The following is a 72,089-nucleotide window of genomic DNA, read 5'->3' as shown; positions in this document are numbered from 1 at the left end:
AACATTACCAAAAATAAAAAGAGTTATTTTTTTTATAATATAGTATAGATAAGGAACTTTGTAATGATTTAAGTTAATTGTATATGGGTATAATCATTTAAGTTACCATGTTTACATACAATTTCACACATCACTATATGACAAACATCGACTCATATTGGAATGTTTTGATAATCACTTTTGATAAATATAGAGCATAAATACTACTCTTAGCACATGAGAAAAGCCCTCATATGAACACCTTAACCAAGACAAAATAGTAGAAGTATACTGCGCGCAATTGTTAAATTTTATAGAATTTGGTGATTTTTCATATTAAATCATTAAAATACAGATTTATAATGTTTGTTCTTATATGAATCTTGGTCAGAATTTGGAGAATAAAACTGCTACATGGGAAGAACAACTGAAAATGTGCATTGATAATGCAAACAAACTTAATTGCCTTCGCAATGAGATGGAGATCCAAAAGACGTCAATACATGATACAAATAGTGAAAGTATTGTGTTGAATAATCATAACTTGGGAGAAAGGATCAATAGATACAAAGACTCGGTATCTCACAATGATATTCATTTGGATCCAGAATTCCTTAAGAGAGGTATGTTAGGTAAAGAACCAGATGTATTAGGTTTTGGGGTACTTTTGTTTGAAATGTTATTTGGGTATGAGGCGAGTGAGCTATTGAAATTGGTCGGTCATAAAACAAAAGGGGTGACTTCTATGATACGAACATGGTTTAATGAGGAAAAAATAAAGGGAAGTTTTGCTGGTGTATTATTGGGACGAAATGGTGATAGCAAGTTAATTCTAAATAAAGGACCCAATGAAGATTCTTTGAGCACATTCATAAATATTATGTCTCAGTGTTTGGAAATAAAACGCAAAAAGCGTCCAACCATCAATGTGATCGTCCAAGAACTTCAAAAAGCATTAACCTTTCAAGTAAGTGAAAATTTATAAATGATATCACATTTATCTTTATATCATTTACTAAGTTAATCACAGTTGCCTATAAGTAGATGTTAATCCCATAGTATATAACAGATTCAAACATTCACTTGCAATGGTAATTTAAAAAAATGCAAAAAGAAGATCGTGAAGAGTACAACAGAAAATAAAAAGTAGTAGTGTAAATATAAAAATTTCATTTATAAAATAAAAATAAAAAGTCATGTAAATAGAAACCAGCGAGAAAAATATCCCAAATGAACTGTACTAGTGTCAGATGTAGTTATTTACTTTTGTTTTAGTTATGTACTATATATATTAGATATTAGTATATTGACGGATTCATTTTATTCGACATTTTATGATTCACAGATGAATGACATGGATAACTTTAAAATGTCATTTGAAGATATTAAAGTGGCCACACAAAATTTCAGTCTTGTAAATGTGATTGGAGGAGGAGGTTTTGGGAGGGTATACAAAGGAAAACTTGCATATATAAATGGTAATGGATATTATCCTATTGTCGCAAAGAAGTTAGATAAAAGTCATGGCCAAGGGGATAAAGAATTTTACAATGAATTACAAATTCTTTGTGAGTATAAGCATAAGAATATCATCGGGCTTCTGGGATATAGCAACGAAACGAATGAGAAAATCATTGTTTATGAACATGCGTCTAAAGGAAGCCTTGATAAGTATTTGAACGATGTTAGTCTTACTTGGAGAAAAAGACTAATGATATGCATTGATTTTGCAACCGGGTTGGATTTCCTTCATGAAAGGGAACATGCGGTCATACACAGGGACATCAAATCTTCTAACGTTCTATTATTTAATGATTGGAAGGCAAAAATTGGTGATTTTGGGCTTTCAGTGATCAGTTCCATAAACTCCTATACCATTGATATTGTTTGGGGCACATCGGGCTATATGGACCCATTGTACTTAAAATCGAGCTTGCTAACCAAGAAATCTGATATTTATTCATTTGGTGTGGTTTTAATTGAAATCTTATGTGGGAAAGCAATTCATGAAATCCACAAATACAAGAGTGAGTCTTTACTAAGTTTCATTAAACATATTCTTGAAGAAGGAAAACAAAATGATTTAGTGTTCAAGGCTATAAATGAAGAAATTGTGCCAAATTCATTGGATACATTTCTTGACATTGTCTATCGATGCTTACATGATGATGGAGAAAGACGACCATCATCAAAGGAAGTTTTAGGACATCTTAAAAAGGCGTTGAATCTCCAAGTAAGTTATCATACTTTGACTAAAGTCGGTTGCCTTTGAGTGTTTCTTTTTTTGAAAAGTTAAATAAAGCAAGAACTATTGTGTCAAATCTTACTAAACATTTTAGCAAGTGTATTGAAAAATATATATTTATGTTAATAAAGATCTTCATAGAATTGGTTATGTTAGTATGTTCACTACTATTTATCCACTACTATTAAAGTACTTGCTATAACAAATATTATTTATCGATTAAAAGATTAGCATCCTTAATGTGGAATCAATTTGTATATAATGTTCCATGCCTCACAGGTGCACGGGGGCAATTTTACACTTGATGACATTAAATTCGCCACACAAAACTTTAGTCTTGCAAATGAGGTTGAAAGAGGAAATTTTTGGAGTGTATACACTGGAGAATTTTCAAATGAAGATATGTTCATCCTTAACATTGATGTTAAGGCCATTGTTGCAAAGAAGTTCGATATAAGTATGAGTCAAGGGAATAAACAATACTACAATGAATTTCAAATTGTTTACAAATATAAGCATGAGAATATCATCGGCCTTGTTACATACATTAATGAATTGGATGAAAAAATCTTAGTTTATGAACGCGCATGTAAGGGAAGCCTTGATAAGTATTTGAATGATGATGGTCTTATGTGGACAAACAGACTTAAGATATGCATTGATTTTGCAAGTGGATTGAACTTCCTTCATGAAGGTGTTGATGGAAAAGAGGCAGTGATACATAGGGGCATCAAATCTTCTAACATTCACTTATTTGATGATTGGAAGGCAAAAGTTGGTGGATTTGGTGTTTCAAGTAAAATAAGTAAAAATACAAACTATACCATCGATCTCGCTTCCATCACATTAGGATACGTAGACCCACTGTACTTAAAATCGGGCTTGCTAACCAAGGAATCTGATATTTATTCATTTGGTGTGGTTTTATTTGAAATCTTGTGTGGGAAAGTGGTGTATGAGATCCACAAACATGAGAATGAGTGTTTACTGAGTTTTATCATACGGAACTTTAAAAAGAGAAAGCTAGATGATGTTGTGTTCAAAGGTATAAAGAAAGAGATTGCGCCGAAATCATTGTCTAGATTTGTAAACATTATCTGCCAGTGCTTAAATGATGATCCGAAGAAACGACCAACATCAAAAGAAGTTTTACAACAACTCAGATATGCATTAGAGTTGCAAGTAAGTTTGTCTAAATTAATTTAAGGTGGTGCCTTCAAAAATATTCTTTAGTTTGATCCATCAAAAGCTAAAATTAGTAAACAGAAAAATATATTCTCATTCATGGAAAATACTTATGTTAATTATTGTCTTTATATAGCTAAAAGTATATAATATATGTAAAATGGTTAGAATCTCATTGATATGAATCATATGATAGCAAAGAGCATCACTATCATGCATTTTATTTAATGTGAATTAGTAGTTTTCAACTTAAAGAAAATACAGATATATACAAAACCATTTGTGAAATCTGTTATAGGTTTCTATTAATTATATTATTAAGTAGAACAATATTATATTCTTTGTATACTTTTTAACTATTATATTTGATTCTACACAGGAAGATTATGATCTTGGATGCGGTGTTGCTTTTGTGAGGTGGTTTATTAATTGCGACCTATGAAAACGCTTCAAAAAAAGAGAGGCACAATTTATATAATGGTAAAAAACCTGCCTGTCAAAGAATGGCTTATATAATGTTGTTGATTAAGATTTGATTTTGTTATAGTATATATTAATTCATTTTTAAATAGTATATAAACGCATATAAATTATTATGGTGGTTCTTTAAAAAGTTAATCACGTTTTATTCATTTTTTTTCCTATATATTTTATCTGCTTGAGTGTAATAATTGAAACTAATCTCTCTTTTTAATAAAGCAAGGTTCCTAAACTAATTATTTTTAAAAAATTGCCAAGTGGCAGCCTCCCCTTTCTTTCACTCAGCTTCAGTTAATTAAATTAAATTGAATATAAATTTAAAATTAAAAATAAGTATAAACAAGAGTTTTCTTATTTCCCCTCTTTCCCATGAACAAAATCCGATTGATTTCGTAAAAACCAACTTCGAGCCAATAACACCATCTTCATCAGAGAAGTTAAAGAAATTGATGTAATCTTCCCAAATTCAATTAAGGTTTTTTGGATATTTTGATTTTAGGGTTCTTATTTTTATTCTTAATTTGGTTGAGTTGTTAATTATAAAGGGTATCTACTAGGGACGTTTGTTGTATAGATATTTACACAATTGAATTCAGCAAGTATATGTGTTTATTCTCTAATTTTTATTATTGGTCTGTTATTGATACAAATTCTATGTATATGTGTTTTGATTCTGAAAAGGACTTTTGTATATTACAGTGTTGTAACTTTTGAATAAACTCATTTCATTTTAATTTCTCTAAATAATGTCATGATTATTGATCGCGATTAGGGATGTTCTTCATCTATTTATAGAGACATTGATATAATGCACATAAAGTGTTTGATGGAATGTCATGGAGGAATTCGCCTTCTTAGATTAGTGTATGTATTTCAATACTTTAATTGCAGATTATGTATGATTTCTAACCTGATTTTTGTGTTTTTTGGAGGGGTAATATATAATAGGGATTAGTTCCCTCGAATGTAAGAAACTTTGAACGAATGTCTATAGTTAGAAATAACTAAAGCTGTGTGTATTGTATGTAAACAACTTTGAAATAATGTTTATTGTATGTAAGAATTCCGTTTCAACCAATTACAATCTGACAAGTGGCACATGTATATGGTTGCCACGTATGTTTTCTTACATACAATAAACATTTTTTCAAGTTGCTTACATACAATACACATAACTTTAGTTTTTTCCTACTATAGACATTCGGTCAAAGATAGTTACATTCCAGGAAACTAATCCCTATATAATATGAGCTTCGTCAATAGGCATCTTTATTTCCCCTGTTCCGTTTCTAATGTACAATCTTACATGGGCAGTAACGCAATGTATTCACCTGAAGCATTTTGACTTGATTGCAGTTAACAGTTACTTTTCGGCTTTTCGCAACCCTGAATGTCTCATTGTTTAACGGTAAGTGCTGATACTTTTTTTTTTATTTGATTATAGACTTTCTTCTGAAGTTATTAAAGTTTCTACAAAGATGTTACAGTAATACTACTTTCACAAACTATCAAAGTTAACAAATAAGATGTACTATTTTGAGTCATTCATTCCTAAAGTTAACTATTTCGTTTATGCTTCCTTTGGAAAATATTTCTTTGATTCTTTTAAGTGAACTTTGGGTTATATTATATTTCATAATTGTGTGTGGAGTATGTTGAAACCTTTATTATAAAATGTCTAAAATCAGATTTCTCATGTTATTTTGCTCATTTGGATGGGGCAAACAGAATGCAAGTTTTATATTTATGTGTAAAGTAGTCCATTATTACCCGATGCTTTTGTAGATTAGACTTTATACATTTTTGCCTTCTCTATTCATGTTTTAGTTTGGTGATATCTAGAAGTTGTGTTTGAAGTCGTTATGCAGCTCTTTTTGCAGCTATTAATACTGATACTTGGCAAGAGATTTGTAACCTATTTGGAGTGTTGTATGGAACCTTCTTCATAGATCTTTTTGATGTTGTTTGTCACCCTTTCGGCAACTATTTTTGCTGCTTTTAAAACATATTTGTAGCTCCTTTGATTTTTAAGTAAGTTTTTCTTTTGTCCTCCTAACTCAAATTTCAAGATACCTATATGTACGAATAATAAAGCTTTTATGTTTAGTTTTCTTTAAGTCATTTTTAATTTTTTTATTGGACAGGTTTGGAAATTTGAAGCTCGATTGATGTTGGGGATTATATTGTTTTATATAATGATATAGATATAGAAATGTATGTCTGTGTAATATGTATTTATATTTTTTAGTATGTGTGTATTTAACCTTTTAACTTTTGTGCTTCGTGTTTGATCATGTATTTTTAATAAAGTAGGTTTGCAAAGTTAATATTGTAAAAAAAGTTGTTTATAATATGTTCTAAATTACCTTATATCGATAACAATGATATTCTGATACAATGTATTACGAATATAACGTTTGGCAATAGTAAAGATAATGTATCACAATAATAAAAATGAAAATGAAGTTAAACACAAATTACATTTTAGTTTTAAAATTTTGATTAAATAGCCCGGGTTGAATCCGGATTGATTAGCTAGTGTGACAATATATGCAAAATAATATGTTACTCGTATAACTGATACACGTGTAACTTTAGAAAAACAAGGGCTAAAGCGCATGAAGACAATCTTAAAGGATGAAAGTCATGAATCATGATATATACATGTTATGTTTTAAAATTTTAATAACACGCTAAACGTTCTTAATTTCTTCTCTTTTTTTTTTTTTACTGAGTTGTCTTTAAGTGTGTCCAACATATGTCTATAATGAGAGCATTACGGTTAAGCATTCGAGTTCATGCGTTCCCTGTGTATTTTCATAATTGTTTTCAATTCATTTCTTTAATCTCGCCATTGATCGTATCGATAGTAATTGGCGGTTTGACATTGAATTTAAAATCGGATATTGGATTATTGCATTTGAAATCGTGGTCAAAGGTAATGTTTTTTGTAACATCTAAAATATATGATATATTTTAATATGTATATAGTATAAATTTTGTGATGGGTTATCTCAAAAACTTTGGAAAAAAATTACGCGAAAACCATTATGAACCACAAATTCTTTTTTCCTTTTCTCTCCCTTAGTAAAATAATAGAAATTTATCCAAATAATTCAAAATGTTTTATCTCATCAAATGTAAATCGTTAAGTGGAAAAAAATGTAGGTACTTAAAAATGTGGGTGTCAGATATATTGATTTAATAAACATAGCATGTTAATGATATTGAAAATAGGAAAAAGGTAAAAAGGAAAGGACTGCAGCTGCAAATAGGTGTTAGTATATAGAAAATCATTAAAATGGGGGGGTTTATGAGGGTTAGCTAGGTTGGGTATCATATGATGGTATTGTATGTGAAAAGTGCGGGTTTTGCTATTTAAAGGTTGTGTGATTAAATTTGGACCGATGAGGTTATAGATAGAAATTTGACTATGATTGAAAATGAGGTAGCCAGTGAACTGGTAGATTATATGGGTTTACTCTTATGTTATGTTAATGATGATTAAACCTTTTTTACAGATTTTTTTGTTGGGATGAGTTAAAAGTTAGGCTATGCAAGTAAGTGTGATTAATCTGACACTGAAAAGTCAAACAGTTAAGGAGCTATCTTTGTTATTAAGAAAAGGATGAAAATGACTAATCTGGATTGTAACTCGTACGTAACAATATTTTTTTTTTTAACTGCTAAGGTGCTAAATGACCAATCTAGATCGCAACTTTTTTGATGATCATAGCGGCTAGTTATTGTTTTTCAAGAGCCAGTCTAAAAAACTCACTACCATAAGGCATGTAAGCAAACTAGACATTAAAAAACTTTTTTGATGATCATAGTGGCTTTTTTTGATGAAAATGACCAATTTAGATCGCAACTTTTTTGATGAAAATGACCAATTTAGATCGCAACTTTTTTGATGAAAATGACCAATCTAAATCCATCAAAAAAACTCAATACAATACAAAACGCTAAATTAGACTAAACGTTACAAGTCCTTCCCATGAAGGGGGTCTTTCGCTATATGGCGTCATGTAAGCAAGCTAGACATCTTGTAGAAATGAGGTGAATGAGGCAACACACTACCATAGGGCATCTTTCTCACACTTGGTTCATTTTCATTGCTTGGAAGTTTGGAAAAGTGAAAAACGGAAAAAAAAAAAAGATAAAGTTGACATGAAAAATTGAAAAAGTAGGTGTATAAGTCAAAGTTTTTGCACAGTCGTAAAGGAGGGGGGAAAATGCTTGAAACGCCTAATGGAAAGGGGCCATGTAGTGAGCTTTCCATACGCGTTCTAAGCCAAAACGCCATATTCCGCCTCATACCCTTTAGTGTTAGGGAGAGGAAATTTTAAAGCAAACAAGATTTATTAATACCACAAAGTTCATTTTTCAACATCAAATAAAAGTATTTCTGCATGATCTAAAGTTTGTCAAAAGACAAATCATCGAGACATTGATGCTAGTTCCAAGATAAACCAAACATTAAAATGCATTTTTTAAGTTTTGTTGTGTCAAAAAGTAATGTGGATAAAAGAAAAATATAAATACCGATTATAGACAATGACATCTACAAGCAAATATTGTAGAAGACGACAAAAATGCTAATGAACACTTCATGGCCTCAGATCGATTTTAATATTAATCTCCATCTTAAGACGTAATTCACATTTCACAATGTCTTGCCATTGTGAAACATTATAAGATATGTTTATCGAGTTTATCCAACCTATTAGACTAGTGTGTTCGCTACCATTTCAATTCACATAATGAGGCCTCTTTCAAAGTGCACAAGTGATCATGGCAATCTATTTAATTACGAGTATCACTAGCACAACTCACAAGAAGGGATATATTAATCATACAAACGTTCGATCACAATCAATACTGATTATTATATATAAGTTTAAAAAAAACAACCAAATCCCACTCCCACATAATAATCCGAGTAATTCCCCTCAATAAATAGTACCTACAATATCCTGTAAAATAGATCGTGGTCAACATATTGAACACAAAAGTTTATTTAAGTTTATTAACATTATTTGAAAAGAAAATGATCTTTTTAATGTATCCCACAAAGAAAATTTTGATTATTACCAGAATGATAGCTTACCATTGTTTGAATGCTTATTATCTATTGAGCTTGTAATATACATACAAGACCTAACTAGGCAAATAAAAAATTGTACAAGATCACCAACTAATGCGCATAATTGATGCACAATATTCCCCCATAAAATCTCATCCCGTCGTCAGCTTGCATCAAGGGAGGTGTGTCGCATCAAAAGTGATCCCAAAAATTGCAACACCCACAAGGACACGTCGGATTTTGTAATGTATTTGATAACTAGTTTTATAATCGGGTCCAGATACAAAATTACTTAAACTTGTCCCAAACCCAACCCCATTGTCATCCTTACCCAACAGGCCAACATATAGATAGTACTATAGTTGACCCAAAAAGAAGAATAACGTTCTAATTTTTAGAAGGCCGCTCCTTCGCATTTGTAAAAAAAATTCAAAAATATATTCCCACTCCTTTTCATTCCCCCCTCTCCCTTTCCCCCTCCACACACACACACACACACAATAGATTTTATTTTATTTTTTTGAATTTCTTGATATCAGATTCAGATTAAAAAAAAAATAGGGTTTTTTTTTTTTGTCATCATCAATCATTTAATCCTATGGAAGATAGTCCTGCTAGTAAAGATATTGAATTTAATAAATCCAGTGTCACTCCAAACGACGACGTTTTACCTCAAAACGATGACGTCATCATCTCCGGTCCGTCTACTTCCACACTATCTGTTGATCAATCTTCAGGTTATTTCTTTTCTTTTTTCCAAATATTATTTTTTTCATTTTTAGATCTAATAAATTATAATTACTGTAATATGATTTTATAGATTTTTTTAGTCAAGAATTAGATTGAATTTAATGGGGATTATTGTAAATCGAAAAAAAATCGGGTATTAGCTAAAAAGAATTCTTTTTATATCCAGGAACAGTTGAGATTGATCTTGATACATCGAAAAGCGGACATTTTTTCAACGAAGATAGTGACGTGAAAACGTCCGGTGCGGTAAAGGAAGACGTGGTATCGCAAATCGATGACCTAGTCATTGCTTTTTCGACTTCTTTTACACTTTCTGATGACCCGTGTTCAGGTTATTTCCTTGTATCTTTGGCATTGTTTCATTAGATTGAGTTATGTTTTATGTTTATGGAAAAAAGTTTTAAAATTATTTGATCAGGGATTAACCCGAGTTGAATGCAGGTTAAATTGACGAAGATGGGTTATACGTTATTGTTTAATTTTGTGTGATTTTATCAAATTCATGCCTATTTCGTGTCTTTTATGGACTTTTATAAGTGCTTTAGTACTACCAATAGAGTAGTTTTGGGTAGTATTTGAATCAAATTAGTTCTATTAGAAAAGTAATATCTGAAAGTTAAAGTTAAAATTAAAGATTGTAACTTGTAAAACAGCAACTTTTGAACTTCAAAACATCAAAAAGAAGACTTTCTAGTGTTAATACATATGTAACTCAACCTAAGCTTTGTGATATTGGTAGCTTAGTGAGGTTTTTGGTGAATGGCATGAGCATTATGACAATAGATAGGAGTCAAGTTGGTTTGGCATCTATGCCCCCTTCCCTCTAGAACGGGTTGGTGTCCAGTTAGTAAAGACATCGACTAAGCAGTAAGCACCTCGCCGTAGGGAGGGTATCTATTGCGTTAAGTCAGCTGTGACTGTGTTGCTACATAATAGTTCTAATAAGTTATACTTTGTATAGTTATGATAATGGACTTCTATCTTTATAATTTGCGGCCACACAATAGTGACTACTGAGCAGTGCTTGAATTCAACCATAATTTGTGTCTTGGTCCCTTTAAGCCATTTAAGTTTGCTTTAATGTTGCTCAATAGAGGATTTGTCTTCATATGCTAATATGCTATGATGATGATCAATCATAATTGTAGAACCTGATTGGTCCTGATTATGTTAGTAGCTAAATATAGTCTGTATCCTATCCAGGACATGGAAAGGAATCAAGTTTCGGGCAGTTAGGAACAGTTGAGGCTGGTGTTGACAAATTAACAAGTGGGCATGCAGAGAGTGATATGGAAGATGTTGGAGTAAAAAGTTCCAGTTCTTGTGATGACAGTGTTTTATCTCAAAGTGATGACACACAAGTTGTTACAAGCTTTGAGCAGTCAGAAACAGTTGAAACTAGCGTGGATAAATTAATAAGTGGACAGACGGAAGAGACTGCAGTGGAAGATATTAAAGTGAAAAGTTTCTGTGCTGCCAATGACGACATTTTATCTCAAAGTGATGACTTGAAAGTTGACAAAACTTTTGAGCAGTTAGGAACTACTGAGACTGGTGTTGATGAAACAACAAGTGGACAGATTGAAGAGACTGCTATGGAAGATATTGAAGCGAAAAGTTCCGGTTCTGCCAACGACAACATTTTATCTCAAAGTGATGAGCTGAGAGTTGATACAGAGCAGTTAGGAACTATTGAGACTGGTGTTGATAAATCAACAAGTGGACAGATTGAAGAAAGTGCTGTGGATACTGTAGTTAAAAGATTCGGTTCTGCCAATGACTGTGTATTATCTGAAAGGGATGATCTACAAGTTGGTACAAGTTTTGAGCTGCTAAGAATGGTTGCAATTGATCTTGATAAGTTAACAATTGGACAGATTGAAGAAAGTGCCGTAGAAGTTATTGACGCGAAAAGATCCCGTTCGGACACTGACAGTGATTTATGTCAAAGTGATGGCCTACAAATTGATTCAAGTTTTGAGCAGTCAGGACCAGCTGAGACTTATGCTGATAAATTAACAAGTGAACACAAGCAGAATACTCTGAAAGATATTGAAGGGAAAAGATCCGATACCACCAATGACTGTGTTTTAACGAAAAGTGATGACCTACAAATTGATGCAAGTCCTGAGCTGTCAGGAACAGTTGAAATTGATGTTGACAAATCAACAAGTGAACATATTAAAGAGAGTGCTGTGAAAAATATTGAAGTGAAAAGATCTGGTACTGTCAATGATGTTGTTTTATCTCAAAATGAGGAGCTACAAATTGATGCAAGTCTTGAACAGCTTGGTACAATTGAGATTGATGTTGATAAATCAACTAGTGGACAGATTGAAGAGAGCGTCGTGAAAGATATTGGAGTAAAAATATCCGGTGCCTCCATCCACGGTTTATATCAAAGTAATGACCTACTGATTGATCCAAGTCTTGAGCAATTAGGAACAGTTGAGGTTGATGTTAATAACTCAACAAGTGCACAGGCTGATGAGGATGATGTGAACGATGCTGAAGTGAAAAGATCAAGTGCCACAGATGCTGTTATGTTACCTCAGAGTGATGACCTACTAATTGCAGTTTCAACTTCTTCCGTACTTGCTAATGTCCACTATTCAGGTTATATCTTGTATTTCATTCGCTATTACATAAGATCAGCGTGGACTTTATAAGTACTTTTAGTGAGAAAAAACTAGTACTCTGTACACTACACCTTATACAGTTACTAATAGGCTAATACTATGAGTAGAGTTTGTTTGGTTAAAATTTGCAACAAATTATTTTATCTGATGTCTGAACTCTAAAGTCTAAATGCTGATGTAATCGGGATAACCATTTAAAGGAATCGGTTGGTTTGTGGCAATGTAAATCTATCCTTGACATTATTAAGTTGTAAGGATTCGATGAATGACTTGAACCTTTGGTAATGATTAATTGAACAGAATATTTAGTGCCCTGTTGTTATTTGCTACGTAACAACTGTAGTGATCAATTTGATTTGTTAGGTTTAATGCTTTTCTTTCCCTATTTTAATTATTTTCTTTCCCTATTTAAAAGGTTATGTGATTATTTATTTATTTATAAGGTTTTAGTCAGAGATCACGTTTACCTATATACTGACCTGATAATGTGCAAAAATTATAATGCATTTCTAATTTTTTTGGATGTTGGTAGACATGATTATTAATGCTGGTTTGAATCTGAGTAGTTTGTAGACATACCTTTAACGTGTGGAATTTCTTCTCTCACATCTCTGTTACTTTTTATTACTGGGATTGTTATTGGTTGTTTTTGGTGCATGTAACCTAGTTAAATTTGATTTTGAATGCATAAGGTAGGAATGTAGGATGGCTTTGATATCATTTAATGATAGTCAACGATTTGTGTAGTCTGACCACGGGTTGATCTAGATTATGTTAATGGCTAATAAATCTGGGTTGTATTCAGGACCTGGGAACGGCACATGCTTTGAGTATTTAGGAACAGTTAATACTGATGCTGATAAATCAATAAATGATCAGCTTGAGGAGAGTGACATGAAAGATATTGAAGTGACCAGACCTGGTGCCGTCAACGACAGCGTTTTATCTCCAAACGATGACCTGATTACTGTTTCATCTGCTTTCATACTAACCGGCGACTGTTCTTCAGGTTAGTTTCCATCATTTTTCATTGTTTCATAAGATTTAGCTCTGACTTTTTTTGTCGTTATTTTGTTTCATAAGGAGATGGATGATATGTTTATTGTTTAAATTTACAACTTCCTACCAATTCAAGATTAGCATGGAGTTCACAAGTGTTTTTATCTAAGAAAAACTGGTACCCTATATCATTAGTTTAACTTCAGACAATGTTTGTAACATGTATCAATCAGAATAGTAAGATGTGAAAGCTAAAGTGAAGTATCTAGCCTTTTTTTATGGAACAGGGGATGCATAGTTATGTCAGCAGCTATCCTTTTCTGATTCGTAAAGTGTGAAACTTCCAAGCTTTAAATTATTACAAAAGCCTGATCAGAGTATAGGGGCATGGGACTATTTTACTACATAAAATTGTACACTATCCTGGTGCTCATTCAAGTAAATTACTTGTGCAAGAATTCTTGTTAAGAGTCATGGAGGAATTGAACAGATCATGTAGTTTAAGTTATGATCAATGAAACTCTATTATTTTTATCGTGGGGTCATAGTAAGTGGCACCGAAATCCAAGTTTTCTTGAGGTCTAATTTCCGTCGATCTATATTTCATATGTTAAAGCTCTTCGCATTTTAGATCTTTGAAGTGCTCTGACCATTGATGAGTACAAGTCTTTGTCATATTGTAGCTACACTCTATCATTATGCTTCAGTCACTGAACATATTATCAATTGTGGATGCATTCCTGTTAATCAGCAAAGAGTAATAATGTATCCTAAAAATGAATCTTACGATTGTCACATGGGTGATTGGCAATGCTATTTTTTTTTTAAAGATTTCGCATATTTAGTACCTTTTATCACTAAGATCAGGATTGGTTGTGTCTTTGTTATTTTAAAGCTATTAAGGGTTGATAGAGTTATTACTCACTAGGTTCAGGTTGGTTGGCTGTAATGTGATTTAAGGATTGATATAGTTATTACTCAATACTCACTAGGTTGATTGGCTATTATGTGATTTGATGATGATCAATGGTATTTGACTATTTGTAGAACCTTTAATTGTATCAGATTTTATGTTAATCTCTAATTTTAGCTGGTGTCACATCCAGGACTTGGGAATGGGACGATTCATGAGCAATCAGGAACAGTTGAGATTGATGTTAATAAATCAACAACTGAACAGATTGAAAAGTGTGCTCCCAATGACGACCTTTTATCTCAAAGTGATGATATACTGGTTGCTGCTTCGTTCTCCACGCTTGCCGATGACAGATCTTCAGGTTGTTATTGTTACTTCTTCTTTCCCCCATTGTTATATATAGCTTTGCTCAGTTCCTTTGTTTTCCTTGTGAAATAGAACAATTACTTGGTGGTTAACTTGAGGTAACATGAAAGCAATGGACGATTATTGTGCTAGATTGGATTCTACTCTTAGGATGATTATCGAGATTGTGAATAACAATTACTTTAAGATTAGTTATGCTGTTTGATCTTGAATAGTTGTGGACATTTGTTAAATGCGTGTAGTTTCTTCTTTCGGATATCATTTGAATTTGTGATTGGCCTGTCTTCTAAGAAACATAAGTGGGCATAATCATTTACGATATCTGTATCACTATTTGGTTGTAATTTATAAAATGTGAATTTTTAAACAATCTTAAAGAAAGATAGCTTCGTAGTATCAATTTATCTGCTTAAATTAGCTTAAGCTTGTTTTTGTATGGGATTTCATGAATGTTTTACGTTTATGGTATTTACTAGTTGAGCAAAGACGCTTTTAGTTGCCAACGGCAATTTTGCTACATAATATTTGTAATTGATTTGGTGCTCATGCTAACCTACCGCTAGTGTAAACGTATCCGACTTGTTTAACGTGGGATCTTGGCGAGTGGTGCTAGAATCCAAGTTTTCATGGCAGTTTTTACATCTTGGAACAATCTCCGACATTAAATTAGTATTAACTCTTTGTAAGTTGTAGTTACAACTCTAAGATGATGGTAGGTGTGAATGTGTGGATTAGTAATGCTGTTCAATTCTAAGCAATTCTATTATTTGCTGCATGTACCTTCTATCACATGCTTGTTTTGTATTACTGAGATTGTGATTGGTTGTGTCTTTGGTCTTTATTCATTCTTTTTTCTTTCTTTCTTTTTTATCATTTTTACTGAGTTGGTGGGTCGCCTTTGATATAATGGTGATGAAGAATATCTGTAAAAATTCACTGATCCAGATTTATGTTTTTAGCTAATTTTATATGTGTTACATCCAGGACTTGGCAGTGATGCATGTTTCGAGCAAGTAGGAACAGTAGAGGCTCATGTTAGTAATACAACAAGTGATTGTGTTGAAGAAATGGCTGAAATGGTTAAAACATCTGAACCTGTCAAGTCAGGAAAGAATGCAAAGTTCAACTTACGAAAAAGTTTAGCTTGGGACAGTGCCTTTTTCACTAGTGATGGTATGTAATATTTGTAACTTAATGCGTATTGCATTTTTTTATGGTTTCATTTTTAAAATTTTTTAGTTGTAATTTTACTCCCCTTTCTCAAAGTTTCTCTTCATTTGCCATAAAAATGTTAGTATGGTCATTTTACCTATTAAATTCTTAATTGATCAGATTTCCTTAAGCACTCAGAACAACTGATTTTTTTTTGAATGGCACAGCCAAACACTCCCTTTGTCTTGCAATTTCAAGCTCATTCTTAAAATCGCTTATTTTTTTTACATAGGTGTTCTTGATGCGGATGAGTTGTCGACCATGATTGATAGAGGTGAGAAGGGTGTAAAATATCAGTTACCAGGAATCGAAGAGGAGGTTTACAGATCCATGGATTCAATCTCAACTTTAGAAAGTGACAATTTGTCACTTGAGTGTCTTGAGGCTGAGCTTTTCGAAGACATTAGAGCTTCAATCCAGAAATCTACTAGAGCATCTAACCCAATTAATTCGAGTATCAAGGTATCACCCGGAAACGGAGATACACATCCAAATGTTGGCAGCTGTGAGTAACCGAGTTTTTTTGTATTTTATTTCATATTAATTAGTGTGTCCTCATCTTGTGGACTATAAACTTTGTACTTACAGCCTTGCAACTAATAATCAATGTTTAGCCAAATTCCCTTTAGATAGAGCAATTGGTTAATCCAGCTTCTCTTTTTTTTTCTTCCTGTCTCTACAGCATCAAAGGTTGATCATGAATCTGGAAAACGGGTATGCTGTTATGCTCTATTGCTTTTATAGTTGAACACTATTGTCATGGTTTTATTTTATGTTTATAATGGATGATTTCACATTTACAACTTTCGATATGTTTTGTATTTGAATGTTCAGTTGAAGCCTGTTGCAAGATTTAAAGACAATGGTTCAAAAGTTCCGCAACCCAAGATAACAAGAGTAAACTCCACATCAACATTAACAAAAAGAGCTTTGAGTACCAATGTTGCAAAGAAGGATCATGATATTTTAAAACAAGCCCATGGTAATCACAAGATTCATGTCTATCTATAATATTACTCTTCCATTTGACAGTACAAAGACCATTTCAAATCATGTAAAGGTGGCCAGTTGGTGGTTTGAATAATCCAAAATGGGGCAGGCGGCTTGGTAGACCCAAAAAGGTTTTCTTTTACATTAGAGAGAAATTACCACAGTCGGCACAATGCCACCTCCAATCTCTACATCAAAATTTCTCCTTGCAATCAATAAAATCTGGCTTTAATTTATTTTCATATTCATGCAACAGTTACTCAGAAAGGGACTAAAGCAGCAAAAACAACACAAGGACCAAAGGTAACTGAAGTGATTGGTCCTCGAAGGGGTGTTCCGAAGCCTTTGCCTAGTTCCAAGCCATCTTCATTGGGATCCAAGACAGAGCCCACACGACCTTCTTCATCATGTAGCAATTCTAGTAGTTGCTCTTCAGGAGCTGATGTAAAAACCTCAGTCGACCTTTCAAGAAAAAAAGTTGAACCCAAAACCGGTAAACTTACAGCCAGATCAGTTCCCCAAACATCTTCAAGGATTATCACGAAAACCAAAGCGCCAGCACCTGCTAATTCTCGTCTTCCATCCCGCTTTGTCTCATCTAAACTTTCTTCACGCATACCTTCTGCTAGTTCTGCAAGTGAATGTTCTTCAAAATCATCATCATCAACCTCTACTATCAATAGAAAGTCTACGCCCAGGGACAGTACAGATACTCTTGTTTCTTACAGATCTTCTGTTGAATCAGCGTCAAGTATTCATTCTACTGATCAAAATTCAAATCAGAATGGAAACCAGGCGGTAGTTGTCCCTCCCTCGCAAAGTGGTGCTCTTTCTCGACCTCCATCTGTTCAACCAACAGGACTTAGAATGCCTTCACCCAAGATCGGTTTCTTTGATGGGGTTAGTTCATATCATCTTTTACTTATTATCTCCTATGAAATTTTTAATAATACATCATAAGTTACATATCTTCCAGAGTCAAGTAGGCCTTTTGAAATTCTTTGATGGGGTTAGCTCATATCATCTTTTATTTATTATCTTCTATGAAATTTTTAATATGATGCATCATAACTTACACATCTTCCATTTGGCTTTTTGAACATGGAAATGAATATGAGAAATATAGTGCATGTTTGTTTGATGTCAATGACTTTTACAAAATCCACAACACATGGGTTTGTAAAAACCCACCCCTGCCATGGGGAGTTTATAACACTTTTCTCATACACACACTAAATCTCATTAGTTTCTTTTTATTTTTCACTTTCTCTTCTTACATACATCCTTATTATTCTTTCTCGTTTTTATTAATATTTAATAATATAGATTGTTTATTTATTTTGTTTCAAACCTATATCTATACCCATTACAAATCCCATTTAAAAACAAACACCACCTTATACTTTCTTTTAGCATCATGTGCACGGAATGTTCGTGAAAAATCACGCTTACAATGTTTGTGAAATCGTCATTGTCATGCAGGGAAAATTAGGTGTTCGAACCCCAACTGGAGCTATACAATCTCAATCTGGGTTGCCAACTGGTCCAACCAATTCAAATGGTGTTAAGGATGTAAACCTTCCCCAATCTAAAACAGCATCAGCTCATACAACCATGAAACAAAATAAACAATCCAATTTTGGGAACAAATTATCCTGCAAAACCAACACGCTGGGAAATGATCAGCTGACGATTTCTAACAGCAGTTCGGAGGTGCGTTCTCTTGTTGCTGGGAAGGTTAATAAAGTGGATAAATCTGTAACAGAAAGCTCAAGGGCTCCATTTGCAGTCAAGAACTCTATCTATGATAAATAGCCAACTGATTTACTGCGTTACTTTTGTGTTACCTTAAAGTCTGAGATGCAACATTTGTTAATGTGTTTTGAAAACAAGAGTTTTATTTGCATTGTAAAGGGTTTGAGTTTATTCTGTTCAATTGATCACTTATGATGTTTTGTGATTTGGTTTATTATTCTATCCAGTTTTTCCCTCATTAACTTAATTTTGTTTCAACGCTTTTTGTTTTTTCAAGTTACAGTGTGTCATGCAGTTAAGTTAAACTAGATTTTAAACTTCGGTTTCAGGCTAATTTTTCTGTTAAAATCAAGTATATAACATTCTACACACATTATATACATGTTATTTGATTGATGTTTTGAACCACAAACAAGGTGTGTCTATTTATTTTGTTTTTCTAAGGCAAGTTAAAAGTATATTCAGAAATAGTTCATACAATATATATAAATTGTCCACTATAAAAATTGATCTCGTAAGTATATAGATAATAACATAACACATGCAAAAGAAATCCTGTGATTTGACAAAAAAAAGATCTAATGAATTTTTTTTAATAAAACCTTTTATGTAAAAAAACCCTACAAACCTCCCATATATAACAAACTAAAAAAAGAGATCGCGCTCCGCTACGATTGAAAAAAACGATTAACCATTTAAAATTCGAAATTGATAATTCAAAAATAAGAAAACTATGAAATACATAATTAAAAAATGTTAGTAAAAATTGGAAAACTAAAAAGAAAACTTTCTTTTGTGTTTGGTAGACACGAAAAGGGTAAGGATTCTTTAAATTGAGTGCTTAACTTGAGTCAAGTTGAGAAGAACTCAGCCTTTGAATAAAAATCAATGGTCAATATTCAAAAATGATCATTGAATCTTAGCTTTTGATTTCCATCCAAGGCCAAGATCATCCTAACATGAGGGAATCCCCTCCCGCACGAAAAAGGCATGGAAAGGGAAACGTGATATAGTTACATATATAGTAGACATATAGTCACCGAACCCCAATTTATCCATATGTGTTCTCCATTTCCCCATTCCCTTCTGGATGGCTTTTTCTCAAATAATAATACCACTTTCTTTCCAAATAATCATCACAAGACATATCCAAGACTTCTTCCAGTTTTTCGGATTTTAGTTACACAATTTAGACGATGTTATAATCTTGCGAATGTGGTGATGATAGTAGTAACTAGTAAGTATAGACCTTTATAAATTAATAATTTATCCTGAATAGAAATAATAAGATAACACGAGTAATTTTTTTATTAATCACAATGTATATATATTGATTCCACGTAATTATAAATTAATAGTTATTAAAAATTTTCAACTTTTAAGATTTTTTAGTAAAAAATAATCGATTATAACTTCTTCTTTTTTAACTTAAATTTATAGTGAGATTGTCTTTAAATATCCTCGTTGAACCTTGGGGTTGAGACTTTGTTTTTTCATATTTCTAACTATTTTTAATGCACACGAAGAAGGAATGTTTCTCGAAACTTTTTTTGTTATATATTTTTTTGGAAACATAAAGGTCATAGGTAAAAGCCATTTACATCAATAAATTATCAATTTTTCGATATAATATTATCTCATTAGATTAAAATATTTCGGTCTCAACATTATTAATCTATAGAGGTTTAATCCAAGAATTTCACCTATGACTATGAAATACGAATGCCCCCGACTGTCTTTGTTAATCATTACTCGGATCCCGAAGGCCAACGTCATAGGACTAAAATCCTATGAGATTCAGTCCTGCGTCGCTCAGATTCATCCCTCCTTCCCAAATACACATCCTAAATTGTTTTCTTTCTTTCTAAGGGCATCACAGACCTGTAACTGCCTAAAACTTCTGTGGCCTAAAAGGCCATAGTCCCTTTAAGAAGTTGGTCGTGGAGGGATACCTCCACATAGCTAGTTAGCAGGTAGAATGGTACCCTCGCAATACGACCGCGGTGGCATAGGGTGGTGGAGGCGATTCGCAATGCAACCGTGGTGGCACAGGGTGGTCACGACGACTGGTGGTGATAGTAGCGACCGGTAGTGGTGATGGAGGCGTCGAGCGGTGTAGGTAATTAATGTAAAAATAATTGATGTAAAATAGGTTAGTAAAGCTTTTTAAGAAAAATAAGGGACAAATGGTTTAACTAATTAGTTCATTATGAGGAGAAAAGTAATATTGCATATCCAAAAAGTTTAAGAGGCGGTTAGTATTTATATTTATATACTAAACATAGAGTTATTGTTTAAACATAAAATTGATATTTTTCTTTATTTTTCCAGATGTTGACCACATCAAAACGTATCATCAATTTCTTAATCCTGCTAGCCTAAAAATGTGACCAACTTTTTCTGTTAGTAATGTCTCTTCTTCTTCCTGTGTTTCCCAATCTCAAACAAAGCGCAATTTCTCTTCTGCTTTTTCTTCTTTTAATTCTTCCCATTCTCCTTATTTTCAGCATTGCCGGTAGAGGATGATAGAATTGGAATAGCCTCCCACTTTTGTTTTAATTTCCTTACAAAAATTCACGTTTCTTTTTAACTTGATAATAGTTTAATTTGCTTATAAATATAGAAAGGCAGATTCAACTACGTACTTATAAATACATAACTAGTAGTATATTAAATTCGAGTTTATATTAATAGTTATGTCTCTTTAATTAGTTGGATTCAATATCATTGTAATATTTATGTCTTTGTAATCAATTGAATTCGCCGTTCAATCGGTAATTACATATTATGCTAACTACGATTGAAAATTCATGTTTATGATAATAGTAATGTCGATGTGATTAGTTGAAATCGCCATTTTGATCATAAATTATATATTATGCTAATAAATGAAATTCACTAATAATTTGATGATTTTTGTAGATGAAAACCACTGTTAACAACAGTGGAAAAGCATGCACTTAAGTTAGCCACTCTCAAGGGAAAAAGAGATCAAAAGTTTAGAAATTAAAGGGATGCAGAAGTTGGAGACTATTGAAGCTTCCTCCGGAAAATTTTGTACGGATAAGGAAATTGAATTTATAGATGAACTTGATTCTTGAATAATGGTTTGGTTCCTTCTCTCTTCCTAGATCCGATAAATAGAGAGAAAAGGAGATTGAAGAAATTACTGGAGAGATTGTGATGGGATAAGTTAGTGGGAAATGAGTGTGAAGTTGGTAAAACTCAAAATATATATATATTTTTTAATGCACTTGGACCGTTGATGCATAGAGAAGCAAAAAATATTGTTTTTAGTTTGTTTAAAATGTTGTATGTACATATATTTAAATGATCGAGGAATAATTATGTTATATGTCAGTAATCTAAAGTTCTAAAACAAGAATCTTGACTCAAATTTTTTTTTTTTTTATACTCTGTATAAGGTTGTATTAATTTATTACAAATTTTAATAAATAGGAAAAAATTTGATTAATTTTTAATGTGTTTTAAAAGTTTTGAGCACATTTGGTAGATTTTATTTTTCTTTTTATTGGACAATGACATCTTTACAGATTTTATTGAAAAGAAATATTTTCAAAGTACAAAGTTCATTACATTAACTGACATCTTATATTTATTTGACTCGTTAGATAAATAAAAAATTGGATATCTTATATTTATTTAACTCGTTAGATGAATAAAAAATTGATTTCTGTTGATGAAGCTTTAAAGACTTTATTTAACATTTTTTGTAAAGAATACTAATAACTAGTTTGTTAAAAAAATATATTATATAGATTTAATGTACATATGGCCCCACCTGTGAGACAAGTTTTTGACATATTTTTACTAACTTTAAATTATTGATATAAAACATCATATATACATATTCCTACTGATGAATTGAATATTTGAATATAGATATGTTACTCTAAACTAACAAAACAATAAGTAATATTTTTTGTTACTCTAAACTAACAAAACAATATGTATACATATTCCTACTGATGAATTGAGTATTTGAATATAGATATGTTACCCAAACATAATTTGAATATTTTTTGAATATAGTTGTTTCCCTATATACATAAAATTCCAATTCCGCGGTAGGAAAAGAGAGAAATTGTTGATATGTTTGGGTCTAGGCAACAGCGGGAAGGAGAAAAGCCATTACCAATAGAAGAAGTTAGTAATGTTTTTGGGCTAACGGGGGAAAAGAAAAAAATTGTTGGTATGTTTGAGTCTAGGCAATATCGGGAAGAAGAATAAACATTACCAATAGAAGAAGTTGGTGATGTTTTTGGGCTAGCAGGGGAGAAGAAATTCTTTATTATATGTTAGGCTAGGAGGAAGAGAAGCAACTAGAAATTGCTCATTTGTTTGGGTCTGGGTAAATTTTGGAAAAAGAAACTTTTGGATGTTGCTAATGTGAAATAATGTGATTTTACCGTTTCCATGATGAAGCTTTTGGATGTTGCTTACTTGCCTTTTTTTTTTTTTTTTTTTTTTTTTTTTTTTTTATACTACTATATAAAAATTATACCCCTATATAAAAATTATACCCCTAGGTTGAAAAGTTTACATTTTTTAGACATGCAAAATTACCATTTTACCCTTAATTAGTTATATACATCATCATTTCATTATTATCTTTTAAAAGATATTTACTAATCACTATTCCTTAAAAATAAATGTTTGTATCAGTTACATATTACACTTGACGCCACCGCCAATAATAGTCACCCGCCATCACCATCTGTCAACGCCATAACATTGAGACCACTGTCATCGCCGCCGCATTGCGCGGATACGATGCTCGTATCAGTTAGTAGTAACTACCAATTAGTCTTTATACCTCACTATTTGCTTCGCTTGGCTTATTTTGTACTTTTTGTTTAAATTCCACCATTTGTTTTAACGAAGAGATAATATTTGTACTTTTCGTTTAAAACCAACTGGGTTGGATCAGTGGTTGGAGCTCATGCTTCTGGAAACAGAGGTCATGGGTTCGATCCTTATGCCCAGCAAGGCTGGAGGTCCTTTTCTACCTATGGTAGAACCTGGAAGCAGCCTCTCTACCTTTGGTAAGGGTAAGGCTGTCTACATATCAACCTCCCCCATACACTGTCGAAGACGGTATTGAGACCCAACCCCGTGGAAGACGGCATTGGGAGTTACTTACTTACTATAATATTTGGATCTTTTTATCATTTTCGAATCCTATTTTTATATCATATATAAATATAAATGTTGGCATACCTCGAAGTTTAGCTTGCTTGGATTTCTTATGCTCCCTTTTCTTACTTTTGGGCTTTGTCTGGAAAGAAGGGAAAGTAATTGAAGAATCTTCAAATCTTTGAAAAAAGTCACAAGCGTTTTTCGGTGACCTACTCACAACTATAATATATACACGAGTCAAGATATTGATTTTTCTTTGGTATTACTACTGGTAGTAAAGATTTATGCTGATTCTTGTGGAGTTTTCATATGGCAATTGTCACCGAACATCGTGTCTTCGAATGTGATATCGGGTCTTTGAATGTGATAATACCTTGATATATGCCTGTCAAACACCATCAACCAAGGTGAAACTAATGAATAATTCTGAAATCTCTCTGATACTTTTTTGCTGCTCCATTGTATCATGGTAAGTGACAATGTTTGCTTGTAGCACGAAAATAGAGGAATTCGACACTAACACAAAACATGAAGCCCTTAAACACACCTGGATTCGTATCCAAAACATGAAACAACCAAAGAGTAGAGGAGTAATGTAGCCCTTAAACACACTCACACCGAATTTTTCTTACTTATGCTGGCTTTTGATTAAAACGACCCGTTTAAAAGGAAACATGGAAGCATTCATTGGTGGGAAGATGGACATTTTGATTAAACTTTCCAGTTTCTACTGCAATATGCCTGAAGATCTGGAATATTGTTATATATACATCTTTTTAGTGAATCATCAGTTTCTCGGTTCAATGGTTTGATGTATACGATTGCCTTTTGACACAATAGTCGTTATTAAAGAACTCCGTCTATGATAGCGAGGCCACTATGTTAGACCAATTTTGGAATAAAGGTCGACTCATGATTTTACCCTTGAGAATAATAGAAATCGGAACGATGAAAACTTGCAACACACATAGATATACAGAAAACCATCAACCAAGCAAATCAACAAACACAAGAGAAAGGCAATCATCCAAAAAAGTATAAATAAGACTAGAAACCAACCACATCGTTATGTTAAACGTGACCTGTACAAAGCTTCAAATACGTCATTCTGAAGGGGGCGATGATGCTTGTCAAACTAGAAACCATGCATCTTTTTCTATACGGTTTCTCCTCCAAAACCTAGACCATCTACCTATGTCTGTCTTAACAGGTATCCAACACATTCAACCTCCATCGCCATCGCCACCACGACTACCAAAATCACCAGTTACCATCCACGACCACCTGTGTCACGACCTCTGTACATCCACCGCCTAGCCTGATAATTACATATTCACAAGCTTATATACCTGTTCTGGGCAAGATCCTTTAACTTAGGAAAGATGAAACGACCCCTGGCCTTCTGTTATTGCATATAAGAGCTTTTCCTTCATTGTTTCCTGCAAAAAAAAAAGCAGTAGTTTAAACTTGTATACATTATATCAAAGTTGCTCTTTTAAACACGCCCATAATCTACTACCCAATGATTCATTTCAATTGAATATATCTGAGTACCTTATCTATGGCGATCATAAGCTTCTTATAATCATTTCTTTATGATTTTGTACACAGAACATCTTTTTTTTATTGTTGATTTGGTTATGTTATATATTTTTTTTAAAAACAGGACAACTGTCATTTATTTAATGCTAACCTCAAAATTGTTTTTTCACATTTTATATGATATCGTAATAATACAGAATGACAATCATATTTAACACGTTAATTATTAATAAAACATCCTACTGACTTATTACCCAACCCGCCCATTATCACCTATATGAATATGCACCAGCAAGAGGCTCATTTCCCATATAGTACTTGAATTCTCTACAAAATCAGCTCTTCAAACACAAAATCTCTCATGATTTGCTACCCAAATATTCATTTTTATCCATCAAAATATATAATTTTCACCAATAATGTATATAAATACCCTCAAGAAAAAGATGTTAATATTATACTAAGCTAGCGAAGAAGATATATTTTTAACCTTTGAAGAGTATGGAGGCAATTTGAGATAATTAGCACATGTCATCACGCTGGGGAGGTCAGCATCCGCCACTTTATCACAATGCTGTCAAGAAACAGAAACACAAAAACCCCTTTGAGAATGACGACATTTCCTGTACCTCTTAAAAAATTCACTGCGAAAAGAAAGAAAATTACAATACAAACCTTGCGCACGATAGTGAGTTTTGGGTTAAGCGATGCCAAACCACCAAGAGGAAGCCGTGCGGCACCAGTCACAAACTTCACAAAAGCTTTTTGTTGCTCCTGGTCAAATTCTTGCATGATGTCTAGAAACTGCATTTTTGTTAAAAAAGGTATTCGGTTTAAATTGGACTAAACCTAGAAATAATAACCAGTAGACGTTCTATATGTTCAGTTGTTCATGAGCAGAGAGACACTAACATGTATAATAGGAGGACTGCTGGCAGTATATCCATGATCAAACTTAATGAGATCTGAAAGCTGGTTCGCCTGTCGAAAGAAGTGATGATTAGCATCTCAGACTATAATTTCAATCTTGCTAACAAAGTTGACTAACACATACATTCCAAGTTTCACTTTCTCCACATAGAAGACGTTCAAGTTCCTCGTCAGTGAATATCTGAAGATGGTTTATTGGAAAAACCTGAACAATAAAAATATAAAATGGTTCAGCAATTTTTTTACAATTAAAGAAGCCGGATGTAACAGCTTATAAAACTGTTAAAAAATATCTATAACTATAAAAAGATCCCTTCTGATAATGACCAACTAAAACTGCAACCCTGTTTCAGAAATAAACAATACATAAGCATTTAAAACCAAAAAAAAAGGACCTGATTAAATCCTGATTTAAAAGCATCCATTTGTTTAGAGATTCCAGAATTTATTGTGGCATCGACCACAAGTTCAATGTATTCCTCCAAATTTGTTGTATTCACCTGGCAAATTAAACAAAAACTTGATTATTTTCGACATAACAGATGATGAGTGAAAAGATGGTGATAACAATAAATCCCTAACCATTTCTTTATCAGGCCCAGATACAAGCATGAAATCTGGATAACCAGGAAGAGTAAAATCCAGGTGCAAATCCTCGATTTTTGTATCTCGGAAGCATGGATCATGATTAACAGCTGAACTCTGTCCAATTAATTCTAAATACTTTCTCCTCTCAACAAGAGCCCGAAACTCGATAAGGGTCTTACCCAAAACAGGGTCAAATGACTGGATGTCATACATAGTGAGTTCCTGCAAAGTAATATTATATACAGTTTATTATAACCAGCATTATATTATAATCTGATTGAGGGATGTTTATCAGGATGAAACTTGAAGGACCACACTGAACCAGGACTACAGTGGAAAGTTGGGGTATACGGAAACCGTAAACCATCCCATTGAACCAAATTAAAAACGTAAATTTAAAAAATACCAAACCAAAAAACATTTTCTGAAAACCTCCAAATCTGATAACCAGACAATATAAAGTTAGCCACTCATGACTCAACCCAGTCCTGGTTAGATTCTTCTATTATGCCAGCTGACCAGAGCTAAAATGAACCGTGAACAGGTTCTTTAAAGGTATCATAAAACAAGAACTAGCCGAACATAGTCAGCTAACCCAAGTTGAGTTCTTTGGTTTTGTCAACCCAGCCCATTTTTGCCAATGCCTATCAGCTAGAAACCATACCTGTCCAAGGATTAGTCTATAGAAAGCTTTGGAGAAGGGGAGATCCAAAATCCGTCCATCATGAATAGCCTTTGCCACAATCTGGCCCAGAAGAACAAATTTTCTTTTCACCTCTGAGAAATCCATACCACTTGAGACACTAATGGATTGACACCATGGGCACGGAAAGAGCCCAAATGGAGATGCAACAAGCACAGAATCAGGGTTTCCTAAGCATTCAAATAAAGCCCCCGAGACATTGTCTCCCCGCCACATCCTGAGGCCTGGCTTTTGAAACTCATTACTTACCAGAGTAAAGAACTCCATTGTCGGGCCAAGTCCTGTACCAACTTCTTCATCATATTTCACCTCAAGAACGACTTTCTGATTGGCATTTAGATCCATCATTTTGGCAGCTGACTCGAGAATCTTATGTCTATAAACCAAAAACTTTTTCCGAGCCATAGAAGCATCACTTTGGATACGTGAGGATGAGCCTGATGATACCAGGGGTTGACCCTGATGCTTACCTAGTGCCACCAACCGGAAGTACTTGCATCTAGCCTCAAAACTAAATAAGAAAGGGCATGATGTCATTAATTGTTTACACCATGATGGCATTCCACCAGTAGAGATGGCTAATGGGTCCCGCATCTGCTGCTCTAGCTTTTCTGTTAACCTACTATTTACAAACTCATTCTTCAGAACGCCCAGAATACCCACACCTGTCGCTTTTACACCATCTAAGTCACTAATTCTGCCTTCAGCAAAAGCTGATATATTTTCGTTAGACATGATATGGAACCTAAACCTGTTCACAGCTTCCAAAGTTCTCAGCAAAAACAACAAATCATGACAGGGAGTTGACTTTACCACTGCTGAACCAATTTCAGAAAAAAGCATGTGTGAATAAAACGGGGCACATAATGTAGGCTTTTCCAAGGAAGCTGACAAACATGCATGACAGCCAAGAAGCAAGGAGCTACTTTTTTCTAAATTTGATGCTTTTTTGTATGCTACTTTATGTATTTGATTCCATAAGGTTGCATGACTGATAGTGTCATATTCTGCTTTGTGATGTCGAAGTATGGCTTGATATATGGTCAACTCCCGATCCATCAGCTTTCCTTCGAGATAAAACAATAGTTGACCGTCATTTATACTGGCTTCAGGGTGCTCACTGCTGATGCTGCTATCTTTTTGTGAAGCTTGTTGGTCAATCTCCATGCTACTATCTTTTTGTGAAGCATGTTGGTCAATCTCCATGGAGTCCTAAAATAAGAACACCAACTTTATAAACAAACACCTAATTAATGCTGAAAGAAGTATTATAGGGTGTTTGGATGTGTATTTTGAAACTGATAATGTAATATCAGATTAATCAGTTGTAATATATAGCTATGTCAGTGCATTGTTTCGATGTGCTTATGCGGTATGATATTGTGAAGCAAAATTCTAACTTTTTGATTAATTCAGGATAAAATAACCAAAAAAATATGGATAGCTTAATGTACACCATTAAAATATCCAAACTTAAAATATATCAGTTCGCTTTAATCAATTTACTAAATTTTATGTTCTTTTAGATCAAATATTTTAATATTAACAATAAATTAGTTCAAAGTGAATAAACAAGGGAGAGTAAAGAAGCATATCTAGTTTCACATCAGGTATCACACTGAGTATATGACCATTTAAATAATTAGGTGATTAAAATCATTTTATCCAAGAACAGAAAACAGACTATTGTGACTTCAAGTCACAGATCATATGACCATTTTCATATTGCACATCCGAATACATCCTTCCTATTATGCTATTGATGCAGAGACGTAGAAAACATAACTAATTTGGTAAAGTTAGTAAATCAAACATGAAAGAATGCACTTACAGTTCGAACTTCATTCCCACTTGATGATTCAGAACTAGTCTGTCCGACATTGTGGCGACTTGTATCCGACGGTGATTGAGCACTGGAGCCATCTTCATCTGCCACCTTCATGGGTGGACTTGTATCTTTGTTATTGTTTGAACAAACCTTAGGCCATAAGAACTTTTCAATTGCATCAAAATGTGAAAACGGGTCAACGTTTTGAACATCTCCCGAGTAGTCACTTAATGTCAACTCTCCCTCTTCCTTCTCAAACAAAACTTTCAGACAAGGATAAGTGGTACCACGCTTATACGGAACAGTAGCATACGAATTTCTCTGTTTGGATACACTATTCAATACTACGGGAAAATCTTCGACAGAAGATAACGCACTTTGTAATTTTAAAATAAATTCAGATAATGAAAAGTTTGACCAAAAAAGTCTCCCAAAAGTCTCCAGTCTTCTTTCTGCAATGCAGGGTTGAATTTTTGACCCACTATTGACGGCATTTCTTCCAGAACATTCACCGCTAGATAAATAACTAAACAACGACCCGGTAATTCCGCTTTCAACAAATTCAAAAGTAGAAATCACATCTCCCCCATTTAGATGTGACATAATTTGATGCAAGACACGTTCATACTCTTCTTCAACCATCCCATCAGTCATCATTGAAGCTAATTCAGCAGATAAAGATTTAAGCTTTTCCAGGATAGCAGTTGTTGCATTCGCAGAGGTGGTCGAGTTTGTCTCGAAGTAATTAGTTCTTATGTGTTTTGCAAGAGTTTGAACACAATCCTTTTCCAACTTACAAGCACGTGATTCTGAAGTTGATGCTAACGAGCAAATGTCAAAAGAAGAGCATAAGCATGTTCTTATAGTTGAATTATTCGATAGATGAATGTCGTTGAACATTGTAAACATAAACTGTGAACCCTTCTCTGGAGATATAAGTGCATCAATGGCAAAAAGAACTCCTTCCTTTACAAAGGGTCCCACGAATACATCAGAAGTTTTTTTAAGGATGGTCTCAGAAATACTAAGGGCAAGCAGAAGAATATGTTGATCCTTACGAGTGAACACACCAGCCAAAAACCTGCACGATAAAAATTATCAACTTACATTCTCAACCTAAACCTCCCAGATGGCCATATAGACGGGTCAGACAATATGGGTGACGGGTCAAAAATGGTAGTTCGTAGTGTGTTTCGAAACAGGTTGTCCCGACCCACTAACATATTTCTTATCCTATTTTGTTCTTTAAGTTATTAGATAACTAATATGCTAAATAGCCCATCAAAAAAAGGTTAAATACAATTAAAGAAACTGTTAATATAAGGGAATAGTGAATATAAAGTTGTCCCACACCTAAGCTGCTTAGGTGTGGAACCCCTCACATACTTGTATAATGAATATATGATTGGTCCCCCATATTTTTGATGAATTAAATATTAGTATGTGAGGTTCCACACCTAGGCTTAGGTGTGGGAACACTGGAACAGCCTTATATTCCCATCCTATATATATATAGAAAGTTATAAAAATGATCTAAAAATGATTAAGAACGCAATTTCGGAGTCTTTGCGCATTAAAATACGCTTAAATTGACTTTTGTTCTGTCTGGTGCCTATTTGACCCGTTAATCATCTGACCCATCATTAAAAACATAAAGCAAAATAAGCCCATTGATAGATAGATTGGTTGAATTTACTGTCTCTACTAAAAAGTAATATAGAGAAGTTGAGAATTTAAGATTAGTTAACCTTGAAATGTTGTTTTGCTTTAGCAAATCAAGAAGCGTATCAGGGTTGCTGTAATAAACTAACTTGTCGATAACAGATAGGCATCCATAACATACATGTAAATCTACACCTGAATCAACAACCTGTTTGGGGATGAGAAAAGGAGAAGGATTAAGAAAAGTGCATCTTCGTAGGGGCGTTCATAACGTCGAACTGAACCAAGACAAGACCGGATCAGATTAGTATGCTCTTGTTGTAGAGTTTTGAAAATTAGGTTCTTGGTTCAGGATATTTTAAAAAGTAAGTTCTCGGTCCGGATCAAAACTTGAACCAAACCGGACTTTTAGACCAGTCCGGTTCACTATTCGATTATTTTATTACAGTTCAGTCGCAACTAGGTCCATTCCGATTTTTCACCCCTACATAACAGCAATTCTCATAGTTAACATGGAAGCACTAGAACATGATTGATAACCAACCTGGATTAAAACATGTAATAAATCATTCCCAAACTTCTGCAGAAGATCAGGATGATTCATCAAGAAAGCTGCCTTTTCTTCTGCCAATTGAACTCCGTCGTTTCTAGCTACAACAGGCAGAAGCTGAATCAACAACTTCAAGACTTCATGCACCTGAGGAAAAACACACATATGTCATTTACAAGCATGAATAACTAGATACAAATTTTTTTTTGAATATATTTTTTTTCCATTTGACCTGATTACTATGACCATCAACTGCCCGAGGGGAAGGCATTCCATGTGAAAGATCATATGTTGACAATATATCCTTCAAAATGTTGCTTATATTAAGATCAAAAAGCGTGCTCACAGCTATCATTGAACCAGAAGCAAGTTTAACAAGTAGCCCAATCAGACCCTGCATACAAGTTCAAAAGATCTGGTTAAAAATATATGATACCCAAGAAAGAAAACTTAAAAAGAACAAAATAAACATACAGTATGAACAGAATAAGATAGAGTGGTCCGGCTGTTCAAGTCTACAAGATGTGCGATCTGGTGGATCAGCCCGTGTTTACAAAGTTCATCCAACATCTCAGGGGATTGATGTACTCGTTCCACTATTTTAATTAGGCAAGTACCAACATGTTCAACAAGCTGGAAGCAAAACATTTGTCAAAGAAGTCATTAACATAATAACATGTGTGATAGAAGTCATTGAACACATTAAATTTATAATAAAATATAAAAACAGCAAACTAAGTGACAAACATCTCAACTATACCTGATTGTCTTCGTATTCCAGAAGTCTGCACAATATTGGAACTGCATCCATAAACTGCGAAAAACCTTCAGATGGAAGCTTCTTGCATATGTTCACCACCGTGGAAAGAGCAACCCTCTTTTAATTCCAAGAAAGAAACAAGATACATCATGGATGAATACAATGTATCAAAGTAAACAGCCATTCCAACAAACATGTCTCCAGGATAATAAATATGATATTCATATAATATCTTTTGTAATGTAAACCTACAGCCTTACCTGTGTACTGGTCGAAAAGAAATCGATAAAGGTAAGAACGGCCATTATTGCACCAGACTGTAAGCACGCAAGTGGCTGCTCACGTGATATTTTCTCTAATGCTTGCAAACACTGTATTAAAAAAAGAAAAGGGTTGCCTATCAGAACTCATTGTGATTAGTTTGCAGTAAGGGAGCAATATTGGTATGGGTTTTTAGCAGGACAGAATGGGAATGAGAATTATTTTTCTAAAACCAACTCTTGAATATATGCTTCCCTATTTTATAAAAACCACAGCCTCAAATTACACACTTTCTTATATCATTTCTATTCCCATTCCCTCGTTCCCTAACCCTCAATCCAAAAATATTATAATTGCCTTGCCTGTTCAGCTACATCCTCGTACTCAAAGGCCAGCAATCTCTTACATAGTACCAAAATTCCATCATGTCTAATGATAAAACTAGAGGATCGAGGATGACTGTCACATAGATAAGTTAAAGCCCTAATAGATAAAAGCATAATCTCGGGGTTACTTTCATGGCCAGCCAACTTTATAAGTATAGGGGATAACGAGTCCGCCATCAAACTCGATAAAGAACTATCTGTGCAAAAAGATAATATTTCACAGAGTTCTCTAAGGGCATCCTGTTGTTCAGACTCCTCAGTTTGTTCATTCAAATTTGATAATACCCTCTTGAATTTCACTTGATCCCCCGATAACCTCTGCCTTTGGTAATCAGCCATCTCTCGTCTATTCCTTCTTTGTTCTACATCACCCATTTCATCAGAATCACATGACCCATATGCAGAATTATTATCTTCATGTGTATCAGAAGCAGACGACGATTCTTCCATTTCTTGATCAGGGGTTTGATTTGCAGTGGACGTACTTGTGGTTTCTACTGGTGACGTCGATGAACTTGGCCTGAACTCCAACGAACTACATGCCCTCTTATCTGCAGGCAACTCCTCAGGAGAGTCTGCTCGTTTTTGCCCCCGGTTTCCCATCTAGATTCCACTACAAAATTCAACACAACTATACATCAGCTCTCAAATCAAACATCATAACAACACAACCATTTACCCATTTACCAACACACACACACACACATATATCCTTATCATTATCATTAAGATAAATAAAAAAATCCTTTACATATTACATGAGCATTAATCATACACACACTAGAAATCACCAAAATTATAACAAAAATACACTTTAATACTTACACAAACATATTTTTTGCCTGCGCGATTGACGTGTGTACATATATGATTATTAAAAAAAAGTAAAAAAATTTATTTACAAATTTCTTGATCATTAGTCATAAACATAACAAAAAACACAAAAACAATAACAGAACACACTATAAAAAAAACATATATATATATATATTCCTTAATCATCAGTCACAGGAAAAAAAACCACAATAATTACACCAGAAAACACTTCAATAATTAAACACATATATACATCTATATAAATTTCATGATCATCATTCATACACACACAATTCAACTATATCAAAAAGAGAACACTTAAACAATACTTACACAAGAAGATATAGATACAATATATCAAAATCAGATGATCGATAAGCAAAATACCAACATAAAATTATCAAAAAATAAATACGTGGGTCAATTGTATTAAGCTTAAAAAATGCGTAAACTTGAAGAAAGATTAGTTTTTTAATGATTATTAAACACAAAGAATAAAGGGTGTGAAAAATAAATTACCTTTATTATTATGGTGCGAGATGGAGATATGCAGATTAATTATTAATTAATAATAATAATAAAGTTAAAGTTGAAATTTAAGGAGGGTTTTACCCTAAAATTTTACAGTTCGAAAAAAGAGGAACAGATGATGATTATGATTGTTGAAAAACAGAGATATATATGCGAGAGCCCACAGTGTTTAATGTTTATGGATTCTATTTCCATATACCAATTCTAATTCTCATTCTATTTTTATGTACAATTTAATTTTTTGTATATGTATGGTATATATCTCATGATGTCATGACAAATATAATATAATAATAATTATTTATATTATAACAAAAATTATAAATTATTAAAAAGATATCCACGTTTTGCAACAGTAACAACGAATGGATGTGATAACAACAGCAACTATTGGTGGTAGTGATAGCGTTGAGTGGTGTAAGTTGATGTGCGTGTCATCATTGACGTAAAGGAGGTGAGAGATATATTTTATAAATAAAGGTTTAGGTGTAAATTAGTTCATTATTAGCAATTAGGTAGTTTTTTATAAATTTTTTTCCAAAAATTTGTTTCATGGTTGAATTGTTATTTCATATGTTTAATCTTCTTCCGACTATTTTTAAAATTGAGAGACTTAGAATTTTATATAGTGATGTAGATGTAGATATAAACAAATATAAATTATAAAATGTAAATATTAGATTTTGATATTAGATTTTGTAAATATTATAAATTATATAGTGATGTAGATGTAGATATAAACAAATATAATTTTATATAGTGATGAAATGTTTTAGGCATTTCAACAAATCGTTGTCAAATGTTAATAAGCAATAAAGCCCAAACCAGTTAAATCTCATTTTCGATAATGTTAGGTTTATTTTGACTCGTTAACGATTTGTGATTATAGGGGTGGATTCGATTAAAACCTAAACCTTGATTATTTGTGACAAAAAAAATTCTACTAATGTACTAATCTTTTTAGAACAGCACTCATGTACTAATTGAAGTTTAATTTTGCATTTTAACCAGTCATTAAGTTACGTAAATCATCAAAACCATTTTTTACTAAAATAAAATACTACCTGTATAGAGTTTCATAAATTACCACAACTTTTAAGTTTAAGTATAAATCAACCTTAAAAATAAAATTCATAAAACTTGTTTAGTACATGCAAATGCAATTATGCATAATAGGGGTGAGTACGGTTCGGTTCGGTTTTTGAAAATTAAAACCATTGGGTTTCGGTTTTTTCGGTTTTGGTCTATTTCGGTTCGGTTTTTCGGTTTTTAACCACTTGTGGTTTGGATCAAATTGAGCTTCAAAAGTTTATAAGTTTATACCATAAAATTACACCTTAATTAATTTCAACAAGTTTTCAAAACAATATTAGTAACAATAACACAACAATAATGACAACAAATCCATAAAAGTGAGTTGTACAAACTTCAAACAAATTTTATATATAATTATTTATATTTTTTACGCGTTGTTTAATTATACAATTATTAAAACAAATTAATTTTGTTGTGTATTTTCACTTAAAACATATAAATGATATTATTATATACACCTAAAAATGCAAATATAATAACATATTATCAAAAATTAATAATAAAATGATATAGATATAAAATAAAGTAAAAATATATATTTTTGGTTCGGTTCGGTTTTTATGGTTCGGTTTTTCATTAGAAACCAAAACTGAACCACAACTTTCGGTTTTTAAAAAACCAAAACCAATGGTTTTTGGTTTTATCGGTTTTTTGGGTTTTCGGTTCGATTTTTACTCACCCCTAATGGATAGCAATCACGTTCACCGACTGTCGGCTCTGAGTAAAATCTTACAAACATAATACTTGAAAATTAGAGTACATGTCAAATGACTTAACAATGTAGTATAGATAGATACATCAACAATTATTTACCGGTTTTCCTTTTCAATTATTGAGCAATCACTTTCATTATAACTTTTTAACCCAAACATGTTTTTATTTAAAATATAATAGTGGAAGTATAATATTTTTTTAAAAGTAGAGATTAATCAGTTAAATATACTTCAATTCAACTTGAAGTGCTTTTTATTGGACAAATTATAATAAGACGAAAAGAATGGAAATGGATATGTGATATGTACATCCGATAATAATGAAATTATATATATTTGAATATTTGATGGTACTTTAGTACTTGTAACTTTAGCATTACCTTTGATAAGCGTAATACATGTAAGTATTGTTGTTTTACTGACCAGATTATAGAATATGCTAATAAAAAGAATTTAAATACTCCGTATAATGTTAGCAATCTTGGTCATCTATACATCTATTTCATCAACTTTAGTACTTGTTAGTCAGTTTTTTCAAAAATCAATTATCTTAAAATCAAATAACGCGTTAAACAAACTAAAGCATTTAAACGATCGAATTTTTCTTATTTCATTAGAGTGATTATGTTAGTTTAATAGGTGGCAGTGTGGCACAAAACTTAGCATACACGTAAAAGTTTAGTGCTGCACTTAAAGTTACAACTTACAATATATCTGATGTTATATAAATTTTATACCAAAATACAAAATTGTGGAGTTTTGATGAAAGAATTTTTTTTTTCCCACTATGTTTTAGTGATACACAAGAATAGAAATATTTTTTAATATAAAAAGTACAAATATATAAAATATTATTAGTGTATGATGAAAATATGTCAGAAGTTATAAGGACGTTTTGACAAGAATAGTTTTAATTTTTATAAGGAACTTCGCTTCTTTCTTTACCGGGAAGGGATTCCCTCAAGCTATCATAACATGAGGGTAATCTTGACCCTTAAATGAAAATCAAAGACCAAGATTTAATTATTATCTTTAAATCTTAGCCCTTGATTTTTATTTAAGGGTCAAGATTTTTCCAACTTTACTCAAATTGAGGAACCATAAAGGGAAAAAAGTTAAAGAATATTTCAGTTTTTAAGACATGATGTATATCGGATATTTATATAAAAAGTCCACTTAAAAACAAAAAGTGATTTTTCTTGATATTTTGTTCATAATGTTTGAATAAACAAAGTGTTCACTTAGATTATCCATTTCTAATTATTATCTATATATAAATACTTTATGAGTTTATGTTAGATCTTATCATTAAATTATTGTTATAATTAGAGGTGTACAAAAAAACCGGGTTGGAACTCAAACCTGAAAACGAACCTGAACCCGAAAGTGGTCAACAACCGGGTTTGACCCAACCCGGCGGTTACAAACCGGTTTGGGTTTTCAGTTTTTATTTTCAGTTAGAGACCGGGTTGAATTCGGGTCGGATTCGGTTTTTGGTCAAAAAAACCGAGTCAAACCCGGTCAATAACCGGTCAAAGTTTGACCCCAAACCGATTCCAAACCAGGTCGGGTTGAGTCAAACCCGGTTTTGGTTCCGGTAACCAAAAAAACGGTTCGGGTTCGATTTCAGGTCAGGTTGGGTATAAACCGGTTTTTGTTCACCTCTAGTTATAATAACAAAGGTATAGATTGTTGACGTGCCGAACCATTGAATAAATTATTGGATTCAAATCTTTTGCTTTATGCTAAAAAAGTTTTGGATTACCGGTACAATACAGCCAAGTTCTCTTTATTGGAAATCTGTGTTAATAATTCAACAATATCTAATCTGAACCTGAATATATTTGCACGTATTTGTGTCTTGTTTTTCAATATCTTAAACCTCCTAAAAATAGATAAGCAAGTTTAATAATCACGACTTAGTCTACACAATTATTTTCGAGTTAGCAATTTGGATAAACATATAAACCTGTCAATCCAAAAAGTACTTCAATAGATTTTGTTTTTAAATAAAAACACATAAAATGACTTGAACATCGGGGTTAATGGTTAGGGTCTGATATTCATTACAAAATGAGTCTTCTACTCATTTATCAGCTAAGTAGCTAAGACAACTGCAGCAAAATAAAATACATATCATCGAACGGATTTAAACACCTCCAAAACATAATACATTCGTTAGAAGCAATTTCTTCAAAATCCACCAAACAGTTTGAATTAAAGTATATATATGATATTACATAGCCTAACGAATCAAGGGCATACTTAGTAGTTAGTACATGCCCTAGTTTAGAACACGGACTGCTGAGGTGCTAAACGGGTTTTAACTTTTGACCATGGGCCACCAAACCACAAAATGCTAATCCCTCCCTTGCATCTTAACCATCATATGCTGACCCTGTGAATGTCAAGTTTCATACAACCCCTAATATCAGTGTTTGATCATGCAAAATACACACACATACACATATATGGTCATATACATGTACTGTAAACATGCATTGGAAATCTCATGTGGTACATGCTTTATGTGCCAAACCATCATAGTAAATTTGATGATCAAAGGACCAAAGAACTCATTTTTCATAATTAGAACAAAAGCACGATACTGATTACCAGGAATAGCGTCTCAACCAAAAAAAAATAATAGCACTAGTACACAACATAAGGCACACAAAAAAGGATACCTGCGAGTTCCCATAATCGAATCCCTGCAAGTACGAACCTTGATGAGCAAGCTGCAGAAACACGCGAAATGGTGATTAGCTATTAATGCAATTAGAGCCTTTACATATATTTGAGCTCAGTCTACAAAGCAAAAGTGATAATTTTAAACGAACCATCTATGATGGGTCAATTTGCATCATAGTATATTGGCAACATGTCAAATGGTTCAAACAAGAAACTTTACTTAAGAAAGAAATAGCTCAGATGCTCTAAAAGCTACTAAAAGCCAAGTCAAAGTTTGTGTAATTTCCTATGTTACTTATAAATTTAAAACACAAAAATACTTGTCAGCCGGCTCCCTTTTTACCCATCCTAGAACTTAAGTGTGTATGTTAACCTAAAACAGCCCACCCATTTTGCCAACTATCTGATCGAGGTTCCATACCAAGAGCATATATATATATATATAATATATATATAATATATATATATATCACATCTTTGTTTTGGGATAAATAAGCAATTCACAACACACACCTGTGCATTATGATCGAGCTGCACCCCATCTCTCCTAGCTGATCCTTCCTGACCTTTAGGGGTTCCCTTAGTGTCACCCTTCAAAAAGGAATTATATTAACAAATATGCATAGAAGGTTCGAAAGATAACAATAGATTGATAGAAGTGGCAATTTCAACCAACTACTTAAAAACGAGCCAGTTTGGCTTAAACTTGGCTAAAAGAGAAATAGGCCAGCAAGGTTAGACGGTCTAAGAATAGAAGTCAGCCAGAGAGTTTCTAAATGCTTAAACCAGGTTGGCACAACCTGCCCCGACTCATTTAGTGCAGCATAAAACGGCCTGTTTTCCCCGCTGCCCAACCAATCCCGCCAATTTTCAGATCTCTAAGTAATGCAATCAGAAGAAACAGAAGAAACTTTCTAACCTCGATCTGCAATGGTAATCCAAACAGAGCATACAAAGACACAAACATCAATTCATCAGTCAATGTTTATACAGAAAGAAATCATCTATGAGTTAACCATATATCGAATCCAAGAAAAAATATTGGCAAAGAGAAATTACCTCTCTATATCGGTTCAAGTATAACTTAAGTGGTTCGATATACTCTTCAAACCCTAGGGTTCCCATTGCCCATAAAAGATCATCACCATTGATCGTTTTCCTCTTTTCCCTTTGACACTTGTCACTCGCCCTACACATAAATGCCAATTAAAACTGTTTTAACAAATATATAAGCATGCAAACAACATATAACAATACAAGCAGTAAATACTATAATTGAGCTATTTTAAAAATCACAAATTGCATTCTATAAATCTTAGAGTTCACTCTTACTCAAAGAATCAAAAAAACTTCTGCAGACAAAGAAACAAAACTTATATTTTTTTGTCTCAAAAACAAACTTATTCATTAACTGCTGTATTGTCCTTCAATATAGTACTCCCGAACTAATGTAATGTTTCTTCTACTCATAATAAACCAGATATTACAACCCTCGTATGCATAGTGATTCACAGATTACCAAAGGCCTTTCATAGCCACACGACTTTCACCACTCTGATATGGTTTTCTAGATATATCTACATACAAATTTATTCCTTTATATTCAAAAAGCGTTTAAAAGTGATTATTGCAACCTAAACATCAGCCATTTTGCTGCTACTCTAAAAGGTCGTAAAAAATCTTAGTCCGTCATTTGTGACTAAGAATCTATAGCCTTACTAACCATTTAAAGCATCTCAACATAAACCATATAACACAGATTCTAATAGCATCAAACAGACAACTTATCTCACAAGTATATACGTTAAATTACATACTCGCTAGTGACAAAACTGATAAATTCAGAAACACATTCCTGAACAGTCTCTTTAGCATCCTTGGCCATTTTACCATTAGCTGGTAATCCCTTTTTCATGATTCTACTAATGTTCGCAATCGGCAAGAACCTATCCTGTTCTCGAACATTAGCCGGGCTCAAATCCCCGCCGCTCTCATGACTCCCATATCCACCTGGACTAGCTGGACCCTCTGCCATCCCAAATGCTAGAACTTCCAAAACCACAAAACTAACCAAAAAAAAAACATGATCAAACTTCATACTTTTTACAAATCAAGAAAATAAATATCAACTACATGCATGCATACTTTAGATTATTTTGATATAAGATGGAAACAATATCTGTTAGTTACAAATAAATATAAACCCCACAAATACATTATAAAATCAGTAAAAACATAATCAGAAAAATTAAAATGGATGTAATAAAACCCTTAGCCCTAATACCATAAGATAACAAAAATTAAGAAAGAAAACACAATCAAGTTTCAAACTTTTTACAAACCCAGTAATAAAAGACTAATGAATAGGCATATATGATATCAATTTGGATATAATATAGATATAGTGTGTGTGTAGATATATAAATATAAAACCCTAAACCCTAAAATTTTCAATTAAGAAAGAAAACATAATCAAGATTCAAAATTTTTCCAAGCCCAACAATACAAGATCATTGAAATCATATAAACTTAATTTTGAAAAAGATTTTTAGATAAAAAGTGATAGTGTGTGTGTGTTGACTGTTGATAAATTTATAATAGATATAGTGTATGTGTGTTAGTAATGTACTATTAGTATAATAATACTTACCAGAAGATGGGAATGTTAAAAACAAGAGAATATATAAAGGAGAAGGAAGGAAGGATATGGAGAGAGAATTAGGCGCGAGAGTTGAAGGATGGAGATCGGACGCTGGAGAAGGAATTGGGAGAAAGGAGACGTTTCAGATGGGTTTTCTTACTCCAACTCCTTTTCTTTCTTTATTATTATTTCCTTTCTTTATTCTTTATTTATTTGTTATTCTTTATTATTTAAATTTATATTATTTATATTTATTTACGAATATAATTGAGGAGAAAAACCAATATGCTGCTAGAAGCATGGAAGAAGCATGTTTCCCCTTACAAACTCCCCCCATGATAATCACATGTTTGAATATAAAATCTCTACCCGTAAAAATCATAGTGAAAGCATGTTGCTAGAAGCATACTAGTTAACCCCATAATTGAGTGAAGTAAGGCTAAAACTAACACTCAATATGGTGTTTCAATATCATTTTTAATGGTGTATATAATAATAATAGATGTAAAAATTGTTATCTCTATATAAAATAACGAGCATGGTACCCGCGCAATGCGGCGGCAAGCCGAAGATGACGGTGGTGGCGACATCTATTGGTGTAGTTAAAGGTATTTGATTTAAAGGGGTTAGTAGAGGTATTTTATAGTAATATAATGGACTAATGGGGTAATTTAATATTAAGGGTTGATGGTGATTTAATTCATTAAGGGTATTTTGGTCAATTTGCATGTCCCATTTTTGTAAACTTTCAACATGGGGTTATAATTTTTATATAGTAGTATAGATGAATAGCTTTTGATCGGAATTAGCGGAGCGGGAACCCCCACTTGGGAACGGTAGGCCAGCCCAACCCCATCCCATACCCACACCACTCACTTATTCTCTTCCATACATCTCTCTCTTTTCCTCTCATTCACTTCTCCATCTCTTCTTCATCTTCTAGCACCTTAAATTCATCTATTCAAAACACAAAATCTTGTGTTCTTAACATTCAATTGTCACCAATTAATAACCCTAATAATAATGTTCATCAAAATCCAAGAATTTCAAGTGTTCAAAGTGTTCATCCTCCTCCTAGCTCCAAATTCGGATTTTATACTTGTAGGACGAATTGGTAAGTGATTTCACTCTTAAAATGTTTAATTTACGTTGTTAAAGGTAACCCATAGCTAGATCTTGTTGATTAATGGCTAAATCTTTGAGTTTTGTTAATAACTAGTTAACTTAGGGTTTCAAAAGAGGGTTTTTGGTTTAGGGAGTGGGTTTTGGTTTTGAGTCGTTATTTATGCTTGTTTATGCTTGTAATAAGTTGTGTTAAAAGATTGAGCTTTGATTTCACTTCTAAATGAGCAAACTTTGTGTCAAAATCCGTTCAGGTCGAGCACGGCCGCTCAGACAGTCGCTCCGTGCTTGTGGCCGTGCTATTATTAAGAACATGCCCAGTTATCCTGTACTGCAGACGCTTACATGGCCGACCGTGCGAGCGGCCGCACTTTTTCTCTCCTTTCCTCAAGTTTTTCGTTCGGTTATCGGTCGACTTTTAATGATCCAAAACTTGTTTATTAGTCTTATATCGTCATTTTAAGGTCAACAAAATTGATTAAACACATTCCTAAACACTTTGATTTTTTACGTCAAAATTTGGTACTAATTAAGTCATTAGATCGTATTTAACTAAAACTCTTCAATATGGTTTAAGCATTCTTGGATCACTTTTAGATCACCCTTGGAAATTCTGGCATAGTTTAACTAGTTAGACCTTACTGTTGGGATGCCTTTGTGATATTTTGATATTGTAAAGTAGGTTGTGATCGTTGTTGAAGTTTGGTTGTGGACCCTTGATGACCGTTGGACATTCTTAGCGTGATGTTAACTTGTTGTAGCCGCTCAAGGTGAGTGAAACGAACAAGACTCGAAAACCAATTAAAACGGAAAAGTTGAATTTTTTTTTTTTACACACAGACTAATACTCCACAAACTAGTCTACAACAGACTAATATTCCACAAACTTCTGCACAAACCCATTTCGACCCAAAAATTCATTTCCACATATTAACAACTAGTAATACTAATCACAAACACATTTACAAACTTGTTAAAACATACCACAATACAACTAATCCAACAACGACCAGAATTCGAAAAGCAATTGACCAAGCATATCCATAAACAAATGTACCAAAACATGACCATAAACAACCAAATTTGTACCATGAGCCAAAGTAGAGAGGGATTTCTAGGCCTCTAACCAAAAGTTTGTCATTCCTCCAAGAATGACCTAATACCTTCAAATCTTGCAAAGTCACTTCGAGCTCTAGTCAACTCTTTTAAATCAATACACTAGTTCCTTCTTCTGGAACTACCTATAAAAGGGTAAACAACTAAAAATATAAGCAAAGGCTTAGTGAATATACTTGCATACATTTACGGATACGAAGGAGGGCAAAGTACAAGGACTTTCACATGTAACCTATGGCATCGTCATGTCACATTTACATATTCACCTTGCACACAAACGATACATATATGGATCCATATAAGCCAAACAATCACATCTATCGGGATTCTTAGGCCTCATATCATATCAACTTTCGGGATTCTTAGGCCCCGGAGGTTCTTAGGCCTCATAAACAATGCCCCACATGGGCTTGACGCCAAATCAATTACCATGCTTGGAACATTCACATCTCATGGTAATTGACCCAACGTATACATAAGGGTATGCAAATATACTCACCTCCTCCGCAACAAAGAGAATAACGCTAAACAACAAGCACAAGCAAGCTTCAACCTAAAATCATATAACTCAATGACAACTAGGTTAACTAAGGAATTGGAGAAAATTAACCATAATTCATTTCCTAGTAAAAAACCCCCCAAATTGGTTCACTCATGAACCCTAATTTCAAAAGAAAGATAAAACTAAATTAAGGGAATTCAATACCTCAAGATTTAATGAGCTAATTCAAGACTTAAATTGAAAATCCTTCTTTCCCCTTCTTCTTTGAAATTTTCGGCCACCACCACTCAAAACCCACAAACCCTAGCTTTTCAATTTCTTGAATGAAGATTATTTGATGGTGATGATTATTATGGATGTTTCTTATCCTTGAATTTGAAGGAATTTAGCTTGATTTGAAAGAATGAAATGAAATGCATGTAAAGAATGAAAAAAAAAAGAAGAAATTAATGGGTGGAAGAATGATTCATCACAAGTGAGATGGCTGACACATCAGGGGCTTGCCACACCCTCTTCTCTTTTTGTGGGTATTTTTACCCGCCATCCGTTAAAGTTCCAACTAAATTAACCCCATATCCAAAAATAAAATATTAGGAAATTAATTTAATGTCAAAACTATGAAAAAGGGTTAATTTCTTTTACCTTAAAATATTTGGGGTGTTACAGTGAGTTTCGTAACCCCCTACTCAATTGAGATTCGGGCTGAAAAGTGTATAAACTTGTTTGATCGTTGACTGACTGATTGATTGTTTTATGGACGTATTGACTTATCACTTGGTTGATTTTGCTTTCGTTATGAATACATGTGTGGCCGTTAACTAGATACATTATGATATGATTCGAGACGTTATGTTGTGGTGCTTGTTAATGGATGTGTATATGTGATGAAAGTCGTTATTGTATACTGTTGGACGTTATACTATATACATTTATATATATATATATATTATATATATATATGGACGTGGACGTGGACGGTGGATTGACGAATCCACACTCGGTATGATCATTGCCACATTATAACAATATTTTGTTAGAAAGTATATTATTTAAATATTATGTAAGACGTGGACGGTGGATAGACGAAGCCACACCCGACATGATCATAACCGTGGATTACGGGTTGTTTAACCCGCATATGGACGAATATTGGACGATATTATATGTATGGACGATTATTAAACGTTGACGTTGACTTGTATTGATTTGTGATAACGTGAAACCTTTTAGGGTTTCATTGGACGTGATTAAGTACTCTAATCCTCGTATATCGTTAACGGTTGTTATCCTGACACACTTGTTTGCTATTACTTGCCCCAACGAACCCACCAACTTTATGTTGACGCGTGTTAGTACACTTTTCAGGTGAACATGTTAGCTCATAGACGTATTGGATGGTTGATTGCTTGATCATGCTAGACTTGGACTTGGACTTCTTGGATCCATGATTCATTTCCCGAATTAGGGGTTATGCTTTTGTGTGATCCGGATACTTGAATTATTGAATGGTTTGTATGGATTACTTGATCCTTTTTATGCATTTAGACTTACTCTACATAATTTCCATGTCGTGCTGTGCTTTTCTTGTGATACCCCATGATTCCGCCTTGGTGGGGTGTTACACATTTCATTATCTACCAAGAACCATTGGATGAGTTTTAACTTTATTTTACAACCAGTTAAATCAAATCGTTGACTGTTAAATTGGTCAAATACAATATTAACTTTTACACTTTAAATGATTTGTCAAAAGATATTCTTGAGAATCTTTTATATATATCTTCCAATAATACTAAACCAGCCATTTAAATTCCATCTTAAAAAAATAATAACCGTTGGATGAAAAATTTAAATGAATGTTGACCCTTAGATTAGTTTCCACCTCACTTTTCTTTTTCAGATTTATTATCTACATATTAAAGTAATTTCATATTTATGTAAATTAAATAAATGGATGTACACATACCATTATAGATATTATACTTTCTTGCTCAATCTTTAGACTAATACAACCGTTTTATAAATAACTGTATTATATTTTCTAAACTATTTTTAGTATATTTGTTTTCATCAATTTTCTTTGTGTAACTAAATTGAAAGAAATATATTTTTTTACCATTAAATCTATTCTTTACCATTAGATCTATACAAACTATACAAGATAGCTATATCTAATAAGTAAAAAAGAAATGAGTTTTTATCTCATTTCAGGTACATGAGAAGTCAATGACACTTTTAAAAGTGTAAAACTAAATTACAAGATTTGGGAACAATGATTATGTAATGAAAAGATTAGGAAAGAAAAAAAAATTAAGAAGTAAAAGTCATTTTTGAGTTAAATTGTAAACCCAAAAATCAAAAGGAGAGTAAAGTGTTATTTGCATCTTTGAGTTTGAAAGAAAAAATATATAACAATACAATTTACAAAGATACCCTTTTTATTTAAAGTAAAATATGTGTAACTTGTTTGATACCTTATACTTTATTATTTTATATAAATATAAATTGGAAGTTTCAAAAGATGATTTCATAAAAATTAAATCTGCTACGAAAAAAAAGTTCTAACCGTTTTAAATTTAATATAATTAATACATGGTAAAAGAGTCATTAGTTTAACTTAACAATTAATTTAATATTTGTTACATGATATTAAATTCCACTATCACAATATTAACATTAGTTTATACAATTAATGGTTTCTAATGTATGACATAATAGGTGTGAACGGTGGAGAGACATACTCAGTAACAATATTTGCAGAAAAATTAGATTTTTAAGTGTAGAAGGGCATGATGATAATTACATTAAACAAAATGTTTGTCTCTTTCACAATCCAGTCGAATCTGGGCAGAAAAGTTTTGAGCCAAAACCCCCTAAAGGTCTCTTTCTTCTCCATTCTTTTCTTTATTTAAAAAACTCAAGAATGCAAAAGGCTTTAATTTCTTTTTTTTTTCTTCCCATATAAAAATTAACTCAAGAATGTAGTGTAAAAGTTTATTAGTACAACTTAAAATGAAATCTTTGATAATTATGTGATATATTAAAATAAAAATTCCACGCAATTATTTGTACCGTTCAAAGTTCAAATAAATTAACTATAAATACATGATTTAGAAATCTCGATATCGATGTAAAATTACTTTTAAAAATTCTATAAAAACAAATAGTAGACTTTTGAGGCTTAAATATTAAGAAAACAAATTTTAAAACTATAATCTTAATTATAGGGGAAACATATGTGTAATTCTAATTGGGAAATTAATATACATTTAGTACTTTTTAAGAAGATGATATTTATCTGTTCACAAAATGTGGTATCTACAAGCTCGCCTGAACGGTAATCATTAAATATTTGATGTAAGTGTAATGGTTAGATTTTGCTATGATGCTTTGATATTTATAAGATTATTTTTATTTTGTTAACTTTTCTTTATGTGTGTATTTATATAAGAATTAAACTATATAAAATATTGTAAAAATGACTAATTAGTTACATGTCTCAAAAAGAAGAAGAATCTATATTTAGTTCTTATTTATTTTCAGCTAAACAAATTTGGTTATTTTGAATTTTCAATTATCACTTGATACATTAATTTTAAGTTTACTAATTGTTTATATTAACATAAAATCATGAAATTTTATGTTTTTATCTTAACTTTGATTATAAATATAATAGTCTTCAATGAAACTTTGTTTATCTATAGATTAAGTCATTTTTGTAAGTACTAACTTACATCTTTTGCATCATCATACTAATTAATCTATTAATATTTGTCAATTTACGATATTAGGAAACGATAATATCATTAGTTAATTATATATTCTCGCGTATTACGCGGGACAATAATCTAGTTAAAAGATAACCTTTAATTCTAAATTAAAGAAATCAAGACCATTCATTGATTTTCAACATTTAATATTCACCATTAGATCAACTTTGATGACATCATCTTTGACTAAACAATTAGTCTTATACATTTTCAGTCCCCCAACTTTAATAAGTATGAGACTTTCGACATAGTAATATTAAAATGATATTTAGGTTAATTCAAACCATTCATTCTCACTTCCAAAATTTATGGCCTCCATAATGTCAACCTTGATTAATTCGTATATTAGTGAGGGTTAATTACTTTGAGAATAAGAAAAGCTCAACAACCGGTCACAAATAAGAAATTTTACTTACCAATGCTTCCTTAAATCAACCAAATGCCACAACACCATTAATCTAAGGATGGCAACGGACGAGAAAAAATATGTTATTCAGCCGTTTGCGGATCGCGAGTGCATGATGGGTATAGCTAACCTAAGCAGGCGTATAACAACCCAAAAATGTTCCATTTGAGTCTCTCTTTGATGAAGGAGACGTTAGGAAAATCAATAACTTCGTTATGGCTTCAATGAAGGTGATTAGATGCTTGTGGATCATAAGCATAAAATCAGCTTCTACAAAACCAATACTATTCATGCATCCAATTATTTTGAGGATACCATGGGTCCTTATAAGTCAACTACTTCCCACATTGGTCCAATCTTTTTAGTTTTTAACTCAATGGAAAAAAACGCATCTTGTAATCTGTAAATATTATAATGAATTGTGACACTACATAAAAACTTAAATACACTTGCCGGGTGAATGAGAAACAGTGTCAAACCTTAGTCTTAAAAATTATATGTATACTATGGTTGATTTATGAAAACAACCGGTTAATTATGATTGTTTTTAATTTATTTATTATTGTGTTAGTTTTTATAGCCTTCAAGTATTTCTTTTTTATATCATTGTGCTAATTTTTTATACGTATAAATACAATTTTTTATAAATTTTCCCCGCGTTTCACGCGGGATATAATCTAGTCGCTATAATAACACATACTGACATACATACTTTTACTAATCAAGACTAACATATGTGTCGAACCCTTTATAAATAACTTAATATCCGTACGATGTATGGATTGACTATATATTGTACGGCTAAATTTTTGTATATTAAAAATCACAAATTTAGAAATAAAGGGAATGGGTGAATAATAAATCATGTAAAAAAACAACCAACATATATTAACTAGTGCTCAGACCCGTCCATTTGATGGATAGTCTCAAGATATATAAATCTTATAATAATTGTGAACAAAAAGTGTATGACCAATATCAAAACTTAATGAATACGAAAGCTAAACAGAAACATATAAAAATTAACTCCATGTAAATATTCATTCCAATTACTCTTTTTTTTCAACTTTAGTTAAATAAAAAGAGAAAAAAAAAATGTATGACTAATATCACAACTTAATCAATACTAAAGCTAAAGAAGAAACATATAAAATTAACTCCATATAAATATTCATTTCAGTTTACCCCTTTTTTTTCAACTTTAGTTAAATAAAAAAAAGAACAAAAAGTGTAGAGTATATAATATGAAAAATACATATCAATTCATCAACAAAGACCATCTCGAATGTTTTGATTTTTTTCGGGTTGTTCCATTATGAAACAATCCATACATGCACAACATGGAGTCGTAGATAATGGTTACCATGTGTTGGCTTAAGATCTTCAAGATGAACTAATAAAGTCTTATTTTTGTTGTTGAAGAAAAAGCCATGATGAACCTACAATTGATAACAAACTAATTTAAAAGAGATAATAATAACAATAACATAAGAATTCAATGTTAAATAATAATAATAATGTGATTAAATATGAACAAAATATATAAATAAAAAAACTTTTTTGTTAGTCGATTGTAGCTTCTTCTTTTTTTTGTCGTAGGTTTTTTCTTAGGGTTGAAAATGTGTGAGGGGTTTTTCTGTCCAATGGACGGGTAGTCTATATTAATCAAAGCTAAAAAATTAGAATTCAAGTATATTAAACAGATACCGAATAAAATTAAGATACTTAAAAATAAAACATAAAACGATTCAAATAAGGCAAAATTTTTAAAAAGTAATGCGTAATAAACTAATCTTTCGGGGAAGGCCTATCATACATATCGGAATCATACTCATTATTAAAACATAAACATATATTAATAATTAAAAAATAAAGAAGTTGTATTGCGTACGAAGATCAAGTACTAATTCTTAATGGGTAAATTTCTGCTTCATAAATCTCTAAATATATTTTTAGTAAATTGATTATTGATGACAACTTTTGATTATAGACGAATTAAAAATTTACACAGTAACGGTATGATTCAAGTAACCATCAATATGACCAATATTACAACTTAATCAATATGAAAACTAAAGAAGAAACATATGAAAATTAACTTCAAATAAATATTGATTCCAGTTTACTCTTTTTCCCAACTTTAATTAAATAAAAAATATAAGAATTCAATGTTAAATAATAATAATAATAATAATAATAATAATAATAATAATAGTAATAATAATAATAATAATAATAATAATAATAATTAAGGGTTTTTTCTAGGTGGTATATATATAGATGATAATATTAATAATAAAGATTTTTTTATAAGATTTTTTTTTATTATAGGTCCGCCATTTTTTATTAAATAAATATTTAAAAAATAAAGAATGAATAAGGAGAAAGTATTAGGCTTAAAGAGGAGGATTAAGGGTGTCAAATGTACCCCAACCCCTTCTTTTAGTTATATTATAAACTATTATTATCAAAAGGAATATATGTTAATAAATAGAATAAAAGCTATGAAAAACCGATAATAAAATTAAAGAAACTTAACAGGTGAATCTGTATGTTTTCTCCAGTATATTTGGATAAACAATATGAGATTTGTGGTAGAATAATATTATATTGAACAACTTTTTAAATTGTAAATGGTACAACTAGATTTAGACCCGTGTCAAATATATGAGATTTTTACGACATTTTCATTATAAGATTAATACATGTAATTAAATTTTATCTTCTAAATATACTAATATAATAATTATATGCTAATATATTTTTTTAATGCAACATTTTTGTTAGATAATGTAATATCTTTTAGAAGTATTGTTTTTTAAGTGTTGCAATAGATCAATTTTTTACAGCTTAAATAAATCTATTTTTGGGCTAGGATACGTTTTGAGACTTCTTTAACTTTATGTACAATTTTTATAGAGGAAATGATATTCGTATCACAAATATTAATATAATTACTACATAATATAACTTTTAAAGCACATTGTATAAGTCAATAAAGCACGTTTGTAGTATATAAATAAACAAATATGGTACAAATATTACTTCTTTTTTATTGATACTAATCTATTTGTATATATAAAATATATTTTTATTAATTTACTTATTTATTTATCTCCTTTTAACAATTTTGATATAAATTGTTAATTTTTTAGTTGGACCTAGTTATGTTGTAGGTATCTGTTTATCACTTTAACAACTTAAATATACAGTAATTTATGAATAATAATTGTAGGTAGTAATTCTTGTAGGTGATCGACTAATTATCTTTGTATTATATTTATTTAATAGTTCGACCATTTGATAATTTATTTGTTAATTTGTTACATATAATATAAATTAATTATGACATCATCAAACTTTGATTTGATGGAAACGAGCTTTATGATTAGTTAATAAGTTATTAGGTCAATTATTTTTTAGTATATATAAAGATAAAGATAAAGATTTGATAATTTATTTGTTAATTTGTTACCATATAATATAAATTAATTATGACATTATAAAACTTTGATTTGATGGAATCGAGCTTATGATTGGTTAATAAGATGTTAGGTCAGTTGTCTTTTAGTATATATAAAAGATATAAAATTAACACTTTTTAGATATACTACAAATATAAATCATTATTGACGTGTCAATATAAAAATTAGGAAACTTATTTAATATGTTAAAGTTGACGTGTCATTCCAAGAACATGCCAAATGTCGTTTAAAAGATGTTATAATTTTGTTTTAGTATGCCAACATATTATTAAGTTTCATGATAATAGTACCCTTAAAAATATATCTATATCTATATCTATAGTTACATATAAAAGAAATAACCTATTTTATTTATGGAAATGTTGAAAGTTACCCTATACAATATGACTAATATACCCCTTAATCTTTTTCTATATCATTTTTTACTAATTTAATTATTTCAAATAATATACCTAAAATACCCTAATGAAATAAATTACACCACCAGTCCCTTAACTCTTAAAACAACTACACTAACCATTATATTAATTACATTACATCAATAGTCGATCTACATTATTTATCGTCACCACCATCAGTCGTCGATTTCACCGGTCATCACTGTTCTATGCCGCCACCGCCGCCGCATTTACGCGGGCATCATGCTAGTTTTATTTTAGAATTTGCAAAAAGTTTAGATATGATGTACATAAAATAAATGCCTCAGATGTAATTTTCAACACGAAATTTAATTGTGGCTTAAACGATATCTTTGAGAGTTATGAACAACTTACTCTATTAATGCTTTGGGTAGGTCCGATTTATGCCTTTCACATTCATGACACACCTTTCATTATTTTAGAACTCGAGAAAAATGTTCAATGTCATTTTTTTATTGCTATTTAAAGCCTTACAAAGCGATAAATAATGCATTTTTCCTATGGTTCCAATGACCTTTGAAGAGATTTGATCTATGATGTATTTATAGATTCCGAATTGACCTTTGAAGTGATTTGATTCATGATGTATGGTTGCAATGACCTTTGAAGAGAGTTGATCCATTTTTTTTACTGCTATTAAGGATTTGTTTCCATGTTACGTGAGTATCTTTTGTCTAATTCTTTGCTACTTTAGAAAAATGATAATGACAACCAGTTGTCATTAACAGCTTATTACATTCATAAAAAGTAATATTTTATATATATGAATAACTGTCTCCCTCAATTTTCACAAAACAAAGTACAAATTTTATTGCATCAAATTAATTAATACTGACAACCTTTAGGGCTGTAATTAACAAAACTCTATAAATTATAATACTTCCACTTTTATCGTTAAAAAAAATATTTTTTTTAAAAAAGGGCCTTACTCGTCTATGTAATATGATGTGGGTAGCTCGTTTACCCTTTAAAAAAATAGAGTAAATTATACTTTTCGTCCCTAAAGTTGACACGTTTTTCACTTTTAGTCTCTTAAGTGAAAAAATTACAATTTTGACCTTAAAGTTGGCAGATTTTTTCAATCATCGTCCCTCGCCAAGCGTCGTTAAGTTTCAGCCGTTAAATCGGACACGTGCAAAACACGTGAGGGACTAAAACCGCAAAAAATGACAAGTTTAGGGACAAGATCAGCTAACACTTCTGAAGAAAAAGATTCTCGAATTGGAAGGAACAAAGCACTTTTTGTAAGACGATCTACAATCACCCAGATGGTGTCATAGTGATTACGAGGTGTCTTTGGCAGCTTTGTAATAAAATCCATAGTGAGATGTTCCCATTTCCACTTGGGAATTTCCAAAGGCTGTAAACTCCCATATGGTTTCTGATGCTCTGCCTTAACCTGCAAACATGTTAAACACTTTTGAACGTATTTAACAATATCTCTCTTCATTCCAGGCCACCAGTAATCCTTCTTGAGATCATAATACATCTTCGTTGCACCCAGATGAATGGAATATTTGGACTTGTGTGCTTCCTTGAATAACGTTTGTTTAATGTCACTTGAGAATGGAATCCAAATTCTGTTATAACGAGTAATAAGCCCTCTTGAGTCTTTAGAGAAATTCTTAACTTGACCTTTGATTCGTTCTTTTCTCTCATCATTTTGTAAAGCTTTCTCTTGGGCTTCTCTAATTTGATCGAAAAATTCGTTAGTAATAATCATTCGTAGGGACGCAACTTGAATACTACCATGACGACTTTTCCGACTAAGAGCATCTGCTACAACGTTTGCTTTGCCAGGATGATAGAGAATTTCATAGTCATAATCTTTTAGAAGATCTAACCATCTTCTCTGACGGTTATTTAAATCTCGTTGATCAAAGAAATACTTGAGACTTCTATGATCGGTATAAATAGTACATTTAACACCGTAAAGATAATGACGCCATATTTTTAAGGCAAAGACAACCGCTGCCAACTCAAGGTCATGAGTTTGGATATCCTTTCTCGTGTTCCTTCAACTGTCTCGATGCATAAGCAATGACTTTCACACGTTGCATGAGAACACAACCAAGACCATTAGAAGAAGCGTCACAATATACAGACATATCATCAACTCCTTCTGGAAGAACTAGAACAGGTGCCTTACTTAACTTCTGCTTGAGTGTATTAAAAGCTGATTCTTGTTCGTTACCCCACTCAAATTTTTCATTCTTTCGAGTCAGCTTTGTCAAAGGAGAAGCAATTCTTGAAAAGTCTAAAATGAATCGGCGATAATAACCAGCTAGCCCAAGAAAACTGCGAATCTTTGTGGGATTTTTCGGACGATCCCATTTCATAACTGCCGCTATCTTTTCAGGATCAACTTTAATGCCTTCACTACTTACAACATGACCAAGAAATTGCACTTCTCTTAGCCAAAACTCACATTTAGAAAATTTTGCGTACAATTTTTCTTTTCTGAGAGTTTCCAAGACTTCACGCAAATGATGTTCGTGTTCAACTTGACTCTTTGAGTAAATTAGAATATCATCTATGAAAACAATCACGAATCTGTCCAACATAGGACGACAAACACGATTCATAAGGTCCATAAAAGCTGTGGGAGCATTTGTAAGACCAAAAGGCATAACAACAAATTCTGCTTAGCCCTATTCCATTACTCCATCGAATCATAGGTGCCGCTAATAGGCAATGCCTGCATATAGCACGGAAATTGAGGTATTCGAGACCACCACATCTCTCCATAATCATCTTCAAAACATCAAACGGAAGATTGAGAAGGTGTGATTCCATAGTTTCTTCATTCCTCATCGTGCTGTTATCATCAACCTCCTCGTAATCATCCCTAACCAACGTGATCTCATGATTTTCCGTGCCCTTGTCTTCTTGGTAAGGAGCTCTAGACTTAATCTCGCCATGATGACCTTGTAACCTACAAAACCAATCAATGATATCTCATTAAGAACGCAAATTAAATCTGTTAATTAAGTTTTCTAGCTAATGCATGCTAACCAACCAACAATATACCTGCATTCCCACATGGCTTGTTGGCAGCACCGGAGAAGGAATAGGAAGTAAGGATAAGGTTCTAATATTTTTGACGTCGTAAGAGCGTATTACTTTGCCAGTTTTGCCAAGAATCTGTACATAACCACCTGCTAATTCTGAGTCAATTACAGGGATATAAGATACCGAGTAATCATGAGCCATATCTAGGAAAAATGTAGCATCTTTCAGATCTTCCCATGACATATATAGTCATCATGTCCAGTTTAAATAGATGCACAGCACCAATTCCGTTATATGCTATGCCATCATAACCTAGCTACTATATATAATGTAGAACAGTAGTTCTCCGATATAACCTTTCAGAAAACAAACTATCTGGGAATAACCACTGATGTAAGGAAAAGCTAGGGAGTTCCCCACATGGAAATAAACTTATCACAACTGGTTTTCATAGATGAGTTTTCTGTACTTGTGCTTTTTTGTACAAAGCTTATTAATGTTATTAAGTCCATACTGAAAAACTTTTCATACTTGGTTTTCATAGATGAGTTTTCTAAGTCGAATTAGCTTATTTTAAGTTGTTTCAATCAGCAAGCTTAGTCTGTTTTAAATAATAAGCACCCTAACATGCTGTTGATGTTGCATCATTCAATGAGCAGAAATAGGTCGACATCTGTTCAAATAACCATTTTGTTTTATATTTGGTCAAGCTTTTGATATGAATATGCACCCACTGCACCAAGCTAGTGACCAGTAGTTTTCTTTCGTATTTGTGAATCTTTAGATGCACCTCATGACTTGCTGAGAACCTCTCCGGCCTAGTTACTCCCGATCGATCTAAAGTTGCATATTACAGCATTAAAATTGACACCATCAATAGATAAAGTTGTCCAGTTTCATGACTTGTGAAATAGCTAAATATTTCCAGAAAGAATGCATCAAGTAAATGCGACAAGCTAAAATATGCCTGCTGGTGTATGTAGTTAACCCGAACAATCATAACTTAATACTAATATAGTACGTAACCTAAGTCGACCAACTTGGCTCAATCCACGCATGAAGGTTAAGATGATGTTTAGTTCCCAAGAATCCCTCAAAGTTTTCTTCGACATTTCTGCAGTAGTTAAATGTGTGATACCTTCTGGTTTCAAGAGAATAAAACACTATCTTCCCGTTCTTGTTATGTAACCGTGGAAAGTATATCTTGTTCTCCATTTCTGGTGTTTTGGCTTCGACGCAAAGACACGTTGTACCACAAATATAAATCATGTGCCTTCCTAAACTCTCTACTTTCTCCCAATTATATCTAAAATTATTATTGATCAGCTTAACTACCTCAACGGATTCTCCAAACTCGCCGACGATTACTTTTAAAAGATGTTGATCACATTTCTCGTGTGTCGAAGAAGAAGATTCGCAACTACCATTTCTTGGGCATTTAGCTAAAACTTTTCCCCACGTAAGAACATTATTGTCTATATCAGTGAATTGATCAAGTCCTCCATCATTACACAAGGCATAAAGTTTATGGTCATAAAACGTTGGAAAGTGGAAGGAATGTGAATCATCAGCGTTAAAATCTAGACGATATCTACGCCAATATGCACCCCGAGCTACAATGTGTATATAAACATGCCATTCCAATAACGTTACGTTGTAAATCCAACAACCATACAATCGGGGGAAGTTGGTGGCGCCGAGAAACAACAGCTTGTAAAATAAACAACTCGTGGAAGCTTGCGGATATCATTTGTGAAGGGGTTAAAGAACATCATGTCTCCCTTATATTTACGCATCAGCAACCAACCATACTTTGAAGAGTGAATTTGGAAATCACCAATCAATTCTTCAGGAGTTTCTACAAAGTACTTGTCACCGGACATCGGGTCAGTAAAAGAGATTATGCCTCTATGTTTGTCGAATAACATCAGCCATGGTGAACCTAATGAATATGTCTGCATTCTGCTTAGCCCTATTCCATTACTCCATCGAATCATATATAGGTGCCGCTAATAGGCAATGCCTGCATGTAGCACGGAAATTGAGGTATTCGAGACCACCACATCTCTCCATAATCATCTTCAAAACATCAAACGGAAGATTGAGAAGGTGTGATTCCATAGTTTCTTCATTCCTCATCGTGCTGTTATCATCAACCTCCTCGTAATCATCCCTAACCAACGTAATCATGACCTTGTAACCTACAAAACCAATCAATGATATCTCATTAAGAACGCAAATAAACTTTCTGGGAATAACCACTGATGTAAGGAAAAGGGAGTTCCCCACATGGAAATAAACTTATCACAACATCTGAATCCTTAACCACAATGTCAATGTTTATGTAATTATTATGGTGGGTGTGCAAGGCATAAACTTTACCATTATTACAGCAACTTAGACTGTATACGTAACCATTATTATTATCTCCCATTATGCTCCCCAACTGTTTAGTGTATGACATTTCCATCCATTTTGACCTCTTTCTTTTCGGGTGTACCTGATAACAAACAATGGTAAACGAAAGCTATCAAAAGTTCAAACTTCAAATTAAAGACTCTTAAAAACTAACAAGTTAATGTTAAAAAATTCTTAAAAACTAATAGAAACCATACAATCTATTCGTTTTATATACTTTGCAAAGATAATAAGTTAATGTTAAAAAATTTGTACTACTGTATATATCTATGGCTCCCAAAGCTGAGAGAAAAAAATAGAAATATCATCTCATCTCAACCATTTAAATTCAATATAACAAATGATCTCAGCCGTTAAAACTAACTCCTACCTCTGAAATATATTCTACGGCTCTACAACACAGGAAAAAAAAACACACGCACCACCAAACATTCCTTCTCTTCTCCCTACACTCCACCCTCTCCAATAGCCATCCCCCTCTCGATCTCATCCTCGAGCCGCCATTAAATCCGATATCTCTTTCAAGGTCTGGTTATAAATGCATTGTGTTTAATTTTTTTTTTTTTATTGTTTATCGATTAAAAATTTTGATTGTATATGTGTTTAATTTTTGTGGCATAGATGCATTATGTTTGTTAACTTATTGCTAAATTAGTAATACATAAATAAATCATTGGCTTTTCGAGGTTTGTAAAATTGTAAATTCTTGATATTTTGTTCCAATATTTTGCTCATGGGAGATGAAGATGCAATGTTTGTCATTACAAAGGCTGTGGTGAATGAAGATGCCAAAGGGAGATGTGACCTATGACTCTTAAATACAAATCCTTTTAAAGGTTTTCTTTTTTTTCTATGTAGTTTTCTGTCATATTAAATCCATTTCCACAAGCATGTACATTATCTTATAGTAAATTAACCATCTTCTTTATGTTGATAAGTAGAATGCATGCAGGTTGTAAACAATTTTAAAGCTTGTTAGGAGGGATTCGAGGAATGCCGAAAATTACAGTTCTTTGGAATAGGTAGAATTTGTTTATAATTTTGAATGGTATGTTTTGTTGTTAATTTTAAGATACTTTGGTTAGTTGGACTTATGTCAATCGTCTTATAAAAATCGGATAATGGATAATGTCATTAGTATCTCTATCGATTATTGTAAGCCGCATCTTCGCAGGCCTTTTCAGAAGAAATAACATACTTTTGCAAAATTGGGTGTTGTTGCGTAGTATACTGAGATTATTGTTGCAAGTTTTTATTTTTTATGTGGAACTTTTATGCATATGAGTTTTGTAATTTAGGGATTTGGAAGATATATTATAAAATGGTCCTTTTATATAGAGTTCTATTTCCAAAGATGGAAGATATATTGTAAAATGGAAGATATATATATTGCAAGTCTAAGAGTTCTATTTCCAAAGATGTCAATTTTATATAGAGTTTTGAAATTTAGATCATGTTTTGCAAAAACATTTTGTCTTTAGTATTTGGATCAAGTTTGTTATGCTGATTATTGTCGAGATCTTTTACAGTTTAACTGTACTAGCATGTACCCGCGCAATGCGGTGGCGGCGACAGTGGTTTAGTGGTGTCGGTGACGAGTGGTGATGGCATCGACAATTGGTGTTAAGTAGTGTAACCATGTAAGTTGATTTAATGATGATAGTGGAAATATTTTAAAAGATAAGGACTTAGAGTATAAATTAGAGGGTGTTTATTAAGGGTATTTAGTACTTTTGCATCTAACCATTTTTTAACACTTTCCAAAAATAGGAGGTTGATACTTATTATAAAGGAGTATAGATAAGTAATCTTCGGATGGATAGGTTTGCCATGTAATTGTATAGTTTAATTGTATAAGTAATCTTTTACAGTTTAACTGGATCAAGTTTGCTATGCTGATTATTGTCAAGCTCTTTTACAGGATGGCGCTGATAGCTTTAAAGCTCGCTCACAGGTGGGCAAGTCATGGAGCTGGTTGTGCCGGGAGCACCAAAAATGTCTATGAGTCTATGGTTGTTATCATGAGCCTATGGGTCCTTGAATGCATTAAAGAAATATTTATGTATTTTTTTTCCTTGCAGTTTACTGATGTCCATTTTGGTGTTGTTTGATGTGTCTATCGAAGTAAATCAAATGCATATTATGTGCAGGTAAGCACGTAAAAAAGGAGGATGGACACAGGTTGAAGATATGCTCTTATATGAGGTACAATTGTAAAAACTTATATTGCCATTTCAAAAAATGAGCTAAACGAATCCGAAACAATCGGGGCTTTAATGGTGATTAAGAAGTAGTTAAATACTGCTATTTCGGTTCATGTTGGACTGTTACACTATTCATATGTATATTATTTAACCACATGGAGTTTTAGTTGAACAATGGTATTTAGAAGGCCGAGTTTTAATTGAACAAAGCTATTTAGAATGTTGAGTTTTAAATGAACAATGTTGAATATGATCATAAAAATAGTATCATTACAGTCAAATATAGTTTTCACCAGGATAATTTAGTAGATTGTAGTACTTTGGGTCAGGTGTTGCAGGCTCTACATAGCGGGATAAATCGCGAAATAGCCTAGCTAAAAATCAAGCAGTTACCTACTATTGTCGAGAAATTTGGTAGGTAGTTTCAAATACTGATTTATTTCTCCCAATAATTATTGCAACAACTTATATATTTTTTGCTGTTAACAATTTCAATTTTTCGCATTAAAATTGTTTATATTTTTAGCTATACTAATGGTCTAGGATCTATGAAAGTGAAGATGGAATATATGAAATGCATGTGATGGATTACTAAAGAATTTTGATAAGTTGTTATTTTTAAAGCTGTGATTGACTCCAACTTTAGTATTTTATTTTTCAGAGTGGTCATATTTTATTGTCTTTTATGCAGTTAGATTTAGTTATCATTTCTTTCACATAAACTGCTGCAGTTTTGGTGTTTAATGTATACAATCACTACGCATTAATGTGCATTAAGTTGGCATGTTTTATGTTATGTTTCTAATCTTATATGGTCAACTCTTATGACTTCGATTTTCAATTTGAGTGCATGCTCTATTTAAAACTTACAGAGAATCCCGATTAATATTTTAGTTGAAGTCTCTCAAACAAGCAAACAGAGGCACATACCTTACAGAGATTCCAAATCTGATATGGTATGCTTGATCAAGGTGGAAATGGGAAGTTGCGCCGTTGCGGGTACGAGTTGTCAAGAGCTTGCTGCCAAAGTTGCCAAGAAGTATGCTATTTCTACGTTCTATATGTTTTTCATTTGTTTTAGGAATGATTTATCCATGTTCTTATAGCATATGTTAAATTTAAATATGCAAGTAGCTGTATAGTAGCTGTGGTTCAAATTTGACTTTCACACTTGTCTAAGTTCGTTTTCCCTTACCGTAAGTGTAAGATGAATTTGAGAAGTTATTATAGTTTTGACTTGACTTCATAGCCTAATGTTCGTTTGCGTAGACTGCGAACTTATTTTGATATACCGTATATAGTTTAGAAAGAGTTTTTAACAAATGTATTATATAGCATAAAGATTAGTCTACTTCTTTTTGACATTTTGATTTCGATAAGAAATATAATGTTATGTGATATGTTCTGCTAATTTGAAGCATGGTGGTTAGTTTACCTTTTTATTGCATCCTAAGCTATCATATGTTTAGGTTTGCAATATTATGTGTTATGCCTTATAAATAGAAGTTAGATATTGCACTTTTGTTATTTTATTGTATCTTTATATATTAAGAAACATGTTTCATGCACTTTTAAGTATATATACTTATTGTTTTTAACCCGGTCAACGACCGGGTATTGATCTAGTTACTTTTAATTATGCGTCTCTGCAAAAGAAGAAATCCAAATTAAAAGAAAATTGTATGGTAGCCAAAGTGTGGCAAGATATAATAAATCCAAATAAAAATCATTGATAGATGTAGAAGAAGATTACCTAGCCTGTATGTGATACGTAATTAATATAGAGCGGCTGCTTGTAAACTCCAGGAACGTACTATCGATTAAATTTTATATATACACATACACATATGGGTTGGGTTTGGATTGTCTTTTGGATCCGATAAGATCTAATGGTTTAATTGATGTACGTAATGAGTTAATTTTTATAGTACTCCGTAATAATGCGTTTTTTATTAGCTAGAATAATATTAATTGTAATTAATGTAATAATTTATTTTTATTGAAAAAAAAAAATTTTGTTTTTTTATTTTATGTTATATTAATTGCAAATAGTTCGATACAGGTTCAAAATATCACCACAAAGAGTTTAGGCTATATGTTGTCTTATTCAAGTCCACGATAGAGAACTCCTTCATCCAATATCTAGTAGAAGAAAAACCCTTATAGTTATTAAGAGAAAACCTTACATTCTAAGCCTTGAACTTGGGTCCTTCAAATTCAAACCCTTGATAGAAAAAAAATTTTACCATTGAATTATTAACCCAATAGTAAATAGATCGTTCATATATAACCACCACCAAATAATATGGTGAGTGTTTAGAGGTATACTTCTGTTTTTGGTATAAAAAAATGACATTATATTTGTTGATTCCAAGTAGTTTATCATAAATTAGTTTAAGTATACATTTTAGTAAATGTTTTAGGTTATTATGAGCTATACTAAAGCTTATAAATTACCACCACCACTTCTCATCTTTTCACCTCATTAAAACCACATTACTCTATTTTTTTTTACTAGAGAAAGACAAGCAACGAGATAGAAGGGCCATGAGAATCGAATTTGAGTGGTGTCGTTTAAGGGTTCGGGATGTGCTCCTTGCCAAGACCAAGAGCCACAAAGGCTAGCCCGAGACGGCTCCGTTGAAAAGGACGAAGAAAACGAGTAATAACTTAATATCATTTGATATTGATATTCTCTTTAATCAAGGTAACAAACTGTTCATTTATAGAAAATAAAAAATAAAGAAATTAAATTTACTATTATGTATCCTCAACCCTCAAGAGTCAAGATAGAAATTGGTAAACCACCCCAAATTTACACCCACCCCCCTACAACTACAAAAACTTACGAAAATGACCAAAAGCTCACATCTCCAGCAACACACTACCATTCTAACTACTCCAAACCCAACTTCCTAAAACACCACCATCTTCCATTCCAAGATTCAGACATCAAATAATAAAAAAAACACATAAAAAAAATGTACGAAATCTATCGTGGACCAGGTCGAGAAAAGGACTCATCAATCGATAAATCTTGGTCATTGGCACATAAATCAAGGGATCCCATGTTCAAAACCGTTTGTCTTGACATTTCATCAGAGCTACGCTCTCGTGCAGCTGCATCCCCTCCCCTCTCTATCAAGATTGCATCTTGTATTTCCTTAATCACTTCAGACATTGAAGGTCTCATGTTCGCGTGTGGTTGCACGCACATCAGGGCTTTCTCGGCTATTTTCCACATTGATTGGATGTCGTATTCGTTACCAAGAGCTGGATCAATGATTCCTTGAATATCCCCGTTCTCTATATGCATCTTTGCCTGGCATCAGATCATTAGTCATTAATAATAGAGGTTGCAAAATGGCCGGCTTGGGTAATGGTTTAAAACATGTCTGATGAAAACAGGTACTTCGAATTTTGGGTAAAAATGGGTCGGTTCATATTATAAATATAATGTGCCAAATATTATTACAAAATAATAATCCAACCTATATAACTATAAAACCTTTTTATGAGGTTTTGTTGTTTGAATACATTTTTGATTACCTTAATCAATTTTACCCGTTCACTATTTAGTGATTCTCTTTAAGTTATAGATAAATTATAACCCAGATCAGCCAATTTGTAGGTAATTGGCTCAAAATTGCCAGAGTCGAATTCTGTTCGAATCTTAGTATATGGGGATGCTAAATGGACTTACCCATTGAACAATATTTCGGCAATTGATGCCAAAATTTGAAATTGCTTCTTGGCCGGAGATTAGCTCAAGAAGAATGACTCCAAAACCATAGATATCGCTTTTGTTTGTTAAACGGTTTGATATGTAGTACCTACAATACACAAGTAACATAAAGTATAAAGGATTTCATAAGCTTAATAAGTTAATAGCACAAGTGTTTTGTGTTCATCCTTCCATCCCCTAAAGAGTTTCTGTCCAATAAAGGTTGTAAGATCTTACTTTGTACAAAGTTTTAGGATATTGTTTGATCAGCTATCAAATATCAGACATACCTTTTTAATATAGACAAAACAAAAATCACATTGCAGATCCACACCATATCATATCATGCAGCATAAGTACATTTAACAAGAAAATTTTCCATAAAAAAAATGGAAGTGTTGAAGAATTTATTACGAAAGGAGTATCAGGATGCTTCAAAGGGAACTTACTCAGGATCAAGATAGCCAAGTGTACCACGAACGATGCTTGATACGTGTGATGTCCCATCAACTGCTAGCTTTGAGAGGCCAAAATCTGAAACTTTGGCTCTCATATTCTTATCAAGAAGAATGTTGCTTGTTTTCAAATCTCTATGGATGATGGAAGGGACACAACCGGTATGAAGGTACTCAATTCCTAAACCAATTTTCAAAAAGAACAAGTTAGCACATATATCACAAAGAAATCTTGATTTCATTCCACCTGGAGTCTGGTAATTTGAACTTATTTAAACAACACAGTAGGCTAGCAGTCATGAACTTTTATATGAAATGTTGATTTTCAGTAAAGCAAACCTTTGGCAGCTTCTTCAGCAATCTCGAGTCTTTTGATCCACTTGATCCCTCTCTCCCTAGCTAAAGGACCTAAATTAAACATAACAATTCGTTATCACAATGAAAAAAACCTAGATAATGGTGTCGAGTCAGGAATATAGACAGTGGATATTAGACCAAACCATAAAGATGTTCTTTGAGTGTTCCATTATGCATAAACTCGTAAACAAGAATATCCTTCCCTTCTTCTTGGCAAAACCCTAGAAACTGTACCAAGTTTCTATGATGGATTCTTGAAAGAAGAGTCACCTTAATTGGAATAAAAAGTATAAGATTAGAATGAACAAGGACAGCTCGTAGTAGTAAGCATAACACCACAAGATTTTAAGGTGGCAATTTCAACCCATTTGCCTATGAATAGTTCTATCCAGGCTATGTTACGGCTTGGACAAGCAAAACTTTATCTATACTATATTATAAAGCAGATTTTCCCTAGATTTTCAACATTGAACTTGAAATTTTCAATATTGATTTTAAGTACTTCCCCAAAATGCCCCTCCTATCTATTCTATATTTATCTAAAATAACTATAATACCTTTTCTCTCTCCTCAAATCTCAACCAATCATCTTTTTTCTCTCTCCTCCATAAAGCATTTATTCCTCCAATTTATTCAAAATCTTTTATCTCAAAAACCGTACATCGATAAATTGTATGGGTGTTCTTAAAATTTCATGTTTTTTCATTAGAGATGTCATTCGATATACTTTCGACAAATTTTTAATCCGTGGGCGGAGCCCGTACGGCTAAGGCATTTGACTATCATACTCTATGACATATCAACTCCTATAACCTATCATACTCTATGACCTAGGTATCACCCCACCATCTCACCGCCGCAACACGCGGGTACTTGCTCTCGTATAGCTTAAAAGGAGATAAGTTAAAAGGACTCAACAGTTGAAAGTCACAAAAGTTCATGTTTTAAAGCTTGAAACCTCCTAATCACTCTATTCGACAGAATCATTCCATTCTCGAGTGTGATCATAGAAAAACGGATTATATAGAAAACACTTTAACTTTGTACTAAAAGTGTGTTGTGGCACGTACAAAACTACCTATATGACCATTACCCATTTACCCACTCTAACAAAATCCATTGATCAAAAGTTACCTCATTAGCAAACTCTTTCTTGCCTTGATAAACATTGGTATTTTCAAGTAACTTGACAGCAATTTCCTTCCCATCGTTTAACTTCCCATAGTAAACAGTGCCAAATCCTCCCGAGCCAACTTTCTTCTCAAAATTCTCAGTGGCATTTCTTAGTTCAGATAATGAAAAGGATTGAGCAGCCTCTGTCGATGCATTGTTCGTCATAGGCATGGCATGTTTAGGATCTGCAGAAGAAAACATTTAGAAAGATATTGATGCAAGTATGTAATGATAATAGATATATGCCTGAAACACATAAATGAGGGTCTCTGCATTTGCATTCTGAGATTTAAATTCACATGGAACACAAGCAAATTGAAAACGCACATCCAAACTCCCTTATAGTGGTGCATGAAAAGAGACTCAATAGATGTTACACGAGCTTACCAGTTTTGGGAAATTTCTTTCGCTGGCGAAGGAGTACGCAAGAGGCTATGAATCCTAAGAAAAGGGCAGCAGCCCCGATTGCTAATCCAATAATTATATTTCTATTGTGTCCCCCGCCGCTACCTCCTTTACGAAGATTTACGTTTCCTGTGCAGCTGAAACGATATAAACAAGTCACTTGATAAACATGTATGTGAATCTCAAACTTTTAAAGTACATACTATAGCTATAAACACGAGTACCAAGTAAATGTGCTTATAACCCGTTCGAAAATTTAAGATAACATAAGATAATTGCATTTTTTCTGAAAAAATATAGCTCGGTGAATAAATACTCACTTCAAGACCAAGTTCTTGTTTATAAGACTGGATGGCACATCTCCAGTTAACAGATTATTTTGTAAATACCTGCAGACATTGGATTATCAGGAAAGCGCAACATAATATATTCTAAAGAAACATGCTGACTTTTTATTTTATATCAATGATAGTGAATAATTTTCTCTATACGCATGTCCAAGAACCACTCCTTACAGCTACATCATGAGTACTAACATGTAGCTAATATCCCTTCTGGGTATAGGTTCTATTTTAGTTGGTATGCTTATGCATGTACTCATAAAACAGTACCCTTACCAACAAAGAGTTGGCCTAGTGTGACCCTAAGGTCCCAAGTTTGATCCCCCACTTTACCCATTTCTTTAAGATACCCGTTACCAATGAAGCCTAGGCCGACATGTGAAGTTCTAAAGACGCGGATTTGATCCTTGGGGTGCCCAGATGATCTGGGATTAGGATGGAGGTATTGAACCGGCATCATGATGCTCATATGGGGTGAATCGATGGGTATCCAATTGTAGTACCGGGGCTAGGGTCCCCCACCCCCCGGTCACCCCTTTTTTTTTTTCTTTCATAAAACAGTACCCTGACATCCTTAATTTAGATCTAAGTATGTGTATATGTGTAATATAGAAAACTATGTACTGATTGGATGGAGTTATGATTAACTTACAATTGACTTAAATTAGGTAGGTCTGCTAACGAGGAGGGTAGGTCACCAGTCAACTGATTATTCTCGAGATGTCTGCATGCAAGAACTAGTGAGTTAGATTGCCAAAAAGATGACGTTATCATCTGTTAATTGATGAAGATAGAACATGTAAGTTACATGATCTTTAGATTTGGGCATCCGGTAAAATCAGGAATTGGACCCGTAAGTGCATTCCCGTCAAGCCACCTACATTTAAAAGCATGTTAAAGTTTAAGATCAAACACGACATCCATTAACACCAAATGATTGTCATTAAGAAAAGGGTGTAGGACTAAAACTTACAATTGTTCTAAGCCGGTCAACTTGGTCAAATCAGAAGGAATGCTTCCAGTCAAGTTCTTGCCAGACAATTTCCTGCATAAAATGGAAGAAAACATCAGTTGCTAACATCTCTTTGCCAAAAATTAAAGTCAAACATAACACTCGTTTGAAAATTTTGATTGCAAGTATATATCATAAAACAAAAGGATATCATATATTCCATTTGTCCATGAATATAACAACACTTTCATTTCTTTGCAAATTAAAGATGGTTCTGTAATGAGATGCTTCCAAACGTGCATTTCTGTTGCCTCTATTTTGCATTTTAAATTAAGGATATATAAAATTAACAGAAAATACACTGAGGTAATCTTTGGTTCACGATCTGAATTACACTCCAACCATGACCATGCAACCGGCAAACATGGATCGCCGCCTTCTTGTGCCCAATCTAATGACATGTAACCCGATACTAAACTTGCAGCCACGGCTCCTTTAAATCAAAGTGATCCATAAAAGAATATCAGATTTCATAATTATTCAAAATATAATCTAGCACAAAAGCTTTAGTTTACTTACCATCAGAAGAGCCATCACCTATTTTCAGATATTTGTTAATCTCAATTGCATTAACAAGAGGTCCTTGAGTAGAATCAGCCGTTTTCCCAAACTTGAACGACAAAACGAACGGAAGTGATATGTTCTCAAATCCCGGCTCATACAAACGGTGTGTCCCCTGAGCGTTTTCTTGAATGTTAACAACCGCTTTACTGAGCTCTGGGTTTCCAGGAAGAACTAGACGGAACTTTCTGGTCTCGTCGGGATCCAAGTCTTCGATTTCCGCAAAGTAAGTATAAGCCCAACCATATCCAGGAAACCCATCCAAATTCATACGATAAGTCAAATTTCCATTACGGCCCACGACAGCTGTTTGCATAACTTTCTGAGGTGGTTGTTCGTCTTTCCCAATATCGATAGGCAACTTCGTCGATACCCTATCTGTCCCGGGAGCAATATCAACAAGATAATTTGCTTTTTTCACCAAATCAGATTCCCATATTCTATCAAATGGATCATCTGGGTACCTAATCGAATCTTCATTTTCTGCCCCAAAGTTAATTCTTGCAGAGACACTAAGAAAGAATTGGTTTTCAAAAGGTGTAAGGTATATTGAGCCATTGAATGGACGGAGCTCAAGGGTAGAGATGAATGGCTGTCCAGTTGTAGCATTTGATAAACAGACGCTAACAGTAGAGCCAGAAGCCAAAAATATCAGCTCTTGAGACTCAATAGTATTAGCATCTGAAATGACTATTGTAGCCCAATGAGTGGCTCCCATGGAGATGTCAAATTTTGGGTAAACATTGTTGTTATCGAAATTACCGTATAAGAATGTTGCTCTTAAAAGGTACCTGGTCCTACTTTTAACGTTAAGTGTGTAACAATATTTTCTGCTATCTGCTGGGAAATATCTGACAGTTTGATACTGTTGTCTCGTCTCATTTGTGACAGATATGTTACTTGCGATCCCATATATGATTTGATTATCGGGGGTCCACTCAAGGCCAATCTTGTCTGTGAAATTATTTTGACCACCACAGTCGAGACTTATAAAACCTGTTTCACAAGAACAAATTTGTCAACAAAAAAACATTAACTCCGATAAAAATGAAGCAAGAAAGAAAATAAAACCATTTAGAGAACACAACTACCATAATGGGTATTTAGTGTCTGCAATACAAGTTTTGTCTATTGTTTATCCGACCCACAATCATAAATCTCTTGTGAAAGGGGACATAAAATGAAGACAACAGATAATGGCAACAAAGGGAACCTAATTCCTCTAGACCAAAACAGAGGTTTCATCATTTAGATCATTTTCTAAGACTCTTCATTGTTCATCATTTCCTCAGTGAAGCCATACCTTTATTTTTTAGTTTTGTTCACTCTGTAGGGATCCATTATCATACCTTCATCTAGTGTAAACATATTATATTAGAATTCGTCTTTTACATTACACCAGTGTAAGTTTTAGAGTTAATATTGGAGTACTGATACGAGTTATCACACCATATAAATTGGATACGCGCAGAGAAAATATATACATAGTGAAATCAAATTGGACATGAGCTAAAGAAACCACCAAACTATATAAATTGCCAGCCTAAGTCAAAGAATGTTGTATTTTTCTTAAATATTCTCTTTCCAATGTACACATAACTTTAGGATCAAGGATGTGCATAAGTTCGGGAACAAAGAAGTTGCTTTAGAGTTTTCCAAAATAAGCTAGATTACATCTGTATTGGAGTCTGTAAGTAGTCAATCTATTCTATGTTCTATTCGCAAGTGTGTGATTATTCACCTTTTAATGAAAGAATAATACAACTTTGAGCAAGTGTGCGCCAGGCCAATCAAAACTAGTATCAGTTTTACTGAAGCTATTTATTGATGCATAAAAGAGAAGGCCCTTAAAAATGAATAAAGTTTAAAAGAAACAAAACACAAACTATTCTTCAAGTGAATGCTTAAAATAAGGTTTGCTATGTTAGTGTATATACCTTAGTCAAAAATTCTGGATCAGTCAATGACAACTGAAAACTAGAATTGGCAAAGGTGCCATATAAGCCTTATGTTGTGTTCTCGTGTATTTAAACTAATTGCACAATAATTAGCTCAGAGTGCTAACCACTAAGCACACATTACTCATTAATTTGCTAATTATATAGAGTCAAAATACAGATATTTGGAGAAGCATACAAGTAGTTCCTTCAAGAGACTTGTTAGCTGATCATCTAATTATGATTCTTAATATTACAGTAATCCGCTTGCAAAATCACATTGAAACACTCTTATTGATCATTTAATCAAGCTAACTGTAAAAAACTAAACTGTAAAATTTAGACCACCATCAGAAGTTCAGAACTCTATTAGCAAAATTGATATTATAAACACGATCCCGGTAAAACTAGACAACTAGCAGCCAAAAAAAACCACCAACTTCAACAAAATCTTTTGCTTTTTAATTTCATTAACTTAAGAAAGCATCATCTTAATAAAATTACACAAATTAAGCCAAACATAATAATAACATATACTCCAATTAGGGCATAAATGCATTATTTCAGCTAATACTTTTCATTAAATGTCACACAAATTTAACAACTATATTTATACATCCACATTCAAGATTAACACCTAAATCACTCAAAAACCATTCAATTCACCAAACCCTAAAAGGAAACACAAAAATAACTACAAAAGATCAGAACTTTATATAACCAATCAAGAAATTCCCAAATTATGCCACAAATTTATATAAAAAAGCGCTAAAATTTTCAACAAAACCAACAAAAACCCACATGCCATATTACATACATATTGATATTAGATACACATATAGTAATAAAAAGTGATAAAAGAAATGAACCTGGAATCTGGGCTGTGGTGATATCCAAGAAACTAAGAACAAAAAGAAAGAAAAATAGTAATAGTAACAAGAAACAATTAGTCCTCATTTGGGTTTTTCTCTAATTTTGGCCCTTCAAAAAAGGGACTAATAATGAGTCTAAGAATACAAAAAAGATGAAAAAGGTGAATGCTTTATTGATGAAAACCAAGTATTTGTTACAAAAAAAGAAAAATCTTGATTTTTCTTTTTTGTATAAAAGAAAGAAAATGTGGTAAAATAGTATGAATAAGAAGGAAGGATGAATGTTATATATGTAAAGAAAATGTATATATGTATGTATAGGTGTGGTGGTGATGAAGATGGAAAAAAGAGGGAAGGAAGGTCAGGTCAGTTACTAGTGGTCAGTCACTGGAAAAAGGTATAGTAGTGAAGAAGGGGCCTACCAACATGTGGGAACATACTACTAGTCTCAAGCTTATGGTATTGAATATTTTGCCATGCAATGTTTTTCTTAGTTCTTTAGACTTGCGTTTATTTATTCATTTTTATTTTTATTATCATCACTTTAGAGCTTAGCCAATACGTGAAAGAGAAAAATTACTATAAAAGTTTTTTAAAAAGGATTAACAATATGCAAATTTTTTTTACAAAGTGAGTTATGTTGAAAGCAATTTTAACAAGATATTAAAAAGGATTAACAATATGCAAAAAAATTTTACAAAGTGAGTTATGTTGATCGTTGAAAGCAATTTTAACAAGATATTTTTGGATCTCCAACTTTCTCCTTATAGAAATTACCTTTGAGATAAAAATTTCAAGGCTCGAATCTGAAAACTTGAGTAAACTCATCCCAAAATCCACATAATGAATTTAGAATATACTTTTAAAGAATGTCTAAAAAGCTTATGAGGACTGAAAATGTAAATTTGCTTTAAAACATTTTTATAAAAATATGTTTATATATGGCATTATGCTACTAAAAGCATATATATTATTTCTTTCTTTGATATAAAATTGGACTTTAGTTATATATACATGAGAAATGTTATCTGAAAATTAAAATTTCCGTTAAAACAGAAAACTAACTAAAACACAAAGTGATCTGACCCTAACACAATGTGTTTTTAATAACGCGTGAAAACCAGAAAACTGGTCAAACACTGTGATTTTGAAACTTAACACAATCTGTTTTTAGAAAAAACATTGTGTTAGGTTCAAATCACAGTATGTTTTGCTCAGTTTTTCAGTTTTTACAAAAGTTTTGGTTTTCAAATAATCATAAAGTAGGATATATATGCAAATTTTCCTTAAATATAATATAAAGACGTTTATATACTTTTTTAAGTATAGTGATATTTTA

The 72,089-nt window shown here is 32.6% G+C and overlaps 5 protein-coding genes and 1 long non-coding RNA gene across 9 annotated transcripts; 2 read left to right on the top strand and 4 right to left on the bottom strand.

Moving 5' to 3' along the window:
• The first annotated feature begins 9,526 nt into the window (after nt 1-9,526).
• LOC122580920 lies at nt 9,527-18,843 on the top strand. Of its 2 annotated transcripts, XM_043753064.1 has the most exons (11): nt 9,527-9,712; nt 9,892-10,056; nt 10,929-12,341; nt 13,170-13,373; nt 14,470-14,640; nt 15,630-15,818; nt 16,090-16,362; nt 16,540-16,571; nt 16,692-16,839; nt 17,104-17,747; nt 18,330-18,843. In XM_043753064.1, the coding sequence occupies exons 1-11, from the start codon at nt 9,574-9,576 to the stop codon at nt 18,660-18,662; spliced, it is 3,711 nt and encodes a 1,236-aa protein (XP_043608999.1). In that variant the 5' UTR covers nt 9,527-9,573; the 3' UTR covers nt 18,663-18,843. The 2 variants fall into 2 exon arrangements, with proteins under 2 accessions (XP_043608999.1, XP_043609000.1); XM_043753065.1 differs by lacking the exons at nt 14,470-14,640; nt 15,630-15,818; nt 16,090-16,362 and having other exon boundaries at nt 9,528-9,712.
• Nucleotides 18,844-24,785: 5,942 nt separating this feature from the next.
• Nucleotides 24,786-34,470, bottom strand: LOC122581405 (E3 ubiquitin-protein ligase UPL4). 2 transcript variants are annotated; one of them, XM_043753633.1, is made up of 17 exons: nt 34,308-34,470; nt 32,949-33,585; nt 32,586-32,696; nt 32,326-32,442; nt 32,040-32,198; nt 31,798-31,959; nt 31,560-31,712; nt 31,102-31,223; nt 29,357-30,434; nt 27,487-28,737; nt 26,817-27,044; nt 26,630-26,734; nt 26,359-26,439; nt 26,217-26,285; nt 25,980-26,108; nt 25,795-25,878; nt 24,786-25,201 (listed from the first exon to the last, which is right to left on the bottom strand). In XM_043753633.1, exons 2-17 carry the CDS (start codon nt 33,573-33,575, stop codon nt 25,136-25,138), a joined length of 4,542 nt encoding a protein of 1,513 aa, XP_043609568.1. In that variant the 5' UTR covers nt 33,576-33,585; nt 34,308-34,470; the 3' UTR covers nt 24,786-25,135. The 2 variants fall into 2 exon arrangements, with proteins under 2 accessions (XP_043609568.1, XP_043609569.1); XM_043753634.1 differs by lacking the exon at nt 34,308-34,470 and adding an exon at nt 34,122-34,198.
• A 3,805-nt stretch (nt 34,471-38,275) lies between these two features.
• LOC122581652 (nuclear transcription factor Y subunit B-10-like) lies at nt 38,276-41,626 on the bottom strand. The gene is made up of 7 exons (XM_043753898.1): nt 41,469-41,626; nt 40,636-40,884; nt 39,878-40,007; nt 39,738-39,743; nt 39,332-39,409; nt 38,815-38,865; nt 38,276-38,525 (listed from the first exon to the last, which is right to left on the bottom strand). The coding sequence occupies exons 2-7, from the start codon at nt 40,851-40,853 to the stop codon at nt 38,487-38,489; spliced, it is 522 nt and encodes a 173-aa protein (XP_043609833.1). The 5' UTR covers nt 40,854-40,884; nt 41,469-41,626; the 3' UTR covers nt 38,276-38,486.
• Nucleotides 41,627-56,317: 14,691 nt separating this feature from the next.
• On the bottom strand, nt 56,318-57,725 carry LOC122583626 (F-box/kelch-repeat protein At1g57790-like). Its single transcript, XM_043756011.1, is given in 4 exon segments — nt 56,318-56,935; nt 56,938-57,253; nt 57,294-57,492; nt 57,593-57,725. Coding segments are annotated over 4 exon segments (1,266 nt in total).
• A 412-nt stretch (nt 57,726-58,137) lies between these two features.
• On the top strand, nt 58,138-60,982 carry LOC122583022. Of its 2 annotated transcripts, XR_006321300.1 has the most exons (6): nt 58,138-58,545; nt 58,651-58,731; nt 59,239-59,349; nt 59,631-59,771; nt 59,860-59,914; nt 60,786-60,980. It is a non-coding gene; the product is annotated as an uncharacterized LOC122583022 (long non-coding RNA). The 2 variants fall into 2 exon arrangements; XR_006321299.1 differs by having other exon boundaries at nt 59,239-59,771; nt 60,786-60,982.
• A 1,671-nt stretch (nt 60,983-62,653) lies between these two features.
• Nucleotides 62,654-70,984, bottom strand: LOC122582571 (probable LRR receptor-like serine/threonine-protein kinase At1g67720). The gene is made up of 14 exons (XM_043754983.1): nt 70,748-70,984; nt 67,900-68,937; nt 67,681-67,813; nt 67,342-67,413; nt 67,177-67,245; nt 67,021-67,092; nt 66,348-66,416; nt 66,010-66,164; nt 65,584-65,807; nt 64,593-64,719; nt 64,432-64,500; nt 64,087-64,273; nt 63,617-63,746; nt 62,654-63,235 (listed from the first exon to the last, which is right to left on the bottom strand). Exons 1-14 carry the CDS (start codon nt 70,833-70,835, stop codon nt 62,906-62,908), a joined length of 2,763 nt encoding a protein of 920 aa, XP_043610918.1. The 5' UTR covers nt 70,836-70,984; the 3' UTR covers nt 62,654-62,905.
• Nucleotides 70,985-72,089: the final 1,105 nt, after the last annotated feature.

This window comes from Erigeron canadensis, chromosome 9 (genome assembly GCF_010389155.1).
Source record: "Erigeron canadensis isolate Cc75 chromosome 9, C_canadensis_v1, whole genome shotgun sequence".
NCBI classification, from domain to species: Eukaryota; Viridiplantae; Streptophyta; class Magnoliopsida; order Asterales; family Asteraceae; genus Erigeron; species Erigeron canadensis.
This window is presented reverse-complemented; position numbering and strand designations above follow the sequence as displayed.

Coding starts and splice junctions, on each gene's coding strand:
- LOC122580920 (XM_043753064.1), top strand. CDS start 9,574: ATGGAAGATAGTCCTGCTAGTAAAGATATTGAATTTAATAAATCCAGT. Junction 12,342..13,169: donor TGCTAATGTCCACTATTCAG/GTTATATCTTGT, acceptor GGTTGTATTCAG/GACCTGGGAACGGCACATGC. Junction 13,374..14,469: donor AACCGGCGACTGTTCTTCAG/GTTAGTTTCCAT, acceptor TGTCACATCCAG/GACTTGGGAATGGGACGATT.
- LOC122581405 (XM_043753633.1), bottom strand. CDS start 33,575: ATGGGAAACCGGGGGCAAAAACGAGCAGACTCTCCTGAGGAGTTGCCT. Junction 26,440..26,629: donor TTAAATCAGGATTTAATCAG/GTCCTTTTTTTT, acceptor TTTATTGTTCAG/GTTTTTCCAATAAACCATCT. Junction 26,286..26,358: donor GAGAAAGTGAAACTTGGAAT/GTATGTGTTAGT, acceptor TTCTTTCGACAG/GCGAACCAGCTTTCAGATCT.
- LOC122581652 (XM_043753898.1), bottom strand. CDS start 40,853: ATGGCAGAGGGTCCAGCTAGTCCAGGTGGATATGGGAGTCATGAGAGC. Junction 40,008..40,635: donor ATCAGTTTTGTCACTAGCGA/GTATGTAATTTA, acceptor ATTTATGTGTAG/GGCGAGTGACAAGTGTCAAA. Junction 38,526..38,814: donor TCGATTATGGGAACTCGCAG/GTATCCTTTTTT, acceptor TGACATTCACAG/GGTCAGCATATGATGGTTAA.
- LOC122582571 (XM_043754983.1), bottom strand. CDS start 70,835: ATGAGGACTAATTGTTTCTTGTTACTATTACTATTTTTCTTTCTTTTT. Junction 65,808..66,009: donor AAAGAAATTTCCCAAAACTG/GTAAGCTCGTGT, acceptor TTTCTTCTGCAG/ATCCTAAACATGCCATGCCT. Junction 64,501..64,592: donor ACTCAAAGAACATCTTTATG/GTTTGGTCTAAT, acceptor TGTTTAATTTAG/GTCCTTTAGCTAGGGAGAGA.